The sequence below is a fragment of the Eumetopias jubatus genome, unplaced genomic scaffold (assembly GCF_037043125.1).
Source record: "Eumetopias jubatus isolate StellerSeaLion01/CBP00866 unplaced genomic scaffold, mEumJub1_p1.0 scaffold_5, whole genome shotgun sequence".
NCBI lineage: Eukaryota > Metazoa > Chordata > Mammalia > Carnivora > Otariidae > Eumetopias > Eumetopias jubatus.
The window spans coordinates 1,798,546-1,859,861 of NW_028274811.1; the positions used below are offsets into that span (position 1 = coordinate 1,798,546).

A 61,316-nucleotide genomic window follows, 5' to 3' on the forward strand; every position below is an offset into this window, starting at 1 on the left:
CTGCCTCAGTTTCCTTATCTGAAGATAAGGAACCCCCAGGGGTTCATCATGGTAGCTCCTAAGACTAAAGCAATGCCCACAGGAGCTCTGTGACAGTGGCCCATCACCTTTGTCCCTGGTTGCCATGCACAGCCCAATGGCTGCCCCCCCCGGGTGGTCCCTAGCCTCACTCAGCACCCCAGGGCCCACCTGCTACACTCCTGGGCCAGGCCTGGCCTTTTCTCTGCCCCACCCGCACAGCAGCTCACAGGCCTGTCTGGCCACAGGTTCTTCTTCCGCAGCGGGAACATTGAGCACCCAGAGGACAAGCTCTTCAACACGTCCGTGGAGGTGCTGCCCTTCGATGTGAGTGTGGTAGGGGGTGGATGTGCTTGAGGGCCCGCCCCTCCCACAGCCACTGGCTTCAGCCCCTTTATGTTGCCCCCAGAACCCCCAGTCGGACAAGGAGGCCTTGCAGGAGGGCCGCTCAGCCACCCTCCGGTACCCGCGGAGCCCTGACGGCTACCTCCAGATAGGTGAGTGGGGGGGCCAGCAGGTGGAGATGGGGGGGGAGCTGGGCTGGGCAGGGGTCTGGGGGCAATGGCTCAGCGCTGCCCTCCCTCAGGCTCCTTCTACAAGGGTGTGGCAGAGGGCGAGGTGGACCCTGCCTTTGGCCCCCTGGAAGCACTGCGCCTCTCCATCCAGACAGACTCCCCAGTGTGGGTCATTCTGAGCGAGGTAAGCGGGGCAGGTCCGCTCCACGGACCCGACCGGCGGAGCGCTGAGGCCCCCAGCTGACCCCGAGCCCGTCTCTTCTAGATCTTCCTGAAAAAGGCCGACTAAGCGGCGGGCTTCTGAGGGTGCACTTTGGCTGGCCCTGAAGCCACCTGGGAAACCTGGGATGTCATCGCTGCCGCCCCCGGAGGGCCTGGCGCCGCCGCCCCCAGCCTGAGGGGTTCTACCCGGCGCCCCGCTCCGCAGGCCTGGGATCGCCGCTGGCCCGGAGGCCCCAGGAGCTGGTGCTGCCCACAGCCCGCCCGGCCGCGGGAGGAGGCAGGCGGCCCCCACACTGTGCCTGAGGCCGGCCCGTGCATCCCCGGCCGGAACCGTTCGCATCCCCGGCCGGCTTGAGCCAGGCCGTTTTAGAAGAGCTTTTTCCTGGGCGCCCGCTGTCTCCGGCGCGAACACTGGAATGCATATACTACTTTATGTGCTGTGTTTTTTATTCTTGGATACATTTGATTTTTTCACGTAAGTCCACATATACTTCTATAAGAGCGTGACTTGTAATAAAGGGTTAATGAAGTGCGCGCCTCCAGTGTGAGTGAGTGTTCCGAGAAGTCCAGCCGGTGGCGGGAGGCCAGTGCCACCCGTGCCCGCTGCCACCTCGGCCCTCCGTGCAACGCCGCATGACCTCGGCCGCCGGGTGGGTGACTCGCGGGTGGAGGTGGCGCGGAATCGGGGCCCCGGCGCCCAAAGCCACCTCTGCTTCCCGACCACCATCCCCCCCCCCCCCGCGCGCCCCGTAGCTCCCATCATCCCGCCCCAACTGCCTGCTCCTTTCAAGCCCAAGGCATCCCGGATCTCCCACTTCGTGAGTCCCAGCCCTGCCCTCGTCCACGGTCCCCAAGGCCCCGCTCACCTTCCGCCACACCTCCCACCCCCCAGTCTCTGACATGTTTTAGGGTCTGCCGTCCACCTCGGAGGCCCGTGCACGCGCGGCTGCCCTGCCTGGAAAGCTCCTCTCCGCCGGCGTCTCGGCTAAAAATTCACCTCTTCAGGGACGCTCCGTCCGGCCAGCAGGCCCTGCCCAGGTCTGGTCCCCCAAGCACCAGGACGTTTCACCCCCCGAGAGCGCCTGTCACAGCTCCACTGCCCGCACTGGTCGTCGCCCCCACGGCTCCGCCGCGGGGTGCCCTGAACACCCACACCACGTCCTGCTGGACGCCGGGCACCGAGCGCTGACCGGAAAATGGCCCTGGTGTCAGCTGTGAAAGCCGGGGGACGAGGAAGAGGGCGGCTGGGGGACAGCGAAGAGGCGGCAGGCCTCAGAGGAGGGGACAGGCGAGGAGAGCGCTGAACGCAGGGAGGAAGCGCCGCGGGGTGAGCCCCCGCGAGAAGGGCGGCCCCGGAGAGGCCCCGGTCCTTCCGCAGCCCCATCCCCGGGAAGCCCACCCGACTGCCGCTGGGCTGCCCCCGGCTGGGCTCCACAGCGCGCGGTGCGCGAACCCCTCCGACCCAGAGAATGCGCTCGGGGTCCGGTCATCAGCACTTTAATTGGAGATTGGGATGGGGCGAGCACCCGTCCCGTCCTCCCGAAAGCTCCGGCTCTTCTCCGGTTCCACCGACCAGGCGTCCTCCACCTCAGGCGCTGGGCAGCATCTTCCCGAGCCGTCCGAGGAGCGCGGCGCGCAGCGCGCGGGGGAGAAAGTGGACGAGCAGGCCGAGCGCTGCCAGCGCCACGAGCAGCCAGAGCGCGCGCGCGCTCGCGTACAGCGGGGTCAACCTGCGGGCGGGGCTCAGCGGGGGGGGCGGGGCGACGGCGGCCCCCGCCCCACGCCCCGGGCCGTCAGGACCCCGCCCACAAGCCCCCACCCCCATCCCCTCCCCTTTCCCCCACCCTTCGTGACCTCCCCGGAGCCCCGCCCAGGTCCTCACCTTTGCTGCGCGGAGCGCGCGTAGCCCTGAAAGTAACGGAGGCGCGCGAACAGGTAGACCAGCCCGCACAGGGCCGCGGTACCTGGGAGAGGGGCGGGCGGGGCAGGCTGAGCCGGCTGGCGCGGGACCCCGGGGCGGCGGGGCGCGCGCGCCTGTCCCGAGCGCAGACCTTCGTGAAAGAAGATGCCGGCGACCCAGAGCGTGGCGAGGAACAGCGGGAAGTACTCGCTGCAGTTCACTCTGCGGTGGGGGCGGGCGGCATGAGGGCACCGGCGTGGGGTGGGGGGGCTCGGACCCTTGCCGCTGCCTGGGCTCGCTCCCTTCCTGCCCCGCGCCCTCCCGCCGGGTCTCACTGGGCTCGGTAGACGCGCTCGAACTCCGGCGGCCCGGTGGTGAGCGGCGGCGACACGCGGAAGGCTCTGCGCGCCGAGATCACCTGCAGGGAGAAATAAGCTGGGGGGCGACGACGGGCGGGAGTCAGGTCTGGCTGCCCCGAGGCCCGCACCCTCCGTCCCGTCCCCATCTTTTCTCCTTTCTCCATGCTGACTTGTCACGACTCCCCTTTAAAGCCCTCCTGGAAAATAAATAAAGTCTAGCCAAGGGGATCTCTCGCCCCCAACCCTTGTTTCTGGGCCTGCCCTGTATCCAAGCTGCTCAAGAGGGAGGGCAGGGTGCGGGCCTGGGATGCCAAGAGACCCTGTTCCCCCACTCCCACCCCACCTCCCCAGGTGCACCTGTACCCGGGAGGGACCTGCAAGCTCAGGACTTTGCTCCTGAATCCTTTGACTTGCAAAACACAGGCAAATGACCAGCTCCCACTCTTTAGGCATGGACCTAGACTTCGGGGTTCCCTGAACAGGGCATACCACCAAGGCTTGAGGGCAGAGGTGACTTCATCCTACCAGGTACCAGGGAGCACACACCCTGTGATTTATAGTTCCTGGTCCCCACCTACACGGCCCACTGGGCAGGGAGGATCTCTTGACCCTACGTCAGGCCAGGATCACTCAAGCCTGGGCCCTCTGCCTCCAAACTATGGTATGGACTCCCGCCTGAATTTCTTTTTTCTTTTCTTTTCTTTTTTTTTTTAAAGATTTTATTTATTTGACACAGAGAGACACAGGGAGAGCAGGAACACAAGCTCAGAGAGTGAGAGAGGGAGAAGCAGGCCTCCCGCCAAGCAGGGAGCCCCATATGGGGCCCGAACCCAGGACCCCGGGATCATGACCTGAGCCGAAGGCAGACGCTTAACGACTGAGCCACCCAGGCGCCCCTCCGCCTGAATTTCTCTGTTCAGGTGTTCGGACCCCGATCTAAATCTCACAGATATCCCCTCCCCTACCCCCAGGTGGTTGCTGCTGGGACTCTTCTAGTCCCACCCCGGGCCTCCCGGGGCTCTGTCTCCCTCCATTCCAGCATGGGTGGGTGTGGAGGGTAGGCTGGCCCCAGAGGATCTAAGTGCACAGGGGCCTTCTCTTGGCCTGAGGCCAGGTCCCCACCACACACACACAGCCCCAGTGCTGGTTGTCTCCAGCTGCCTTCCAGCAAGTCCTGTGGCCTGGTGCCCTTGGTGTCGTAGCCCTTCCAGGCGCCCTGTGAGTGCCAAGGACATGTGGACCATCAGTGTAGGACCTAGAGGGGGGCCTGTGGCTCCCTGAGTAGGGGCTACGAGCCAAGCTTGCTCGTGCAGCAGGAGATCAAGTCAGCCTGTTGCTCCGGCCCCCACAGGGCCCCTGCCCAGGCTGTGCTTTGTCCTAGCCCCTACAGCCTGGGGTAACGGTGGCCCAAGTGGCAAGATATCTAGCCTGGGAATGTGTCCTTTAGGGCCAGTCTAAAAGGCCACCACACAGGCCCCTTTGGGGGCTCAGAGAGCAGGTTCCAACCCTGTCCAGCTCCATGTGGATCCCAGTATAGAGAGGTTGCCTTTGAAGTCAGAGCTGGGCCCTGCTGGGACCATGGGAGAGGGCAGGATCAGCTGGAGTAGGGCTGCCCCAGGGCCACGGCTGCCCCTCTTCTGTACCCACCACACAGAAGAGGGCTTCTGGACCCACCGCCAGGACAGTGTAAGCTTCTCAGCCTTCAACTGGGGTGGGAAGAACAGGCACCCCAGGAGTTTGGGCTAGGGGACCTGCCTCTGCCCAACCCCCCTGCCCCGGGCAGAGGCCCTGCAGGGCAGAAGGCAGGCTGCAGGAGTCCAGGGCCCACCCCTCTCTCAAAACAGAAACCAGCTCACCTTGCAGCAGGACTCCCAGGAGGGTGACAGTGGCCAGAAGAGCCACATCGTCCTTCATGGTGCTGGCTGCTCGGCGGAGCCCCTCCCCCCGGAGCTGGTGTGTGAAGAGAGTCACTGGGGAGCTCTTAGCGGCTCAGAGGCTGGCCTGGAGGAAGACTGGCCCTTCTCCCCGCCCCTTCTCAGTGGAGGGGGCCTGAGGGAGGGGTGTGACCGGCCAGCGAAAGCGCAGAAGGCTGAGCAGGCAAGGCAGGCGGAAACTAGGGCCAGACAGAGCCCTGGCAAGGATGGAGCAGCGGGCTGCGCACAGCCCGGCCATTTCCTCCCAGGCATTCCTTTTTTTTTTTTTTTTTTTTTAAGATTTTATTTATTTATTTGAGAGAGGGAAAGCAGAAGGAGAGGGACAAGCAGACTCTGCACTGAGCACGGAGCCTGATGCAGGGCTTGATCCCACGACCCTGAGATCATGACCTGAGCCAAATCCAAGAGCCGGTCGCTTAACGGACTGAGCCTGAGCCCCCCCCCCCCACCCGGGCACCCCCTTCCCGGTCGTTCTTACCTCTTCTGTGCCTAGCGCTGTGCCGGCACAGCCCGTGCGTTCACCCAAGCATACTGCAGCCTTGTCGACCCCGCGTCCTCCAGGCCCTGCACCCTCAGCAGGTCCCAGTTGGCTCTCCGGACCTCCCCTTGTCCTGGGTCCGCTCTCAGGAAACCAGAGGCTCTGCCCTGAACCCTCCAGGCCCCCCGCTGCTACCACTTTCCACTGATCTTCAAGACCTGCTCATTCTCAAATCCACCCCCAGCGCCACCTTCCAAGCCCTGCCCTGTCCTGGTCATCTCTCCTCGGGGCACAGATCACGGGCTTCTCGAGGGTTCCCAGCCCCGACCTCACCCCCATCCTGTTTACCCGCGGCCCAACAAAGGCTGTTCTGGAACATGGAACCCTGATGCAGGGCGGTCCCCGCACCCAGACCACACTGGGCGCAGCCACGTCCCTGTTCCCCTGAGGACACCTGATGCCTGCCGGCCTCACAGCTGCCTGGGCTCCGTGCTGGCTGAGGCTAACTCAGGAGGGTGAGATGCAGTTCTGGAAACTTCCTTAGAACTTTGGGAAAGGGAACGCAGAGCAGGGAGGAAGATTTCTGAGGGCCCTTTACGGCCACTGGCCACCCTGAGGAGGAGAGAGCCATCACGAGGCCACACTTGGAGAAGACAGGTGGCTGATGTCCTGGAGAAGCTTACACTGCCTGGCACGGCCCTCTGGCCAGGCAGCCTTTCCGTTTTGTAAGACAGCCACTTCTCCTTTCGGCTCAGGCTGGTTAGAGGGGTTTGGTCAGCAGTGGCAGAGTCCAGACTGATACACACGCACTGGCAGGCCAGGCAGCAGGAGGCTCGGAGTGGCTGGGTCTTTGGGGTGACCGCCACTGCATTTAGTCTTGGGCCATTGTGATGCCCCGGCACCCTTTGCCTGGTCACTCTTGGGGAGTCTCCCCACATCAGCGTCCTGGGACCTCAGGAGCTCTGTCCTTGCCACCCAGGGTTGTGGCGCCCTGAGAAAAGGTTCTCAGTCAGCAATCTGAGCGGCCGTGCAGGGCTGCCTCTGCAAGGAAGAGTTTCAGCCGCCCCTGAATCCCGCACATAGCTTTTATTTTGTTTTTGTTTTTGTTTTTATCAGAAAAGCCAGGACAGATGCCTCCAAGCGTGGGAAAGGAGTACAAAGGGATGGCAAATATCTGGAAGCGGGCTTGCGTCCTCCCCTTGGCATAGGCACGCAGGGAGTCAGTCATGGGATAAGGGAGGAGCGGGACGTTCGCGCTAGCGATCGCCAGGTGCAGAAAGGGGGGACTGAGGTTACATTCCTTCCTGGCTCCTAACTCATGCCCTGCCCCCCGGGGATCGTGGGATCCTGCTCCCACCGGGCCACTGCGTTCAACAGCCCGAGAACAGGAACGCTGCCGAGGTCTCAGCTGCTCCCACACTCACCCCTTAGGGCTTACAATATTATTTTCTAAGAGTAACTCCACAGCCCAGCTGGCCTCCTTCCTGGCTGCCCCCCAAGCCTGGGTTCCAGCCTGAGAGCTTTGTAACCTGATGGGCTCCCCAAGAGCCCCTTTCCTCGCCCCTCTCCTGGCCTGGCCAGTGCCCAAGGAATGCCCTTTGCCATCAGGGCCCCCAGGGACCCAGCTGGTCCCCAGGGGGCGCTGTAGGCTCCGCGGCGGCAGGGGTGGGGCTCCGCGGCGGCGCCCGCCTTTCAGCGGCTCTGCGCGTTACCGCACCAGTGCTCCGTGTGGAGACGTGACCGGCAGAAGCTCGGAAACAGACCGGAGACGTGCCCTCCAGCTCGCTCGCTCGCTCGCTCTCTGCCGCCCAGCCCCCTTCGTCCCTGAAATTGGTCCTGACCACAGCCCCCTTGCTCTGGCCTCCTGTCCGGCCCCCGCTGGGCAGTCTGCGTGGACCACACGTGTCTGCGTGCCGTCGTGGCCTGTGTCTCTCAGGCCCCTGTGCTGGCCGCGTGTGGGAGCTCACATGTGTGTCTGTAGGTCTCCACACGTTTCAGGAGCTCCCCTCTGCCAAACCCTCATTTCCTCTGAGGCCTAGATAACCTCCCTTCCAGGCCGATCCCCCGGCAACAGGAAGCTGAGGTCTAGCACAAGCAGCTTCTGAGGAAGTTCTTGGGCAGATGTCCAGGCCGTAAGTGGGGTCTCCACCCCTGGAGCTCTCCCCAGACCTCTCCATCTGCACCTCCCTCCCTCTGCCCACGCCCAGCCTCTCAGGGCCCTGCCTGGGCTGGGCCTGCTCAGGCTGACCGAGGTTTCGACCGAGGCCCCTCTAGGCACGGCCCACCGAGCTGCCCTCCTGTGCAGCCCTGAGATGCTAATACCATGAAGGAAGCAGAAAAGCCCCTCCCTGAGCCCCTGCAGGATGCGCCTCTGTGACCCTGAACCATTTCCTCTGTGCTACAGGCCCTACAGCGCCCTGAGGAACATTCTGGAAGCTGAGCTCATCAAGGACCTCTGAGGAATGGAAGAGCTAGCAGAACTATTTTGTTGAGAAGAAACCACAACTTCAGAGCAACAGACCATGATAAACAGTACAGAACTCAGATGATAAGCTAAATTTAAAAAAAATAATAAGGGCGCCTGGGTGGCTCAGATGGTTAAGCGTCTGCCATCGGCTCAGGTCATGATCCCAGGGTCCTGGGATCGAGTCCCGCATCGGGCTCCCTGCTCCTTGGGAGCCTGCTTCTCCCTCTGCCTCTCTCTCTGTCTCTCTCTCTGTCTCTCATGAATAAATAAATAAAATCTTTAAAAATAAAAAATAAATAAAAAAATAATAAAAGGGGAGTGGTGGGGGGGTTGGGGGGGGGTGTACCTGGCTAACTCCGTTGGTTGGAGCTCATGACTCTAAATCTTGGGACCCACACTGGGTGTGGAGATTACTTAAATTAATAAACTTAAAAAAATGTTAAGGGGCGCCTGGTGGCTGAGTCGTTGGGTGTCTGCCTTCGGCTCAGGTCATGATCCCAGGGTCCTGGGATGGAGCCCCGCATCGGGCTCCCTGCTCAGCAGGAAGCCTGCTTCTCCCTCTCCCACTCCCCCTGCTTGTGTTCCCTCTCTCGCTGTGTCTCTCTCTGTCAAATAAATAAATAAAATCTTTAAAAAAAACAACAACAAATTATGGGGATGTTTGCACAACTCAGTACATTTACTAAAAGTCATTGAAAGGGACACTGAAAATGGGCAAATTTCGTGGTATGCAGATTGGTTGACACCTGAACGATGCACCAACAGTAAAAAAATCTGAGTATAATTCCCTCAAAACTTAACTTTAACAGCCTATTGTAGACCTCACCCAAAACGTAATCAATTAACACATATTTTGTATTTTATATGTCTTACATACTACAGCCTTACAATAAAGTAAGCTAGAGAAAATTATTAAGAAAATCATAAGGGGGCGCCTGGCTGTCTCAGTCGGTAGAGTGTGTGACTCTTGATCTCGGGGTTGTGAGTTCAAACCGTCTACACTGGGTGTAGAGATTGCTTAAAAATAAAATCTTAAAAAAAATCGTAAGGAAGAGAAAATACATTTACGGCCCTATCCTGTATTTATTGAAAAAATTCCGTGTATAAGTGGACCTGTGCAGTTGAAACCCATGTTTTTCAAGGGCCAACTGAATACCTCAATGAAGTTGTTTTTATGCATAGTACAAGAATGTTTGTATATGCTTGACCGAGCTTCCTCAAATGCTAGCATGTTATGTAACCATGGTATAATGATTATGACCAGGAGAGTAACATTGATCCGGGACTATTAATCTATAGACCTTATCCAGATTTCAATAGTTGTCCCATAATGTCCTTTTACTGGTCCAGGATCCAATGGAGGATCATGTGTCCTTAGCCTCCTCTGGTCTGGGACAACTGGACGGTCCCTCATCCTTTGTCTTTCATGATCTCGGCACTGTTGGGGACCACCAGTCCATTCTTCTGTAGAGTGGTTGGTTTGTCTGATATTGTCACGTGGTTAGACTGAGGTTAGACTCAGTTTTGACAAGAATGCCACAGAAGTGTCGTGTGCCCTTCACATCAGAAGGGACATGAATTCCACAGGTTACCACCATAGGCTTTGGATGGAAGGAAGGGAGGGAGGGAGGAGGAAGGGAGGGAGGGAGGGAGGGAGGAGGGAGGGAGGGAAGGAGGAAGGAAGGGAGGAAGGAAGGAAGGAAGGGAGGAAGGAAGGAAGGAAGGAGGAAGGGAGGGAAGACCTCTGATGCTGGCACATCTTGCTCCTGACTTTCAGCACAGCCCGCCCCCAGCCCACGTTCCACCAGCAGAGTCCCTCACTGATTCATGGCTCTGACGTTGGTCTTGCTCAGCCTAATGCCCTTCGGACACTGGGGCCCCTTAGGCACCCGCCAGGACTCAGGAGATCCTTCCATGACTGCCCTTGTCCCTCTCTGTTTTCCTTGGTGGGTTTTCTAGCTCCGCACCCTTCCAGGAGGGCCTACGAGGAGAAGCCTGTGTTCGGCGTGGAGTGGGTGCTCAAAGAACCAGACCCATGAAGGAGGAAACAAAGGGCAGCCCAGGTGGTCTGGCTGTCCTGCTCCCTCCCCCTGGAAACCACTGAGCTGGTAGTGAGCAGACAGTGACCTGAGTACACAGAACAGGTCCCTTCAGGGAGGGATGGGGCGGGTGGCCTGGCCTGGCCGTAGTGTCGCAAGGTTTTCACAAGGACCCCTGGCCTGCACTTCAGTCTGTGGGTTCTGGGTCTGAGCACTGATTTGGGTTTGGAAACGGGCAAGGGATCATGAGTTCCCACTGGGTCAGCTGACTTGGCTTTCGGCTTGTCTGTTCTTGATCTCCTTCGGTTATATCTGAGTGTATCCCCATCAGCTGCCTGTTTCTCTCGTCACTAGGTACCCCACTTTCTGAGAGCTATCGCTCTAGACACTGACACTTTTTTTTTAAAAGATTTTATTTATTTATTTGACGGGGGAGGTAGAGGCAGAGGGAGAGGGAGAAGCAGGCTTCCAGCAGAGCAGGGAGCCCGATGCGGGACTCAATCCCAGGACCCCGGGATCATGACCTGAGCCAAAGGCAGACGCCCAACCGACGGGGCCACCCCGGCGCCCTAGACACTGCATTCTGATGGCGCCAACCATCATGGTTGTCATTGACACCTGGCTTCTGACAGGTGCATGCTCTGCTTTATTATTTCTGCCTCTTACCGTCTCCATTGTTCCACAGGCACCCTGTTCTATCGTACATCCCTTACCACCCATCCCAGACCACAGCGGCCATGGGGAGTCAGGTAACAAACCCAATGTGTTCTGGGCCTCCCAGAAAGAGTCCTAGCCAAGTTCCACTTCACAGTGAATGAGCCGGGCTCAAGAGCCCTGGGTCACTTCCCTTGTTCCTAGATATATCCTTGGCCGGTCTCACTGGGCAGTTGGCATGGTGCAAAACAGAGTTTGCACAACGCGGCTGTCACTGCTGTCCTTGCAGGGTTGGCCCTTGGCTGGCATCCACTAACTTAGATTCCGGCTGGCTTCCCACCATTAACTGATAAGAATGACCCAACTGTGCTTAACGTGTTTGGGTTTATGGGGAGCATCTGCTCTCCTCTGGGGAGTCTGGGACTGCGGTTCATGCTAGACAGACAGTACCTACATGACCAGCCCCCCAGTAAAAACCCGGGGTGCTGAGTCTCTGATGAGCTTTCCCAGTTGGCCATGATTCACACGTGTCATCACATCTTATTGCTGGAGGAATGAAGCCTGTCCTGCGTGACTCCAGAAGCTTGTGTCTGCTTCCCTAGTCTTCACCCCATGTGCCTTCTCCCCTTTGCTGATTTTGCCCTGCACCCACCGGCCAGAATCCGGCATGGCCTTCTACTGAGTGTCGTACTATGAGCACCATCACTGCTGAGTCCTGGGGCTTCTCCCAGCACATCATGGGACCCGGGCTGGATTTGGGGACCCTCTGACACAGGCAGGTCCACACACTGGCTCCTTGACCTATAGAGCAGGAGGTATTGGAGGAGAAAAAGCCAAGTGGCATCTTGTAAAATGGTTACCCAGTCACCAAGACAGTACATTAAAGAATGAGATTGCCTGGGAGGAAGCTGCCACACAGAAGGCCTTCGCTGTTGGAGGGCGGTGGCGCTCGCCGCGTCCCCAGGTTATTCACCAGGCTGGCCCCTGCGGAGAGCCAAGGAGCCTGGCCTCCCAGCAGCGGCCGTACCAGACGTGAGGGTTACCAGAGCGCACTACCCGGCTCGAGTGACTGAGGCGCAGCCCTGGCTGCTTCATTTCCACTCCTGTGTGGAAAGAGGATCGGGAGCAGTTCGCACTCATGGTGGACGGACAGCATTACAAGTGTAGTCTCGCGCCAGGACTATTTGAATGGTCCACTCTCTCTGCCATAAACACAGTTCGGAGGGGCCCCGATGCTCTGGGCATTCCCCCCCAAACCACCTCGGTCCCGTATTGGGCCGACGTCGTGTAATTGATCAGAGAAGCAGGAAACGCCGACTACATCGGTGGCCTTGGTGAGACACGCACACTGGGGGGTGGGGGGTCGTCAGGGACTCGTCCCCTCAGCAACCTGTCCGACATCCCCTCGGAAGTCAGTACAGGTCATTGCACTTTGCACCTCCTACCATGAGAAAAGGAACTTGGTAGGTCTCCTTGGGTTTGGGATGCAGCATGTTCCACACTGGGGGACCCTACTGTGACACATTTATTGGATGACACAGAAGGCTGCTGGCTGTGCTCAGGGCCTAGGGCAAGGAAGAGGCTTTGCAGCAGGGACTGCGGAGCAAGCACACTCCTTCTTGGTCCACCAGGCGCAGCAGATCCCCGGGGGCTAGAAGTGTCTGTGATAAAGAGATGTCCTATATTTCTGGTGAGCCCCAGTAAGGGTCTAGCGCACAGCCCCAGGGCCCTGGAGTGAGGCTATACCTTCCCCCCCAGGAAATGTACATCATTCCGATTATGAAGCAAAACTGGACCATGGGGCCACGGGACACTGGGGCACCAAGTGAGTATGTGGCCAGAGCAGCCTGTCATCTCAGCTGGTTCTAAGGGACCCAACAAGTCACAACAGAGGACCATCACGCAAGGGAAGAGACGCTTGATATTGGCTGAGTGGGGTCCTGGGCACACAGAAGTGCCTGGGTCACCCACCACTGCAGCCCAGCACCTCGGATGCTTAACAGGGTGAGCCACCCTGGGGCCCCTATTGTCTGTTTTTTTTTTTAATTGAAATATAATAGGGGCGCCTGGGTGGCTCAGTTGGTTCAGCGTCTGCCTTTGGCTCAGGTCATGACCTCAGGGTCCTGGGATTGAGCCCTGCATCAGGCTCCCTGCTCAGCAGGGGGAGTCTGCTTCTCCCTCTCCTTTCCCTGCCACTCCCCCTGCTTGTGCTCTCTCTCTCTCTCTCTCTCTCAAATAAATAAACAGAATCTTTAAAAAATAAAATAAAAATTAAAAAGACAGTAGCATTATCGAATCAACAGACTTTCACGAGATATTGCCTGTCCTTATGGCAAAAGAAACTCCAGGATTCGGTGCTGTGTTGCACTGTCAAGGGCATTTAGTCTCCTTTAGTCTGGAAGACTTCATCGGTTCACAGATCTTTGTCTTGCGTGAGCACAGGCCAGTTATTTTGCAGAAATCCACTGTTTTGGGTTTATCTGAGGTTTCCGCTGATGACAATCGATCATGCGCTCTGAGCAGGAGAGTCAGGGGAGAGGTGCTGTGTTCCTCTTGAGGAACTGTCAGGAAGATATGTGATGGCAGTGTGTCCTGTTCCTGAAGATAGGTGTGGTGTTTTCTTTTTTTTTCCCCCAGAAGACTTTAAGTAATCTCTACACCCCGGAGATCAAGAGTCGCATGCTCTACCAAGTGAGCCTTGTTCCTGGAAATGTTTCAATTGTGCTGTTAACATGGGGTCTGCTGGTTTCTCTACTGTAAAGTGAGATCTGCAAGCACTCTCTGCACCCCGACTCTGTCAAAACCCCTTGCACGGGGCGCCTGGGTGGCTCAGTTGGTTTAAGCGACTGCCTTCGGCTAGGGTCATGATCCTGGAGTCCCGGGATCGAGTCCCGGGATCGAGTCCCGCGTCGGGCTCCCTGCTCAGCGGGGAGTCTGCTTCTCCCTCTGACCCTTTTCCCTCTCGTGCTCTCTATCTCTCATTCTCTCTCAAATAAATAAATAAAATCTTTAAAAAAAAGAGAGAGAGAGAGAGCACGAGAGGGAAGGGGGTCAGAGGGAGAAGCAGACTCCCCGCTGAGCAGGGAGCCCGATGCGGGACTTGATCCCCGAACTCCAGGATCATGACCAGAGCCGAAGGCAGTCACTTAACCAACTGAGCCACCCAGGCGCCCAATAAATAAAATCTTAAAAAAAAAAACACAAAAACCTTGCACGAAGGGACTGTGCCCAAATTCTGCCATGGCTTCTGGCAGCCTAAGCCTAAGGCCACTGGGATGACCCAGCCCCTTTGAGTGCCAGTCTGGAAAAGCTAAAGGCTGATGAAAGAATTTACTCTTTGTTCCAGCCAACTCCAGAAGATCAGCTCCTGACCTCCCGTTCTTAGAGCCTTTATATAAAAACCTTACACCTGTTTAAGTCCCTTCCCTGAAATGTCCCTTTGAAATGTCATCCTCAGGAAGGCTGGGGGGCCTCTGTCTCCCCGTCTCTGAGGGAGGGAGAAGCCTGGTTCACGAAGCGCCTCATCGCTTTGACAATGACAATGACAATGACCAACTCTCTTAGCTGCTTGTGATTTTTCAAGAAATCTGCTGGAGTCCCCAATCCGTTTTTACCTCCCGCACCTCAAGCCTGGCTTTGTTGATCTTTGACAAAAAATAACTCTCTGTCCCATTGAAACTTCTCTTTGTCGGGTCCTTTCTTTCACCAAGTCCTGTAAGGCAGGACTTACAACTAACTAACCTACGACTAACCTCCTGAGCACCTGCTTCTCCAGCGCAGTGTGTGGGGGGGGATCCCCCACCTGCTTCTCCTGCGCAGGCCCCCCATCCCCCACCTGCTTCTCCTGTGCACACCTCCCCCCTCCGCTTCTCCTGTGCAGCCCCCCCAACCCCTTTTCCCGTGCTTTCCCCTTTAAAACCCTCCGGCTTCCCTTGGGCGGAAAAATCGTCTTTAAGACATTAGTCCATCGGCTTCCCAGGCTGCCGGCTTCCTGAATAAAGCCTTTCCTTTCCCACCATCATTTGTCTCTGGGATACTGATTTTCCAGCAGCGAGCAGCGGAACCTGAGTTCCCACCCGGTTCTCTGCCCCGTAATAATATTATATAGATATTGATAAATATCATGGCCAATGAGACTTTTTGGTGACATTCCCTGAAATTCTCTACCTGTGTATTTACTTATTTTTTTAAAAGATTTTATTTATTTATTTGACAGAGAGAAACACAGTGAGAGAGGGAACACAAGCAGGCTCCCCGCTGAGCAGGGAGCCCGATGCGGGGGCTCCATCCCAGGACGCTGGGATCATGACCTGAGCCGAAGGCAGACCCTTAACGACTGAGCCACCCAGGTGCCCCTTTACTTATTTTTTAAGTACCGTCTACACCCAAAGTGGGAAAAGATCGAGAGTTGCATGCTCTGCCCACGGAGCCGGCCAGGAGCCCCCTCTACCTGACAAATTTAGAGGAGCTTAAAATCAGTTAGAAAGACCCCCCCACCCCCCCGCCCAACCCCCGCCGCAACGCAGAAATTGCTAATTTTCCAGAAGCCCCATGCAGTGTGATAGGCCACGGGGTGGGGTAGGTGGTGGGTGGGGAAGGACCCCTTTTCATTACCGCAGGCTCTTCTAAAAGACTGAAAGAGGGCGGGACCCCCAGTTTGGGGCCAGGAAAAAAAAAGCCTTTGAAATGCTGATGAACTTAACACTTAAACGCAAAACCTCTGGTTGGCAGTGAGCGAGCTGCTCAGAAACAGAGGATGTGGGGATTGCGTCCCGGAACGTGCGAGCTTGTAGGAGAGGTGAGGGAGGCGAGCAGGGCAGGGGGCCCGCTGAGCTGGGACGTGGCGCAGCCGAGCCCCAGCCCGCCGCCCCGCAGAGGGGGCCCGCCCGCAGCTGGGCCGGCCCTCGGGGTGGTCCCCGAACCGGGGTGGCAGGTCGGGCCTCGGCACCCCCACAGCGACCAGGCATTGAACGCGGGCGGTGCTGCGTACGGGACTCAGGAGCCGCGCAGCCCCCGGGGCCCAGCCGATTCCCTGGGAGGATCCCTCGGCCCCCAGCCGGCCGCACGGGGGCGGGGGGGGGGGGGTGCCACAGCGCCGCCTAGAGTCCGCACCTTGCACCACTCGGGTCCTCTTTGTACAGCAAGTGTAAGTCCGATTGCCCTTACCGTCCGCTAGCACGTCAGCTTACCTGGAGGGGCCACTCAGACCCATTTCCCGAGAGGCGGACAAGCCCCTGGTCACCCAGCACTAGCAAAGCATGGTGGCCGCCCCCGTCCCCTCGCCACCAAAACTGTACCAAGAGGCTCACCAAGGGGTCAGCGGGGTGGCATGCATTCTCTCTCTTCAACGTGGAACCTCCCCCTCCTCCCTTGATGGTCAGGTCAGGGTCAACCCCTCCTGCCAGGTCTCTGGACCCAAGGAGCTCCAAGGCCCAGGAGGCAGCTGTAGCTTCAAGCCTAAGAGGACTCCTGCTGTGTCTTCTGGTGGATATGTTGTCCCTTCGGGTGCCAGGGTCCGTGGACGCACACAGCCTGACGTTGCGGGACGGAAAGCACAAGCTTTCCCCGGGGGGGGGGTCTCGGGAGTGACTGCATGCAAGGTCACTTTGCCTCCGCTCCCGGTTCCCCCTCCATGACTCCTACCTATTGGAGCCCCATGTCCCTGGTCACTGATCCGGGGGGGGGTGCATGCCCCTTCCTAGAGGATGGCACCCTCTCCTTGCAAGGTCTTATCACTGAGCTGGCCCCTGACCTGTCTTGGTCTCCTGCTCAACAGCCCCTGGGTGTCCGGAGGGGACGGCACATTGGATCCTGTGCCATGCTCCCCAAGGTGGCACTGCTGTGCAGAGACACTCCGGCCAAGGGGACGTAGGACAGACTCTGTAGTGGCAGGTCAAACACTCCGGACCCTCACCGGCAGGACACCCAGAGCCACACCTGGACTCTGCATCCATTCCAGGGCATGTGGATGGCTGCTGCCAAGCACCCCAAAGACAAAGACTGAGGAACCGGCATGGGTCAGGGCAGACGAAGGAAGCTGGACAGTTCAAATGCAGGGTGATCCTGGATGGGCTCCCAGACCAGAAAAAGGGGCATTACAGGACAACTCTGGACGTCTCAATAAGTGACAGTCTTTGGTTCAATGTTAAGTTCCTATTTTTAATTTAATATTTTTTAGGTAGGCTCCACACCCAGCATGGAGCCCAATGTGGGGCTTGAACTCATGTCCCTGAGATCAAGACCTGAGCTGAGATCGGGAGTCGGATGCTTAGCCGACTGAGCCAGCCAGGCGCCCCTAATTTCCTGTTTTTTTTTCAAAGATTTTACTCATTTACCCGAGAGAGAGAGAGAGCATGAGCAGGGGGAGGAACAGAGGCAGAAGGAGAAGGAGACCCCTCCACCGAGCAAGGGAGCCCGACGCAGGGCTGGATCCCAGGATCCCGGGACCTAATTTCCTATTTTTAGTAATTATACTGTTAGGGCGCCTGCATGGCTCAGTCAGTTAAGCGTCTGCCTTCAGCTCAGGTCATGATCCCAAGCTCCTGGGATCGAGTCCCGCATCGGGCTCACTGCTCGGTGGAGAGCCTGCTTCTCCCTCTCCCTCTGCCTATGTGCTCTCTCTCTCTCTTTCAAATAATAAATAAAATCTTTCAAAAAATAATTATATTGTTGCTATAAAGGATGGGGAAGCTGGGGGAACCATATCTAAATATTGTGCACAGACAACTTTGCTGAGGTATAAATTTACATACCATAAAATTCACCCATCTTAAATGTCCAATTCAACGGCTTTTAGTAAATTTGCCCAGCCGTGCGAAGCATCCACATGATCTGGTGTTAGAGCAATGTGGCTGTGGTTTTGGACTTGGTTGAATTTCCAACTGCCAGGGGTGATCTGCCTTTTGTGAAGACCAGACTAGTGGATTAAGTCGGCATATGTGAGGGAGACGGCCCCCCACCCCCACCCCACCCCCACCCCACCCCACCCAGCATCCTATAAGGCTTTTAAGGTAGCGCCGATCTCCGCCTTTCCCTCTGGAATGTAGCATTGCTTTTCTTTTTCCTTTTTTTCTTATTTGTCAGAGAGAGAGAGAGAGCACAAGCAGGGAGAATGGCAGGCAGAGGGAGAGGGAGAAGCAGACTCCCCGCTGAGCAGGGAGCCCGATGTGGGACTCTATCCCAGGACCCTGAGATCATGACCTGAGCCGAAGGCAGACGCTTCACCGACTGAGCCTCCCAGGTGCTCCGCAACATCGCTTTTCATGGACTCTCCCAGTCTCGGAGGCTTCCACTTGGCCAATGGGAGGTTTCGACCATAAGCAAGGGTGTCCACTCTGATTAAAGATCAGGGCCAGGGAAATGACTGCGCCAGGCTGTGGACCCAGCCGTCCCACTGTGAGCTGGGCCCGGGTGGGACTCCCTTTGCTGTGTATCCACTGTTGCTCCCCTGACCTGAGTCAGGAGGACACTTGACATCCTCAGGGTCAAGGTCAGCTCGGACCGTGTGTCCAAGTGCAGTCCTAAAGCAATTAGGTATTCTTCTTCCCTGGGTTATGTACGGTGGGCTCTGAGTAAATGGTGGTAGGCCCCTTTGGGGAGGCCCCTCTGGGAAGGACGCAGCGATGGGGGAGAGGCCTCCCTCATGGGGTCCCCTGTCTCCTTTGCTCAAGGGGCTCTGAGTCTGAGAACCACCTCCTGCCCGGAAACTGGGTAATGTTTCGTGGCTTTGTCTTGGGGCAGCTTGGGGCAGCCATCCAACCAACGATCCACTGTTGAGTCCTCCTGCTTCTAGAAAGGAAGCCAACCCCCTGTCAGATGCCCGGCTATTTGCCCCCCGGCCACACTGTGGCCCACTAACGGCTCGCTTAGCTCTCTGTGGGCCTGGTCCTTCCACTTGGCCTCTGAAAGGCCCACCCTCCCACCTGGCCCATGGCTATCGGGGAGCCCGGTTCTGTCACGCCTTCTACTGTCAGCATGGGCCTCTGAGGAATGGCCACCCAGCTTCTCAATGATGTGGTTTCCCTCAGGGTGCCCTCTTTCTGGTAAATGGATGCCCTCGGGGTCCTTTTGTGGGACATATTTGGCTGGTGGGCCTATTTGGCCACCACAGATATAGAGGTATGTGCACTCTAGTGTGCAGAATTTAAGCAAAGTCTCTTTTACTGCACAAATATAAAAAAGAAATGGCGTGGGGTTGGTAGATATAACTAATAGATGGGATTTTGGTTTCTTTAAAATTTTTTTTACTACTCAGGGTCTAGGCCCCCCTTGATTCCATCATCGAGAGTACCATGACACAGTGATGGGATATCTGAGGCTCTTGACCTTGAAGACGACAGAATGTGGTTGGGCTCTGCCCCCCACAGTGAGGAGAAGCAGCTGGGAACTTAAGAAAATACGGAACCCATCTGAAACCTTGGCATTCAAGACGAGAGACAGTGATGATGTGTCAGGAGGGAGAAAGCCGAAGGTAGTTCAGCAAGCTCTCACCTTAGGACTGAGTCCAATGGAGCGCCATCCTCCATGACTTGTGTATAGAATTCCAGCTTTTCCTTCCACAGTCCTGAAAAGTTCTGCTTTCCAGGGACAGGGACAAATGGAGGCTTCTGCACAGGCCGCGTGTGACAAGCTACTGTGGCTTCTGCTCCCTCCTGCCTACCGCCGGCCGGGCCCTGTGGCCTGGAGCGGAGAACACACTGGCCCGCCCTCTCCCAGCCCCCCGGGGCCTCCAGCTCTGTTTGTTGTCCTTAGTTTCTGCAGCAGACAGCGCGTCCTTCCCCTGGCGCAGGCCACCCCCCCTCAGAGACTGCATTCCAGGACACATAGGAAGGCGGAGGAGTGAGTTCTGTCCTCGCCCTGCTGGTTTCTGCTGTGGGAAACAGAGGCAGAAGAAAAATTATTAAATTTCCGTACTACCTAGAGCCCACTGACAAGTCCTTGAAACGGGCAGAGTGACATTCCTCTAGGGACTCGACTGCCTCGATGTTAATTCTTTGCTAAGGGCAAAAGGCAACCTTAGCCTGAGCCGCACCAGGATACTCTAAGTCTACTTTAACATGTAAAAATCCCTTTGGAGGGGCGCCTGGGGGGCTCAGTTGTTAAGCGTCTGCCTTCGGCTCAGGTCATGATCCCAGGGTCCTGGGATCGAGCCCCGCATCGGGCTCTCTGCTCCGTGGGAAGCCTGCTTCTCCCTCTCCCGCTGCCCCTGCTTGTGCTCGCTCTCTCCCTCTCTCTCTCATATAAATAAATAAAATCTTTTAAGAAAAAAATTCCTTTGGAAACTTCCTTTATCCCTAAACCCCCCAAGATACGTGTTGGTAATCATCTCCCAAGCATACGGCCCACCGATATACATCCAAAGGGTCTCATGACTAAGGTTTTATTAGACGGTAATAAATGTTTTCCCAACAATAGCTAACCCCCTCAGGGTCCTGGAAACCTTGCTTCCAAAATTCCTTAGAGACTTTCGCTCTCCCTAACTCCGTCCCAACTTGAAAGTATTTAACGGGCTGCCCCTCATGACCCCAGTGCAGCTCTTTTTCTGCCCACGGGTCCGTCCCCGTGCTTTAATAAAAGTCACCTTTGTGCACCAAAGACGTCTCAGGAATACTTTCTTGGCCGTCGGCCTTGAACCCTAACGTCTTTCCCACATCAGTTTCCACTTTGGGTGAGGGTCCAAAGATGATCTTTCCCACCTTCACGAAAAGGTCTGTAGGCCCGGGCTAACAGCTGCCACCCAGCTTAAAGCAGCCATTCCGCCGGCCGGCACAGCCAAGAGGGAAGAGGGGCAGGTGCATTTGCCAGTGTGAAGACAAGGAAGGGTGGGTGTGCCGGAGCGTATGTTCTTACCAAAAAAAGGGGGGGGACACTAAGTAGGCCCTGGGGGTGCTGGTCGGAGGGTAAGCCTCAGGGCTTCGAGTAAAACGTCTCAACTGCTAAGGACCTAAAGTATCCCTGAGTTACCTCCCGTTAGACACAGGATGGAGCGGGCCCCAGAAAGGGGAGAGGGTGGTGGCCCGGAGTCCCACCCTCCTACCCCTCATCGTCATAGGGCAATAGATTGTCCCCTGAGGAAACCAGACCAAACGTCCCCCCTCCCTCCACCGTGCAGAGCGCAAGCCACTGCATCACGCATGGGCACCAACCCCCCCCAGGAGTCCCGCGCCGGTCCCCTGTCCTCCCTGCAGGCGCAGCCGCGTGAGCTCCAACACACAGGCGGTTTCCATACTAGCAAAATACTTTTATTATTTTATAATGATAAAAGGAGAGTAAAGATTTCTTTTTGGTGTATACCAGAGTTAAGGGCGGTAGAAGAATAAGGGGATTAATGGGATTTTTATGCACTTTGATGACAATAAAAAGTTAACAATACCAACCGTTTGCCATAAAACTTATCATAGCTCCCCCAAAACACATATATAAAGGATCATAGTTTTAAAATCTATAAAAGTAAAAAATATACAGTCAGAAACTCTAACGCTTATTTCCTCTTTAATATAAAATTGTAAACATTTATTTACACAAAGCAAATGTGTATAACAAAGTCCGAGCACCCTTCTTTTGAGTCATGGCTCCTGGAAGAGGGGATTTGCACTGAAGCGGAGGCATCTCCTCCCCTGACTCCCCAAAAACCAGATTCATAAATAAAGCCACGGGCAGCTCCCTGGGGGGAACCCCGAGCATCACATTTTATTGCTCCAACACTGCAGCGAAGAAGCCTTCTGTCTGTCCGGTGGCCCAAGGACTAAGGCAGGGGCGGCCCTCCCCAGGAGGGGACAGAGGTGAGCAGCCAGAGGGAGACCGGGAGAGGAACAGGACCCATCACCAGCCTTCAGCCTGCTATTTTTGGTAGACAACCCGCTGAAGTCACCCTCTTCCCCTTCAGATTGGGGAACTCAGCACAGAGGGTGGAGTCTTCACTGGCTTTATGATTCATTCCCTTCTTTGAAAGCTAAATTCAGCATCTGGGGAGGGCAGGGAGGGCAGGGAGGGCATTTAAAGGGGAAATGGCCCAGACACCACCCAAGGTGGCAAATGGCTATTAGAGAAGAGGATCTGAGGGTCCAAGTACCCCCATGAAAGGCACTGCTGGTGCAGAATAATTACTCCTGTGTGCACAACCCTTGTCCCCTCAAAAGCCACTCAGGCTGCCCATGTGGGTATCTTCCCTGGCTCAATTCTTTACACAGGACACTCCTTGAACCAGCCACTTTGAGACTCCAGGGAAATAAAAATGGGGTTTCGGTTTCTTCCGAGACCACTCTGCACGGAAGCCGCTCTTCTCGGTGTCCTTATCTGCTCTCTGACACTGTTTAAAAGGGTCTCAACCCTGCACTTACCATTTTGCTTTCATTCTAACCCAAGTGCTCTCTCCATCTGTGTGGTCCAGAAACAGCCCACAGGTAACCCTCTGTTTTGTGGACTCTTAGCTTAGTCAAGTCCATAGACCTTCAGAGAGAAATCCACTCAAATCTCGAGAAGGATGTATTAGTGTTATAAAGCCATTCTCTTTAAAAAGTGCAAGTCATCCGACATGGGAGAGTGGCGGAAGTGGTAAAACCAAGTGGGATTCTCTCCTTCGCGGGGCCCGCGGGGGGGCCCCCCCCAGCGCTTCCCGCTTTCCCTCCTTCCCCCACACCTCTGCTTTCTGGGGAGAAGACGCCTTCCCGCCTACAACGCTGGGACTCCCTAGGGCATTCTAGTGACTCTTTCCCCACCAGTCTAGTACACGGTTGCCTTCAAGAAGTCTTCCATCTGGCCCGGAGAGACAAAGAAGGGGAGGCAGGAAGGTCACAGAAACTGGAGATGGGGTGAAGACCTCTGTGCACAGCTCAGCTAGGATCACCTTCCTGACACATTAAATCCGCTTTCAGAGAAACAGCAGAAGGTGGGGAGTGACGACGAGAAAGGGGACACAGGCACCCCGAGCATTCCATTTCAGCATTCCATTTCAGCCCGTAGCCCGGGGGCTGCCTGGGGGCTGGCCATCGTAAGTGCGGGGGGGGGGGGCGGGGGGGCCGCATCTGTGTCCCCAGCTCTGCTACCTCACGCATCCTGTTCCTTTTTGGCACACACGGTCTCAGGCTGCGCTGCCGGAAACAAGTTCCCAGGGACCCTCCCTTTCCCCTAAAGCGGACAAAGAGCAGGAATAAGAAAGGCTCTGGACCACAAGGAAACCCTCAGTTCCCAAAGCCACCCAATCGGTTTAAACCACCACCTATCCTAAGCAGTCTTCAAATCTTTAAAAAAAAATTTTAATCGTTTCTATGCTACAAATTGTAAAGAGTTCTGCTATATGAAATTGCAACGAAACCTGTCCCCAGCATGGGGGCAAGTGGAGAAATCTTGGATTAAGTCAACACGACGGCACAGATTTTTGTAAGCCTGACATCGTGGGGTTTCACTGTTCTTACTGTTGGGCTTTTTGGTCATTTGGCTTGAAAACCACCCGTAGAACCGCGTCCCGCTGTCCCGACACCAGGCAACGGATACCAGCGGAGGGGCTGGGGCCAGCCCGACCGACCGCAACTGCTGGCTGGAGCCGGGGGGCCCCCGCAGACCCTGGCCGGGGCCCGCCTCAGCCCTGCAGCTCTAGCCCCCCCGCCCCCTGCCCGGTTCCCCGGGCCACGGGCTTTTGGTCCCAAGTAGTTGCTCTTTCTTGAATCTGAGAACAAAAATACAGGCTGTATGAACACTGAGAACACTGCAAACCCTCCAGTTACTGAGGCCCTAAAAGGTCGTCCAAATCATTCATCCACTCTTCTGAAGTCCTGTTCTTCAGCAGGGAGTCGATCAGGTCGGCATCTCCGGCCATGCTGGCCAGCCCGCTGCCACCCGGCTGCCCGCTGTAGGTGAAGGGCAGCTCCTGGCCCGCTGTCCGCACGGGGTAGGCCTGAGCGCAGTGCAGTCCCGCCCGGCCTGCCATCGGTGGCGCCGGGCTCTGGCTGAAGGCCCCCAGCTCAGGCCCGCCGGGGCTCAGGCCCGGCAAGCCTGGCTGTGGGGCTCCCTGTGGAGGTGCTGGGGCGGGGGCACTGGTCCTCTGCTGCGCGCTCACCGGGGGCAGCATGGACCCCGCCGCAGCTGCCGAGCTCATGGGGGCCATGGGCCTGCTGGGCATCGCCTGGGAGAACTGGGGGCTGGACATTTTCAGGTGGGCCTGCTGCATGTGGAAACTGGAGGCTGCCGTGAAGGGGCTCACGGTGCTGCTCCCTGGGGTCTGGCCGCTCAAGTTCGGCAGGCCCTGATGTGGCCACGAGGGGTTCTGGCCTCCCATAGTGGCTGACACCCTCGGGACTTGTGGCTTGGTTAAGCCAGAGTTCAGGGTCCCCTTATTGTGCTGCTGGGAGAGGCCAGAGCTCCCCAGAGAGTTCTGCCCATAGGCCGCAGAGACCGTGGTGTTCTGGCCTACGCCGGTCTGCCGTGCGATGTGGGTGTGTCCGTTGGTGGCCTGTGGCGGGGGCTGGGCGACGATCTGGGTGATGCTGGAGGCCATGCCGTAGAGACCGCCCTGTGGCAGGCTTTGGGAACCAGTGAACTGGGCCACACCCCGGTCCTGCTGGCCTGAGTTTGAGGGGAGCGAGGAAACCGAAGTGTGCCCGGGGCCCATCGGCATCAGACTCCCGGCCTGCGGGAACCCTCGAGGACAGCTGGAGTTAGATGGCCCCAAGTTGTTCATGCCAGGCACAGCAGTGGAGGACCCTGGAAGACAGAGAGGAGCCGGGCAATCAAGCTGGCATTTCTTGGCCCACCGCCGCGGAGAGGCTCCACAACCCCAGCTGCAGGAGCTATGCCCTGGCGTGAAAGGCCGAACCAGAACACCGGGTATTCTGAGGTTGGTGGAGCCTCAAAAGAGACAGCCCTGGGGGCCGAAGGGGAGCAGGTTTCCCACAGGGTGGAACGGAGGCCAGCCTGGAGCAGCGAGAAAATTTAAGACCGGCTCAGAGGAAGGGGCCAACCCCAGGGTGGGGGAAGCCAGGAGACTCAATGATTCCCCCGTCAAAGGCCCACCCCGTTTCTGCTCTGTGGGAGCCCCCTGCCGGCACAGGCGGGGGGGGGGGGCACGGGGGGACGGATCCAGCCCAGGGTCTGCCTCAGGGAGGCAAGGGCTCCATGTGGTGTGACCGGGTGATGACGACACGTGGCAGGGCAGGGGACCAGAGGCTCAGTGCCTGGGAAGATCTGTGGAGGGCTTCAGAGAAATGGTGACAAAGACACTGGGTTTTAAAAGGATCAAATTTCAGTGATTTAACAGTTTGGAGAAACGGAGTATTCTAGATGGAGAAGAAAGCATGGAAGGGCACGGAGTTACGAGAGGCTGGCTGTGTGGGGAGCTCCGTGGCTGGGGTACGGGGAGGGTGTCCCCATCGGCTGGAGCTGCAACTGGACAGACAGTTGTGGCCAGACTCAGGGGAGCTGGGGCTGCCACGTCAAGGGCAGGGTAGCAGAGTCACAGGGCGAGGGGATTGCAACAGTGGTTCTGGGGCTGGGCGGGGGGCTGCTCAAATCACTCAGCGGAGGGGTGCACAAGCTGTTGGCACCGTGGGGGTGAAAGAGGAAGGGTGTGAGGTCCTGTTTATTTCTGTAGGGATGGCCCGAGCCAGGGCTGCGAGGTTCCCGTGCACATCTGAGACCTCAGAGTGCTTCCCACCCGTGACACCAAAGTGAGCCAAAAGGAAGAAAGAGAAGCAAAAGGCCACATAAACTACCCCAAGTCACTCCTTAACTGGAAAATAAGGGTCACTTTTTGAAGGCACGAAATGGCAGAAACAAAGAACTCTCTTATGAATTACAGAAGACATTTCCTGTTGATAAGCTATCCTCCAGCCAGAAAGGATTTTGCTTCAAAAGATGGCGCCGCCCGAGTACTCGCCAAAGTGGCCTGCCCCCACGACCCTGTCCCCCCGGCCTGCAGGGGACCTAGAAAGCCGCACTCCGCGGGCAACTGGACTTTCACTTTCCTGCTAGTCAGCCCCTAGCAGGAAGCCAGGCTGACAGCAAGAGCCACCCGCTCTGCCCTGTGCCCACCTCCCCGGGCCCTCACCTGCGAACTGCCCGACCTGCTGGGGGAAGGTGCTCTGGGCTGGGTCTTGGTACTGGGGAGGTGGGCGCGTCAGGTGGCGTTGGAACTGCTGCTTTTCCTAGAAAATACCAAGAAGGAAAGACCAAAACAACAAGACCCACACAAAACAAAAACAACAGAGTTAGAGCAGAAAGAAGCACACCCTACGTCTGTTACTCACGGATGCGTTCCCGTGGACATAATGCTCGTGGTTCCATTTGGGGGATTTTTAATAAACTGTGTGAAACAGAAGGATGGGGCAGATCTAAGGAGCAATGATTAAAAAAAAAACACAAAAAACGGTGGTGTACTGGTTTAAAAAAACGATGAGGGGGACATCTGGGGGGCGCAGTGGGTTGAGCGTCCCACCCTTGGTTTTGGCTCAGGTCCTGGTCTCAAGACCATGAGATGGAGCCCCGCACTGGGCTCCGAGCTGGGCGTGGAGCCTGCTTACAATTCTCTCTCCCCCAGTGCCCCTCGCCCAACGTTGGGAGGGCAGATCAGGGAAATGCGCATCAAAGCCACAATGACATCTCCTTCACACCCAGTAGGATGGCTGGAGCCAACAAGCCAAGGATGGGCAGGCTGTGGAGAGCCTGGCACCCTCACACTGCGGTGGGAAAGTAAAATGGTGCAGCTGCTTGGGAGCCGAGTCTGGCAGCTCCTCCCAAGGCCCCACGTAAGAGCTACCGTGACCCAGTGATTCCGCCCCTGGGTATGCACTCAACAGGGCCGAAAACCTCCAACCGTAGCAAGAAGGGGGGACAACCCAAATGTCATCAACCGGTGAATGGATAAATCAAACGGAGCTTATCCACACACGAGAGTACTGCTCGGCCACCGGAAGGAGGGAAGCATGCGCTACAACATGGGCGGTAACTTTTAATGGGCATATGGTTTCTTTTTAGGGCTGAAAACGGATGAAATTGACTGTGGTGACTGTGGTGATGGCTGCACTACTGTGTGGATATAGTAAAAACCACTGAATTGTACACTGCAAATGGGTGGGCTGGAGGTCACAGGATTCGAGTCCCAATAAAGCTGTTATTTTTTAAAATGGCAGAACTGGGGCAGGGATGTCGGCTTTCAAGTCCGCCTCGATCACCTTCGTCTTCTGGGTGGCTGGTTCTTCTCTTACAACTTTTAAAGATGGAATCTGAAATCCTGAGCACTGTTGTTACCTTGATGCCCCCGCACCACACTCGGGGACCAAGCAGGTAAACTGCAGGATGTGGAGGGGGCTTGGCGGGGCCTGATTCTAGAACTCCAGGGCCTCGGCAACATTGCCATTTCCCTGTGTCATATTCTGGCTTATCACAAACTACACTTACAACAAAGCTGGATCCCACAGTGAACCAGCAGACCAGGGAGCTCGGAGCTCTGGTAGTTGTGGACACGGGGCATGGAAAAACGCCCCTAACAAATAGTTTTAGCCACAGATTTGCCTTCATGAATCCCCACCAAGTGACATGAAAGCTGCTTCTGCCACGAGCCACCGCTGTCTGAGAAATGCCACACTCCTGGGAAGGCGTTTAAAAGGGCAAAGAAGGGGCGCCTGGGTGGCTCGGTCCATTGAGGGGAGTCTGCTTTAGATTCTCTCCCTCTGCCCCTCCAGCTTGTGCTCTCTCTCTAAAATAAATAAATCTTTTAAAAAAATTAAAAATGAAAGAGCAAAGGACACGGAAAGGCAGGCCCACAGGTGTGCGCACGCGCAGTGGGGCTGACAGCCAGGCAGTGCCATGCGAGGCCGGAGGACGTGGGGGCGGTGGGGGCGGTGGGGCGGCGCGGGCGGCTTCCCCTCTCGTCTACCTGTTCTGCCAGAAGGTGCTGCTGCCTCTGTAAGAACTGCTGCTGCTGCAGATGCTTCTGCTGCTGCTCCCGCTGTTTCTGTTGGTCCAAAAGCAAGTGGTGCTGCTTCATGACGGCCGCCTGCTGCGGGCTGCTGAGATAGGGGGCGCTGCCGCGCGTGCTGGCCGCTGAGGCGGCGGGCGGCTGGCTCCCCGCCGTGGCCACAGGGGCGCTGGGCGGGGCCTGCTCCTGGGCGCACAGAGGAGGGGGTCTCGGGTCAGGAGGAACACAGTGAAGTCTACCAGGCCGGGTCGGCGCAGATTCTCCCCTGAAGCCTCTGCACCGCACCCCACCCCCCCCAACCCCCGCCCAAGGCTGACCCCGGGACACTGACCCCAGGACACCCCAGGCCGGGCCAGACACCCGAGTACCCAGGCACAGCAAGGGGCAGCGTCACCAGCTGCACGCGATCCCTGCTGCGTACGGTTCGCCAGCTTCGCCAGTGGCAGAGGCAAGACTTCCCATTGAAGCCCGAAGCCCGCACATTCGCATGCCTGACATCCAGGCTCTTTACTCTCTGGAATGCGTGAATGCAGATGGGCCCCTAGAGGAGGAACACCCTGAGGGGCTCTGACGGATGGAGACACGAAGTTCCTAGAAGTGAAGAAGTTCCAAGCGTGCCAACCTCGGGTCCCCAGGCGTGGGACTATCCCTTAACTGCCTGAAACCATACCACGTGTCCATCTGTGTAGGGCATTTTCCTGGAACCAGACTGCTGGGCTTTCGTCAGCTACTCACGCTCACAAAATACTGAGCATCGATGAAGACTTAAATAAATATTCTCGGGCGCCTGGGTGGCTCAGTTGGTTGAGCGACTGCCTTCGGCTCAGGTCATGATCCTGGAGTCCCTGGATCGAGTCCCGCATTGGGTTCCCTGCTCGATGGGGAGTCTGCTTCTTCCTCTGACCCCACCCCCTCTCATGTGCTCTCTCTCTCTCATTCTCGCTCTCTCAAATAAACAAAATATTAAAAAAAAAGTTTAAACGTGGGCTAAAAATTGAGAGTCAGTCAGGCTCCACAGTATTATCCCCTTGTGACTTACACTTTAAAAGGGGGAAAATTTAACTCGAAACAGGGATAAAGGTAAAAAGCAATGATCATTTAAACAAGCTTGACTTTTTGAGCTCCTTTCCAGTCTTTTAAGGTCTGTATATTTCATCCTTATAAGAAAGAGTCTAACCTTTGAGCAGACAGATCCTGGGTAATCCCCCCCCCCCCCCCCCGGGGCCAGCCTGTGGGCTCCAAGTGCTTTGTGAGGCGCTCTCAGGGACACGCCCAGTGGCTGTGGAGTTTCCTGGCTGGTACCAGTGGCGGCATCAACATTTCCACGTGTGCTCTCCTGCTGAGAGATGCTGACCTGGTTCAGGGCTATTAGAAATAACGATGCAATGAATATCCCGTATATTACTTTCCTGTTTTTTTAGGGATTATTTCTTGCAGGGGTATAATGTGTCGATGCTTATGAACATTTTTATGGCTTAAGAAGAATATCTAACGCCAAATTAATTCCCACCAGCACCATGCCCATGTACACACCCTCAGCAGCAGAGGGGCACTGATTTCCCAATTATTATTATTACCAACACCAGGTTTTTAATTTTTAAAATTTTGCAAACACACAATGGTACCTGCAAAGGTACTGGCCACAGGCTTATAGTCATGAAGACCATGAGATGACGGGGTACACCAACACGAGGGCACGCCCCACGTTCCACAACTGCTGCCACAAAACTGTTAACAAGGATCAAGGGATCTATGCGTGCGGACATGGGGGACAGTCCAGGACACACTGTGGAGGGAGAAAAGCAAGTGGGCTCCCCTCTGTCTTGGAGGAAGCTAGGGGAACAAGCCCTTGCCATGAGAAGGTTGCTAGGGAAAAGACATCTTAGAACACATCTACACATGAGCAGAAACGCCAACAGTGATGGTGATAAAACCGGCCCTTGACCATTCTCCATGACTCTGCCAGGCTGGAGCGTCATGCCTAATTAACCACGGAGTTTACAGGTGTCGGGGATCAGCTCTCCCCTTACTAAATCTTAAGGTATTTTGCACACAGAGATCTGAAAGGTGTTTTTTTTTTTTTTTTTTTAAGGGCAGGGCCTCTAAGAAGCACATTAAACGTGACCTTTACCTGCAAAATAAAGCCACCTGTGACTTACTTTATGCTGTATGGCAGGCAGGAGACACTCGACGCCTCCACCTAGGTGCCCGGTGATGCCTCAAACGTATGGATACTTTAAACCAAGTTATACCAGGGAATTTTACCCTATTTCTGTTTATTCAGAATCGACCCCGGTTTGCTTGACCGATTTTCTCTCTCCAGAGACTCAAAGGACGCCGGTAGCTGCTCCCTCCCACCCTCCCTCCAACCACAGGGATACACAGTGACAGAGAGGGAAGCCGGGAGCTCACCTGGCTGGGTGGAACCAGTGATCGGAAGGGCATGTTCCCTGGCTTTGGTTTCATCATAAACAAGGAGTTCTGCTCATTGCTCAGATGAGGCAGCTGCTGGGGAAGGTAAGCCATGAGGGTGGTCTTGCTCTGGCCGGACGCGGGGCCGCCTTGCCCGCAGTCGGCTTTGTAATGAGACAGGGGTTTGGTGTTGCCGTAGTCCAGCACCGAGCCCTGGTTAGGCACGGCGCTCTGATTCAAGTTACTTGGTGGTGGGTGACTCAGCAGGTTCACGTGGCCAGCCTGGAGGTAGGGGCCTCCGGGCCGCGGGGAGCTCTTGTTTACTCCGGGCATCATGAGCAGTTTGGAATTGGTGAAGTCTTGCTTGTAGCCGGGAGGGCTGGCAGGCTTCTCCAGGGGATAAGGGACGTTTAAGGGGCTGTGGGAGGGGCCCGTCTGCTGCCACGTGGACATCTGGCCTGGGGCTGGCGCCTGGGCGGCCTGCTGCGGGTTCTGGAGCATCTGCTCACGCTTCTGCTTGGCGGCAATCTGCTGCAGCTGGTGGGCAGAGGACAGCTCCGAGGCCCCTCCTGGGCCCTGGCTGGGCAACACTACGCTGGAGAGGGCTCTTGGTGCATTCTGGGCCTGGGCTGATGCCGGCATCAGGTTGGGACTGGGATTGTCGGCCCCGGGCTGACCAGAGGCGTGGAACAGAGGCTGAGCGCCCCCCAGGCTGGGCGAATCTGTGCTCACGGGGCCAGCTGAAGGCCCCATAAAGGTCTGTCCTGCAGACCCAGCCCTCACTTGTGGAGAGCCTAACTGTTCTTGTTCAAAGGCTGCTGGAGAGAATTCTGTCTTAATATTAATATCCTGTGCCAAGGGGGTCTGTGTGGCCGACCCAGAAGACTCTGGGTCCTTCTTTTCTTCAAAGTCCTCGTTAAACAGATCCTTCATGTCTTCATCGGGCACTGACCTGTTCAGCTCCTCAATGAGCTCCTTCCACTCCTGCTCGTTAAGGTTGAGGTCAGGCATGAGGTTGCTCTGAGATATGGAGCCCCCGGCCCCTGTGATCATGCATGGCAGGTCATCGACGGGCTCCTGCTTCAGCTCTTTGTTCAGACTCAGAGGAAAGGGCTCACCGGGATTGCTTCCCCCGTTCAAGTGGAGGCTCGAGTCTGCCAGACATTTCTTACTGATGGAGTCCAACCCCAGGGAGTGCTTCCCGCCGGCCTGCAGTGCCTCGGCGCCCGGCTTGTCAGGCTGCCCCAGGGGGGAGGCCGGGGGCAGGCCGTTGGAAGCGACGGCTACGCCAAGAGGGGCCTCACGCCGGGTCTTCTTGTGCCCAGGGAAGAGGTCCCCATAGCCGTTCTGCTGCTCACCGTCCTGCGGGGGAGGGGCGCTCTCGAGGCCCCTCTTCACTGTATCGTGGAGATGCTGCAAAACACGGACAAGAGGGACTTCAGACGCAACGCCACGCAGGAGGCCCCTCCTAACGGTGAGGTCAGTCAGGACCCCGATCCCCACAGCGCTCTCGTGCTGATTGTGCCCGTCCAGCTTACACCCCCACCCCCACTTCCCCTCTCCCAGGTCCTCCGGCGCTGCAGGGAAGCGAGCCCACGTCCATTTGTGCCTGGGCCCCTGACTTCTGCGGCCCTCTCTTCCTGTAGGACGCAAGCCCGATGCTGCCCACAGTCGTCTAGTCGTAGAGTGTGCCCAGGAATGGAACCAATGAGAAAGGACCAGAAGATACATACACGTTCTCGAGGGTGCCACCTAAGACCTGGTTGTACAGGAGACCAGGGCCCCGGGACTTTTCACTTGGGGGAACCAAAAAATTCCTCCTTGTATTTAAGCCGATTTAACTCAGATTCCTTCCACTTTCCACGGAAGGAGCCCTGGCTGCTAGGGGCTCCTTCTCAGGCCTCGGTGGGGGCGACTCACGAGCACCAGGCTGCGCCGCCGTTGTGTGGCTCAGGCCAGTTTTCCTGCCCTGTGCCCGGCCCCACCCCTTCTCTCTAGGCAGGGCTGCTCCCATACGAGCCCACCCTCCTCCTTGCTGGCCCAAAGCAGCTTCCAGTCCCCTCCGCCCAGTCACCAGCCCCCACAAACCCCACCACTTCTTATGGAGAGAGAGCATTCCTCTGAACACAGCCAGTCTGTCTTGCACTGTTGTCCTTGCTTCCCCTGTGAGATCTCCCCAGTGAGATCTGTTCAGCTAGCCTTCCTAACAGTCCACCGTGGGCCGGGGACAAGTGCTGTGTGCACACTGTGGCATTCATGGGCCACGGGACACACACACACACACACACACACACACACACACACACACGGCTACAGAAGATGACAAATGCCCTCCACAAGCAGCAGAGCAACAGTGCCCTGAGCCGGAAGTCCCGGCGCAGGAGTTTCGTGAAGAGAACATGACAACAGGAGTGGGGAGGAGAGAAGGTGGCATCCTTCCACTCTTTCCCCAGCCTCATTTTCAACCACCGGGATGTGACTCCTCCATCAGCGGAGATGCCTACACTTAGTTCTAAACATGGTGCTGCTCCTTTACAGTTTTAATTTTGTTACATTTTTGTCCTTCACCCTCCCTCCCACTGACCCTAAGCATCTACACTGTGCTATTTACAAAGTTCCAAATAGGAGCTTTCATTATTATCCTTAAATAGCCATCAGAGGAGTCCGTAGCATCCAGAACTCCATACTGCTGTCCTCTGGCTACAGTGAAGGGCTACACGGACCCACCACAGCGGCCCAAGGAGCCTGCGTGCACGAGCGCTCTGACCTGGGGTCCTGCCCAAGGTGACTCCTTGGGCACCAGCTCTCAGCAGCAAACCACCTCCTAGATACAAATGTGCAACGAGCAAGGAAACAAGGAGGGCAATTTTCTCAATGTGGAGTCCCAATTCCAATGCTCCCATTCCTTTTTTTAGCCCTACTTCAAGATGTTCTGATTTCTTTACTGTTAAAGCCGGCTGTACAGGGCTCTATAAATCCTGGCTGAGTCCGTATTTCTCTAAATCCATATCTGGGTACCTAAGTTAGCTCAGAAAAACTTGGGGATACTCAACAGATGGAACAGTAGGGCAGAGGTGTAAGCTGAACAGGATCCTAGGATCCTACAAGACAGCTGCCTTACTTTCATGTGGGTTCTTCTGCTTCCTGCTGCCACCTAGAGGCGGGAGGGGGGAAGGGACCCATGCTCTTAAAATGGACCTTTACAAGATCTAGGGCCAGAAAGTTTCCTTTGGGGAAGGGCAATTCATAGCCATTTAATCCGTCACAAGGAAATCAAAACGTGCTGCTGATTTTTCTTGGATTTTTATTCTTTCTATTACTTTCTTTTTGGAAAATCATTTGTTCCTCAGTGTCAGCTCTGGGCTGTCTGTAAACCTGGGAGCTCAGTTTTCCATTCTCCTAAGGGGTAAGATGGAAATCTAGGAGGTCAGGGCACTTGATGAGTCAGCTGGTTGTCCCAGATTAGAAAGAGAACGCTTCTTTGCCCTAACAATTATAAAAGCTACCACTCCCTCTTTCAATATCCGCATGCAAACAGCTGCAGACAAGTTCCAAAGTAACAACTCAATTTTGCAATCCAATTACTTTTGGCCAAAGGAAACACTGGGCCATTTTCTCAACTGCTCACAAAATGTAACTGGAATGATGTAGGCGGGGATGCGGAGTGCAGAATGTGGTGGCCCTGGCCGATTTTTAAGTCTGCAGCATTTGCAGGAGTGCCTGATATGTGCAGGGCACTGGAGAGGAAGATGAAGATGGGTAAACCACAGAGACTCATCTCTCAGAATTTACAACACAGATGGGCAGGCAGCCTGAACGGATTATAAATTATATAAGAACAAACAGTAAGAGAAAGCATACAAAACCAGCTGCCATCGATAAACACACGGGCTTGCTCTCAGTCTATCTGGTACTTCTGCGTGCTCAGCTCAGAGGCTCCTGTCCTAACTATGGAATGGTCTTGTGGTACACAGGGTTCCAGGAGGATCCGGTCCGGGGATAACGTGATCTGGTGTTCGTTTCCCTCTCAAGGGGGTTTTGTTAAAGGGTACCACATGCCTGATGGTAAGCTGAAGGCCCTGCATGCTCACCCAGTCTTCCACCAAAGCACCTGCAGGCCGGACTCTCACCCCAGCCTTTGCCACCCACCACTGAAGTTCCAGTGTGCTTTCTGGTCAGACTAACCACAGGGTAACACCTATACTCTTCCACTGAGCTAACACACACACACAATGTGGCTGCTTAAAACAGGTGTGGCTCTCTCCTCCATACTTCTTATGTGTGGGCAGTCACCTGGGGCAGCCACCAGTGCTTTCTGCCCCTTCTCAGGGTCATCTCTCTCCTCGGTCATCCTCCTATCAGCCAAATACAAGCCCTCCCCGCCAACCCTGGCCGGAGAGTTAGCACCTTGACCCACTGCAATATGGCTTCCATCCTCTGGGGAGCTGACGCAATGCTGAATTGGGCGGGGAGGAGTGGCAGAAGAGAGACTTCAGGGCTGCCTTCCCTGAGGCCGGCAATGACCTTGATGCTGTTAAACACATTCACATTTTCAGTCTTTCCCTCCAACATCTGCTTCTTAATAATTTCCTGCATCTTTAAAGTTCTCTGTCCTCATATTTCTTTACCAGAGAATCTTGCTTTCTCTTCTACTTTTCTGGTTGTTCCTTCTACTCTCCTTTGAGGCTTTGAGGTAGGTCCAAATAAGTATGGGAGTCCTCTTTTTTTTTTTTAATTTTTAAAAAAGATTTATATATTCATTTGGGAGAGAGAGCATGCATGCAAGTGCACAAGCAGGGGGGAGGGGCAGAGGGAGAGGGGGAGAGAGAATCCCCAAGCAGACTCCTCTCTCAGTGCAGAGACCAACGCAGGGTTCAATCCCACGACTCATGAGATCATGACCTGAGACGAAACCAAGAGTCGGACACCCAAGTGAGCCAACCCAGTGACCCTCTCCTCTTTTTATTCTATACATACTCTGAGTGATCTTATCCACTCCCAAGGCTCCAAATTCCTATGACTGAGCATTACACTCAGAATAAACCCAACTGCCAGGGATCAAGTGCTGATCTATCAGCCCTTGCCCTCCATCCAACCTCCTTTTCCATGCTCCCCCATGTACAGCACACTGAGTCACACCAGCCTTCTTAGAGTTCCTCAAACATGCCCCCTCATTCCTGCCTCAGGGCCTTTGGACTTGTTCTTCTCTTTGCCCAAAACACTTCTTCCCCATCTCCCTAGGGGTGGCTTAGCACATAATTTGGGTCCCTTATCTCCTAAAAGTCATAGAACAACTATTCTCCATCTCCCCAGCCTATCTCCTTGTTAATTCCCCCAGAGGCACTCAGGTGAATAAGCCTAGCTTCCCCCCATTAGAAGGAAAAGCAGAGACCCAGTACCTAGAACAGGGCCTGGCATTCAGTAAGTATTTGTGAATGAATACGCTCTCTTACCCCGACGCCGACAGAGCCCCAGACTCGTGTTTGTCCAACCACCTACCTGGTGTGTGGGGTGTACCACAGATAATTCAGACTTAATCTGTCCGAACCTGAAGCAGCTTCTCCCCACTCCCGTTTTCCCTTCTCTGTTCCTGTCCCAGACCATGTCACTACCATCCACCTAGTCACATAAGCCAGAACCAGAGAGCCACTCTAGCCCCTCCTTCTCTGCTACTCCTCACATCCAATCAGCACCCTAGTCCGGCTGAGCCCACCTCCTCAGCATTCTTGGATCTCCACGGTTCTCTCCGTCCACTAACTTCTCTTGCTTGACTCATTCCAACCACGTCTACAGCTAGTCTCGTTAACAATCTCTGCCCTCATCTACATTCCGTACTGTGGTCAGAGTGACTGCACCGAAGGGAAAACCTGATCCCGTCACTCTCCTCCTGAAAGCTCTTCAATGGCACCTCGTTGCCCTCAGGTCTTCATAACCCTGAGCTGGGCTCCGCCGTCCTCCCGGCTCTGGTACTAGTTTAACTCCCCACCAGCTTTCCAACCACACCCATGCTGTAGGCCAGTGGTACAGCTTGCGGGAACGCCGCAGAAGTGTAGGTTCAAACATATAATAAGACCTTAACTTTTTAAGGCAGCAATTCAACCTAATACCATGCTCACGTTTCCTTTTCCCCTATGTTCCTGCTGCATCCTGTACGGCCACTCAGGAACCCTGACTGTTGGTGGAAAGGACCATCTCCAGGTAAAGCCAATCTACTTTCAGGCAACATCCAAGATTCCAATGATTTGAGGGAAAATGTGGGAAATCTGTGTCGAGTAGCAACCGTGGGAGGGCACGAATCTGAGCCAAATGCCACAGGGACAAGTCATTACTTCCTCAGTGGCCTTGCTGACCGCCCAGCACCTGCACTTGACTACTCCTCACGGTGTCAGAATCTCATGTGCCCTTCAAAGCAGATGAAAGTCCAATTACATGAGGCTTCCCAAGGTGTGAGCATTTGGGGCTCGCAGGAAGGATCTGCTGCCGATCCTCTATCCTCAAGGCCCTGTCTCCCTGCTCGTCAGACTGGGAAGGGCCCACGTCCACTCTGCTTCCACCTGTGAGGCTGGCTGAGCCAGGCGGTGTCTCGGTATGAAACACAAGCCGCGGGGAGTGAGTCAGAGCTTCAAGCCCTGAGACGAGCACCTCCCCTCTGCCAAGCACAAAGAATCCCACCCATCAAGGTGCTGTGACCAGAAAAACGGGCTGTGCCATGAGGAAATCACACACACATACTAAAGAAAAAGAAAAATATCACAGAACCAAATATAACCTGCTACTAAAGATTCCCACTTTTTTAAAGATATTATTTGTCTCAACAGTTTGGAATCCTCAGTGATTTAGAAGTACGGTATATATTAAAGGGATCTGTAAACACTACTCTTTGCCACTGAATCCACCTATAAGGACAAACTGAAAATGCAAGTTCCAAGAAATGCATTTTCCAGAAAACTTTATACTTTGGGGTCCAGACATTTTTTAAATGTTTTATTTTTAACGAATTATAGGTTCCTGTGTCAACTCTACTCAAATTAAAAAAACTTAAAAAAGAAAAAAGAACTTGAGGTTCACAGGAAATTGGAAAGAGAGTGCAGAGGTCCTGTGTATCCTTCCCCCCGTTTGCCCCAACGGTGTTCCCATGCACTGCTAATTCCCAAGATCCTACTAGCTGCCAGACACTGCCCTATGCAAGCTGAGCACAAAATAGTCACAAACTCAGATATGCCCTAGGTTTTTACTATACTCTAGGCAGGGCACTGGGATAAAAAGACAAGACATAGCTCCTGCTCCGACCGGCTGGGATGAGATGGTGAAGCTATGGAGGCAGAACAGAGTATTATGGGAGGAAGGAGAAGGGGGCACCCAAATTAGGCATTAAAAGAACAAAGAAGTCATCCAGAAGCAAAGGGCAGGCATTCCAGGCTGAGAGGCAAAAGCAAGGAGACACAAATGAGCACTGAGTGGGAGTGGATAGAAGGAGGCAAGCAGAAAAAATTAGAAGTTTCATGTTGCTCAAGTGTAAATGGCACAACAAGAAGTGCTGAAAGTCAGGCTGGGAATGGACGGTGATGGCCCCGAAATTGTATTTAATAATGTGAAATTTCCAAAAATATACAAAACTAGAACGAACAGTACACTGAACCCTCGTGTGCCCCTCACCCAACTTAAACAACTCTTAGTATTTGGCCATTTTGTTGCATTTCTACCTCCCTATTCCCCAACCCCCAAACTGGATTTTTTAAGAAACAAATCCTAGGCATAATACCATTCAATCCACAAATACTTCAGTACATATCTCCAAAAAGTAAAAACTCTTAAAAATATACAGGTGTGTATAATATTGTAATACCATTATCACGCCTAAAACATTAATAATTATCACCACCTCAAACACATTAGAATGGTTACTATCCAAAACAAACAAAAAAACCAAAATAACAGGTGTTGGCAAGGACATTTGTGCACTGTTGGTGGGAATGAAAATGGTGCATCTGCTATGGAAAAGTTTGGTGGTTCCTCAAAAAATAAAAACCTAGATTTACCATGTTAGTCAGCAATACCATTTCTAAAAGAATTCCATTTCCAAAAGCACTGAAAGCAAGGACTTGAACAGATATTTGTAGACCATGTTCATAGCTGCGTATTCACTGTAGCCAAAAGGCAGAAGCAACCCAAGAGTTCATCAATGGATGAATGAATAAACTCCATACAATGGAATATTATTCAGCCTTAAAAAGCAAAGACATTCTGACACGTGCTGTTACAATATGGAGGAACCTTGAGGCCATTATGTCAGGTGAAATAAACCCATCACAAAAGGATAAATACTGTATAATTCCACTTACATACAGTACCTAGAGTCATCGAATTCAGAGACAGAAAGGACAAGGGTGGTTTCCGGGGGCTGCAGGGAGAGGGAAGTAGGGAGCTAGTGTTTCCGTTCTGCAAGAAAGGAGCCATGGAGATGGATGGTGGTGGTGGTTGCACAAATAATGTGAAAATACTTAATACTAGAGTGTACACTTAAAAATGGTTAAGCTGGTAAATTTATACACACACATACGTGTATTTTTTTTTTTTTAAGAGGGAGAGGAAAAGAAAGAATCCCACGTAGGCTCCACGCTTAGCATGGAGCTCAACACAGGGCTTGATCCTACAACCCTCTGAGATCATGACCTGAGCTGAAACCAAGTTGGATACTTAAATCAACTGTGCCATCCAGGCACCCCTTGTTTTATTACACTTAAAAAAATTCTTTATTATCGTCCTGTAGGCCAGCAGTGTTCAAGTTTCCCTGTCTCAAGATCTTTTGCAAACAAACAAAATAACCCCTTTATCATGGAAAATTTCAAACATACACTAAAGTAGAGAGAAAGTAGAATGACCCTCCATGCACTCACTGTCCAAGTGACACTACGTCTGGCCCATTTTGTCTCCTTCATACCCCACCCCTGGACTAACCTAGCAATCACATCATTTCCCCTTAAATAGTTCAGCATGCATCACTAAAATATGAAAGCTCTTTGAAAAATAACCGTAACACCATTACTGAATGTCAAAAATAAAAAAAAATCAAATTGTTGCTACAGTTGGTTTATTCAAGTCAGGATCCAATACACTGCATCTGGTTGACATGCTCTTAGGATTCTGAGTATATAACAGTTCTCTCTCCCTTTCTTAACTTTGCCATTTATTTGTCCAAGACACTTGTCACTTGTCCTGTAGAATTTTCCATTTCCAGAGCTGGCTGATTGTATGCCCCCCAAGGTGTCGTCTACAAGTTCTTCTATCCTCTGTATTTCCAGTAAGCTGACAAAAGCTTGATCAGATTCAGATTTTTTTTTTTACATAAATACTGATAGGTGATGTTGTGCTGCATGCCATTTTAATAGGAACTTATCAGATGAGGTCAGACTTGCATTTTTTTTTTTGGATTTGCATTTTTATAAGCTATCTCTAATGCCTCTGTGGCGGATACATTTCAAGGAGGGAAGCCACAGCCAGAGTGATCACCAAGGAAGAGACTGCACCAGACAGTGGGTATGAGGAAGAAGAGAGGATTTCAGAGTTGGTGGGGGGAGGGATTCAGCAGGTCCTGAAGACTGATTTTATAGTGGGGGTGAGGGAGAAAGGAGTTTTGCTCTAGTTTGGGCACATGGGTAAGACAGAGAACAAATGAAAAGCAGGGTTTCAGTGGGGGAAGGGGTTAGTTTAGTTTTAGCCATGAAGAGATGACTAGACCATTCAGGTCACGTCCAAGAGGCAGTGAATAACACTGATGATGAGCCCAGGGGAAAGACTATCACCAGCAACGCATGCAGCTGAAACCACAAGCAGGTCTGATCACTCAGGAAGAGTGACAAGCCAGCCAAGGGGCAGATGAAGCACCCATAATGAAGATGGAGCACAAGGGAGAGTGATGGGTTAAATGCACCCGAAAGGTCCAGAAAGATAAAGGCTGAACATGTCCACTGGGTCTGGTAACTGGGTCTGAACATGTCCAAAGGGTCACTCACTGATGTCATTGCCCAAAGCAGTTCCAGAAGGCTGACTGGAGTAAAAACCCTTAACTTGAGGGGCGTGTGGGTAGCTCACTTGTTAAGCGTCTGCCTTCGGCTCAGGTCATGATCCCAGGGTTCTGGGACTGAGCTCCGTATCGGGCTCCCTGCCCTGTGGGAAGCCTGCTTCTTCCTCTCCCACCCCCCTGCTTGTGTTCCCTCTCCTGCTGTCTCTCTCTCTGTCAAATAAATAAATAAAATCCTAAAACAAAAACAAAAACAAAACCCTAACTTGAGAAGTAACTGGGAAGCAAGTAAATAGAGTATGAATTGTTCTTTCCCAAGTTTAATTGTAAAAGGGAGATAGACAAAGTAGAGTAAGTGATTGTCTATGCCTGGGAAGTGGGGGGTGGGGGCATTAATGTGTGACAGCTAGGGTTGTGGGCTTCTTTCTGGAGTGAGGAAACGTTCTAAAATCCGACTGTGCCGATGGTCAGAAAATTCTGTGGATAAACTTGAAACCACTGAAATGTATGGGGGAACTGAATTTAAATGGGTGCATTGTATGGTATGGAAATTGTATCTTAATAAAGCTCAAAAAAAGTGAGGGAAGGGCACCTGGGTGCCTCAGTCGGTTAAGTGTCCAACTCTTGCTTTCAGCTCAGGTCAGATCTCAGGGTCATGAGCGAGAGCCCTACATCAGGCGCCACACTCAGCAGGGAGTCTGCTTGAGATTCTCTCTCCCTCTCCTTCTGCCCCTCCCCTGGCTCACATGCCCTAAATAAATAGATAAATTACATATGTATTTTTTCAGTGAGGGAGAGAGACTGGTAGCCAGAGAGGGTCAAAGGAAGGTAATTTTGGAATAATACTTGAGTTCACTTAAAGAACAGCAAGTAATTATTAGACCAGATCTCTCTAAAATCCTCTGGAGCTCTGTGATTCTGTGCAATCAGGCATTCATAGATAAATATGAAAAACATGCACCATAAACTACTGAAAGCATAAACACCATGATCTTCTCCTGTACGAGGAAATCCTGACTTAATTGAGAGACTGCAGCGCATGTAACTGCGCATGTAAGAGTGATACCCTTCCCTTCCAAAGCCACACCCTCCACCCGGGGTCTCTATCCCATTCCCATGTGGCCTCTCTTCCATCCATCTCCCTGTTTACCCCTAAGCATTTGCAATGCTCAGTAACCCCATCTTTTAGCCCCCATCTACTCTGCATTTAGCTCAGTGTTAAGGGCATAGCTAGACTGGGTTCAAATCCTGCTGTGGTTGCTAAACAGCTGTGTGCTCACAGGCAAACTACTAAGCTCTGGTTCCTCATCTAAAGAGGGGCTGGGCATGGTGGTGGTGTTGGGAGAACAGCTACTTCCTGGGGGAGCTGCAAGGCACACCTGGCAGCTGATAACATTCTCACCCTTCAGCCAATCCCCTTCCTTCACTTTGGAGCTTCCTCAAAGATGGGGTCTCTACTTTGCCATATGCGCCAAGGTCACCTCCTAGTTCTTAAATCCAAGGGACACTTTTAAACCGTATCTACTTGACCTTCCTGAGGCACTTGAACTCTGATGAACTCTCCTCCCTTCTCTAAACATGTTCCTCCCTTAAGGCCCAAGAGACGGCTCTCTGGACCTGCCTCCACGGCACTCTCTACAGGCTGAGGCTTCCCATGCTGCTCCTTCCTCCCTTTCCATTGCTGTCCTCTCCCAGGTTCCCCACCCACACTCAGGGCCTTGGCCACAGCCTGACAACCTGGCACAGAGTGGCCACTCAAATATTTACTGATCTTCATATTTCCTGGATCTCCATCTTTTTTTTTTTTTAAACATTTTATTTATTTAATTTGAGAAGGAGAAGGCACAAGAGCAGGGGGCGGGGAGCAGAGGGAGAGAGACAAGCAACAAGCAGACTCCCCGCTGAGCATGGAGCCCAACAAGACCCCAGGACCCGAGCTGAAGTCAGATGCTTAACCAACTGAGCCATCCAGGTGCTCCTGGGATCTTCATCTTTGTGCCCAGCTCTCTCTCCTGTGCTCTAGACTCACATATTCGACTGTAACCAGGAATCTCCACATGGATATCCTCCAAACCTGGCTCTTCCTCTCACGCTCCTTCCCTCAGTGCATGGCTCAATCCTTGTCCTCTGCTGACTCTACCTCCTAAATCAATCTCCAGTGAGATCCCTCTACACCACCACTACACCTCCCTCTTAGACGAATGCCTTATTTTATTAAAATAGATTACTAAAATAACTTCATGCTGATCTACTTCTATTCTCTGTTCTAACCCACCCTTTACGATGTTATCAAGTGATCTCTATAAAACACTTATCTGAACCACTTGAAATGCCTTATTCCCCCCCTTACTTACGGATGAAGTTCAAATTCCTTATTCTGGCACTAAGAGCCTGTTTGATCTGATCCCACTGAGCCTTTCCGCTTAATCCCCTGCCATTCCCGTGGGGCCCCAACTTACGGTGAACTTTCAGGACTGAGAATATACCTCTGGCCTGGTGATCTCCTACTAAGCTTTTAAGATGTAGCGCAAACTTCAACTCCTCTGTAGTATTTTTTCCCTGACCACTTACCCCACACCTAATCAAGTTCCTTATTCCATCCCTAGGGCTCTAACAAAGCGTTTTGTGTATTACTTACATTCCACGTTCAAGGTAAAGCATGGAGCCATACCATAAACACGCATCTCATGTTTCTCTGCATCTTGCCCCATCTGTGGAGGACAACAGCCTTGCCCTCTTCATCCTCAGCGCCAGCAACCTGTAGGTGCCCAATGACTGTTTCCAGATTAAGCCTCCCTCCTGCCCCATCACTCCCCTTCACGGTCACTCTACTGTTCTCTGGCCTCCTGCACATCCATCTTTCAGTTTCACGGGCTTTTCTGTGTCCAATAATGGATGCAGTACTAGTTCATGTAACCTTCACGACAGCCTGTGGGGTCCGTGCTGTACTATTACCCCAATTTCAAGATCAAGGCACTAAGGCTTAAAGCAATCAAAGCATTTGCAAAGTGAGCATGAAACCAGGATTTGAACACAGATTTATTTGATTCAAAGTCATTTCCCAAAGTCCAACTTATGCGACTCCATCAAATGTGCCTCTTTTTCATCTCAAAACTTCTTAGAGTCTTTATTTCTCTCTTCTCTGAGAGGAAAACATCTCTCCTTGCAAATGTTAACGGCTTTCAGCTGCACCTTCTTACTCCTTCTGGACCTGCCTCATCTGAGACTTTCCCCTTCAAATTATCCCCCTCCAGGGCACCTGGTTGGCTGAGTCAGTGCAACATGCCACTCTTGATCTTGAGGTCATGAGTTCAAGCCCCACACTGGGCATAGGGCTTACTTAAAAAGAAGAAAAAAATTCCCCTCTTCAGCTCAAAAATAACTTCAACATTGAGGTACTTGGGTGGCTCAATCAGTTAAGCTTCCGACTCTTGGTTTTGGCTCAGGTCATGATCTCAGGGTCATGGGATTGAGCCCCATGTCAGGCTTGGCGCTCAGCACAGTCGGCTTCCGATTCTCTCTCCTTCCCCCTTTGCCCCCGCCCCCCGCCAATTCTCACACACACTCTCTCAAATAAATAAAATCTTTTAAAATTTTTCATTTATAAACAAAATAACTTCAATGTTTTGTTCTAGAGCAGTGGTTTTCAATGAGAAGTTTTCCAGATCCAATTTTTGGCACAACACAATTTGGACTAGGCACACTTCAAGTGCTTAACAGCCCTCCATGGCTGGTGACTACTGTACTGGATGACACAGCTCTAGAAACGGGCCTTGAGTAAGTTCTCAGGACAGTACTAACACAAAAGGAAGCGCCCCTGAACCTGCTGGGCTTAGGCAACAGGCGCCTCTCTGCACACACGGCTCCTCACTCCTCCTCGCAGCCTGCCCTCCTGTGTCAGGAAAGCTGAACTTCAGCACGCCAGGCCCCCTGCGTCTCTGCACAGGTGGCTTCCTCACTGGAGGTACTCAACCTTGCCCCTCCTTTCTGTTTCTCCCAAACTCCTTCTCATGATCTTAATCCTTTTTTTTTTTTTCAAAGATTTTATTTATCTATTTGAGAGACAGCGAGAGTGAGAGGGCACACACAAGCAGGGGGAGCAGCAGGCAGAGGGAGAAGCAGAATCCTCGCCGAGCAGGGAGCCCGAGGCGGGACTCGATTCCAGGACCCCAAGATCACGACCTGAGCTGAAGGCAGACGCCTAACCAACTGAACCACCCAGGCACCCCTCATGATCTTATTCAATGTATTCTATAAAAAGTTACTGAGAGCTCAGTCAGCCACGGTCTGGGCCCTGGAATACAGCAAGGAACACAACAGACAACCCCCTTGCTCTCCTGGAACCTACACTCTAGTTGGCTTGTACTCCCAAGTAAATAAAGCATGGAAAGGGAGTTTGTGGGGCTTACCATTTAAAAAAGATATTCAGGAAAGGCCTTACACAGCATGGGAGGTTTGAGCCAAAGTTGGCAGGAGATGAGAGAGTGAGGCATAGCAACATCTCCAGAAGAGGGTCCAGGCTGAGGGGAGAGGGGCACAGAGGCCAAATGGAAGCGTGCCTGGGGGGATGGGGGAGCATGAAGAGATGGTGGGAGAGGGGACCTGGTGGAGGGAAGAGGGTGAAAGCAAGACAGGGCATGAGGGACGGGGGTGCCAGACTGCACAGGGTGTGCAGCCCTGGCTAAGGGTGGGCTTTTCCCTCGGGTGAGACGGAAAACTGAGCCAGGGAACAACTTCATCCCGACTGTGCACCGAGAGCAGACTGTAGGAGGGCTCGGGCAGACAGGGAAACCGATTAGGAGGCAATATTCTAGGTAAGAAAACCAACGGCTCAGACCCAGGTGGGAGCGGCAGAGGTGGTGAGAAGTGGCCAGTTCTGGGTGTGCAGGGAAGGCAGAGCTGGTGAAGTTAGCTGACAGAGCTTGGCCCAAGGGTCTCTTGGAGAAAAGTGTCCCTGGCAGGCGCCCTGGCTAGAGTGCAGTGAGTGAGGGCAGGTGGCAGCAGATGGGTCAGGCTCCTTGGCACAGTCCCGATGGGCTCTCAGGCTGGTGACAGGGAGAGGCCACAGGTCTATGGGGTTAAGGATGGAGGGAGGTGAAGTGGCTTTGCCAGGAGCACACGGAGCCTGTGGGCATTCCCCCTGCACTTAATAGCAGACAGCACATAGTACCCACATCTTGAAGTCTTCCCCAACTCCCAAAGGTGACTGAAGGGTCTGCCATTAGCTTTTTGTACCATCCTCGGGGTGGCACATAGGACACAGCACAGTGATGACTGGCCTCTTCATCAGTCTCTGTCAGCAACTAGGGCACAGCCACTCCCTCATTCACCTGTCTCTGCAGCACCAGATGGCACCTGACTCATCACCACCAGTGTTCAGTAAGCAGCTCTCCTGAATTCTGCCCGTTGGTTGTGACTGACTAGACTGCCAACCAAAAGAACAGTCGTGGTTGGCTAGGTCTTCTGGCAAAGGCTCATACCTGATTAAGAGAGGTAATCAGGAGCTCAAAAACAACAACACATAAACAAACATTTAAAAAGAAATCTCCTGGGGGCATCTGGCTGACTCAGTCAGAAGTCTTGATCTCAGGGTCGTGAGTTCGAGTTAGGTATATTACTTAAAAGAGTAAATATTAGGGGTGCCCGGGGTGGCTCAGTCAGTTAAGCATCCGACTCTTGATCAAGCTCAGGTCTTGATCTCAGAGTCATGAGTTGAAGCACCAGGTTTTACTTAAAAAATAATAATAATAATATTAATAAATTAATAAAGAAAAAGAAATCTCCTAAGCTAGCAAGAGCAACCATTTATTTTTTTTTTAAAGATTTTATTTATTCATTTGACAGAGAGCACGCAAGCAGGGGGAGCACCAGAGGGAGAAGCAGACTCCCCGCTGAGCAGGAGCCCGACGTGGGACTTGATCCCAGGACCCTGGGATCATGACCTGAGCCAAAGGCAGATGCTTAACCAGGCACCCCAAAAGCAACCATTTATGAAGCACCTATTCTGCGTCAGGCAGAGCAACTCTGCAAAGCAGATAGTGTTGTCACTGTTTCCCAGGGAAGGGAACCAAGGCTTGGAGATGGTGAGCAGAGCAAAGAGGAGGAGGATCAGTGGTAACTATAGCTCAGAAGCAATGCAGGGGTGTGTGTGTGCATGCGTGCGTGCGTGTGTGGACTCAAGTTGGGAGTGACAGCTGTTCACATCCTAACAACCCCTGAAGGCATAGTGGAGAACATCACGGGGTATGAGCTCCGAACATCCCCCGGACAATTCACAGCTCCCGGGGATGGCTGGCAGCCTGCCACACGAAAGGCTGGCATAGTACCCAGAACACATGTAAATTCTTAACTCTCTACATAACAACTTAGGCTGCACGCATGTAATCAATCCAACTTACAACACAGATTCTCAACTTTCTCGAATAAAAACTTGGAGGTGAAACAGACAACCTGAGGCAAGCTGAGGTGTAAACTATAAATGGATTGGTGCAACATTAACAGCGCACCTTAGGCAAAGCTCCAAAGGGGCTACAGCTCCAGACCTCTGCATATTTGGAGCTGGGGACTAGCTCCACATCTGATGCCCCCCCCCAACACCTCTGCAGCTGCCCTGGCAAGGTCACTAATGAGGCCCACGTGGCTAAATGCAACTTCCCAGCAGTTCCCGGCCTGGCAGGGGCTCTGTTCATCCGGGATCAGAAAATGGAATCTCAGAAATCAGAAACTCTTGATTCATCCCCCAATCGTCCAATTCCTCCATCAACCAATCACCCTATCCTGTTCGTTTTACCCTCTCCTTGGCCTTCTCTGTTCCCATGCCGTCACTTTCTAGCTCCTCCTAATCGTGTCTTGCCTAAACCGATAAAATAGCCCTTCTTTACTACCTACGCTCACCCCCACTCCATCCTCCACACCACTGCAAAGATTATCTGAGGCACAAATTTACTCAATGGTCCACTGTTATTTAAATCCTTTAACCGGCTCTCCACAGTACACAGAAAAGAATCAAGTGCAAGCTCCTTGCCATGGGATGTGCAATGGTTGATTCTGTGCATCAACATGACTGGACCACCGCGTGTCCAAATGTTTATTTGGCCAAACATTATTCTGGGTGTGTCTGTGTGGGTGCTTCTGGATGAAATTAACCTTTGAGTCAGTAGCTTGAGTAAAGCAGACTGCCCTGCCTGATTTGGGTGGGCCTCATTCAGTTAGTTGGGGCCTATGAGTACAACAAGATGAGTTAAGAGGGAACTCTTCCTGTCTGCTTGCCTTGAGCTGAGACATGAGGATTTTCCTGCCTCTGGACTAAACGGGAACCACTGGTTCTTTGTGGGGTCTCAAGCCTGCCAACATTTGGACTGGAACAATACCACTGGCTCTCTTGGGTCTCCAGCTTGCCAACTGCAGATCTTAGCACTTGCTAGCCTCCGTAACTGCACGAGCCAATTTATTATAATCAACCAACCAATCAATATCACACACACACACACACACACACACACACACACACACACACACACAGACAGACACAAGGGTTCTGTGTCTGTATGTAAGGCTTTTATGATTTGACATGCTTATTATGTCTCCAGGCTTATTACTCAACACATTCTTCTCCTATTTTTCTTTAGCAATGAACATTTTTGTTGTTGTGAAAGGTATCACACATATATGCGTACATTACGGTGCAAAGAACAGTAATAAAACAAACACCGTTTTCCAAGTGTTCAAGTTAAGAAACACTTTAGGCCTTGGCACTCAACGTGTGGTCCCAGGACCAATAGAACTGGCATCACCTGAAAGGTTAAAAATGGTGAATCTCGGTCACTGCCACCTCTGTCTTAGAAATCTGCATTTTAAAAGGATCTCCAAGTGATTCATATACACATTAAGCCACAGGAGCTCTCCTTATAAATCCCTGCACCCTCCCTCTTCACCCCACAAGAGAGAACAAATATCCTGATTTTGTGTTACTTGATTCTGTTGATAGTACCACCCTCACATAATCTATCCCCAAACAATATGCTGCCCTAGTCTCAAAAAACAAACAAACAAACAACAACAACAAAAGGGCAAGCACACACCAGCTGTGCAAGGAGAGGGCAGCACTGTCCCCGCTGGACAAAGGGTCCAGGAGGAGGTGAGGAGAACAGTCTCTGGGTCGTGGTCTGACTTCTCCTTTTGACAAGGCCCCTTCTGGGGAAGTTGCAAGCAAGGTCACGAGTGAGTCTTGGGAAACACGGGACTCTTTACACTTGGGCGCTTAGCAAGACTGAGGTGTGGACCAGGCATCGGACATGTGGCAGAAGTACGGCCAGAGGGAAGGGGCTGCCTCCCGTTCTCAGGGAAATGCTGAGAACTTCTATGGGGGATATGCGTGCCCTCAGCAGAGCATCAGGGGAGAGACCCTCGGGGGCACATGGTCAAGACAAGCCAAGTCCTGATGAGAATCTGGGCCAAGCCGTCCTGGGTGTTCTGTCCTTGGTTTAAGAGGAAGGCCCGATGCAAGTGTGGGGTCTTCGTGATGCCCGGCTGTCTCTGGGGTCACACTGCTGCAGGATGGCTCAGCTCCCTCCACATCTGCTGCAGAGCTGCCGTCCTGGGAGCGCTCCATCATCCTCCAAAGGAGTCCCTCCTCACTTTCTTCCATGTTGAGTCTTGTCTTTTCTGTACCTCATGTCTTACTCTTTCTTGACTTATCCGTTCAATTTGGTGGAGTACATCTCGCAGTAGCTCGAGAAAGGGTGTGTGGCAGTTAAATTTTTAAAAATGTTTATCTTTGAAAATGACTATCCTATACTCATTCTTGTATATTTTGACTAGGTCTAGAATTCTAGGTTGGTAACCATTTGCCTCCAGAATTCTGAAGGCACTGTACTAATGTCTTTTTGCTTCATATGTTGCTGCCATGAAGTCCAAAGCAATTCTGATTCTTGATATGTGACCTAGTACCCTACCTTGGAAACCTGTAGAATCTTTTCTTTAAACCTGATGTTCAGAAATTTTATGACTGGTATGGGTCTATTTTCTTCCCCAGTGCTGAGCATACAGCGTGCCCTTTGAATTTGGCAACTCATGTTCTTCAGATCTCAAGTTATTTTATTAATCACTTCCTACCTTGTTTTCTCTCTTCCTGTTATTTCTATTATTCAAATGTTGGACCTCCTACACTGCTTCTCTAATTTTATTTTCGATTTTCCATCTGTTTTGTCTTTTTTTCTTTACTTTTTGGGATAATTACTCCTATTTCATATGTATAGTTCACACAGATTCTTTTTTTTTTTTAAAGATTTATTTATTTATTTGAGAGAGCAAGAATGAGAGAGTACATGAGAGGGGGGAGGGTCAGAGGGAGAAGCAGGCTTTCCGCTGAGCAGGGAGCCCAATGTGGGACTCGATCCTGGGACTCCAGGATCATGACCTGAGCCAAAGGCAGTCCCCTAACCAATTGAGCCACCCAGGCGCCCCAAGTTCACATATTCTTAATATTTTAAAAATATTTCCAAGATTTTGCTTTCTGCATTTTTAAAAATTCTTGTTCCATAAATATAATACATCCTCTTAATCTTGCTCAATAGTATCTCATTGGCCAAAATAAGTCATATGTCCAAGCCCCAAATCAAAGGATGAAGAAGCATACTCTGTCTGCTATAAAGCTATGCCAAAGGTGTGGGTTTATAATATGACCTAAAGAGTGAAGAAAGGCCAAACATTTAACTGACCCCCCCACAACTAAGGGATATTACAGACTCCCATCAAGAATAGCAACTCATTTTAAAGATTATTTGGGAGAAAGAGAGAGTGCACACGAAAGGGGGAGAGAGAATCTCAAGCAGACTCCCTGCTGAGCATGGAGCCCCACTCCTGGGGCCGAAAGGAGTCCTGGAGAAGATGATATATGAGCAGAATTCTCAATGAGGAGGAGCTGCAGATGTTGAAAGATCCATGTGATGACACCAAGAGAATTTAGGCCATTTTCAAAGAACTGCATTCAAAGTATCTGGAGGACCTTGAGAGGGTGGCACACGGGCTTCATTCCCATGGCACCAGATGCCTTGCCAATGCCAAGTTGCTCCACTAGACCTGGTAACCCCGATGCTGCTCCAAATGTTTACCATGTGCCAAGTCTCTCCTGCTGCTCTGCTCTGCTCTGCCAGACACAACGGCTCTCCACTGACCTTAGGGCCTTGAGCACTTGAATGGCCGACATCTGGTCTGTGAGTTAGGATGCTTCAAATTCAGATACACCATAGAGTGGGTAGCTGGAGTTGTGGTATTTTCCATTTAAAGACATCAGTCTTCCATCCTCAAGTAATCAAACCAGCTCTTTAAAGGAATGATCCCCGAGAAAGCAGAGACTGGAGTAAGAAATATGAAGGTAATGCATGGTATTTGATGCAGGTAACAAAACTCACAACAAGGCTCCATGCTCTTTAACTCTCCCCCTTAGAATTCAGAAGTGAGGGGCACCTGGGTGGCTCAGTCGTTAAGCGTCTGCCTTCCGCTCAGGTCATGATCCCAGGGTCCTGGGTTCAAGCCCCGCATCGGGCTCCCTGCTCCGCGTGGAGCCTGCTTCTCCCTCTCCCACTCCCCCTGCTTGTGTTCCCTGTCTCACTGTGTCTCTATCAAATAAATAAATAAAATCTTTAAAAAAAAAAAAAGAATTCAGAAGTGAGATGGTAGTCATAGGGACGTATATCTGAAAAATAAAGCCAAACTTTTTCTGATAGAAAGCTGAGTCTGATGTGGCTGGTTAATTTGACAATAAAGATAGAATTTTGCCAGTTAGGGTGCATGGTGGACACTTTCCACACTTTTCAGATATTAAACAAGCTACAGTCACAGTTCGAAGGTTTTGATGAAAATATATTTAAAGCCAACAGAAGTATTTTATCAAAAACACTGTACTGACAAAACTGTATTGAAATGAACAGTATTTTGATTTGCCCAACCAATTTTGAGAATATTAGGTTAAACAAGGTTACCTCTAAGAAAAGAGAAACACGTGGGCGCCTGGGTGGCTCAGTTGGTTAAGCGACTGCCTTCGGCTCAGGTCATGATCCTGGAGTCCTTGGATCGAGTCCCGCATCGGGCTCCCTGCTCGGCGGGGAGCCTGCTTCTCCCTCTGACCCTCCCCCCATCTCATGTGCTTTCTCTCTCATTCTCTCCGTCTCTCAAATAAATAAATTAAAAAAAAAATCTTAAAAAAAAAAAAGAAAAGAGAAACACGTATAATCAATAATCAATTGATAAGATTTGATAAAGCCTTTTGTATATTACTCAGTAAACGAGTAAGTGAATGACTAGTGAGACGAATCCTTTCATAATCAGATGGTTTCTAATTTTTTTAAGTTTCAGTTAATTAACATACAGTGTAATAATAGTTTCATGTGCACAATGTAGTGATTCAACACTTCCGTACATCACCCAGCGCTCATCACAAGTGCTCTCTCCTTAATCCCGGATACCTAATTCACCCATCCTCCCACTCTCCCCCAACACCTTTCTCCCCCCCTCCACCCCGCCCTCTCGTAATCATCAGTTTGTTCTTTTTTCAAAGGTTTTTTTTTGTTTGTTTGTTTTTGTTTTTTATTCGACAGAGACAGACACTGCGAGAGAGGGAATACAAGCAGGGGGAGTAGGAGAGGGAGAAGCAGGCTTCAGGGAGCCCGATGCGGGGCTCGATCTCAGGACCCCGGGATCATCATGACCTGAGCCAAAGGCAGACGCTTAACGACTGAGCCCCCCAGGCGCCCCCAGTTTGTTCTTTAGAGTTAAGAGTCTGTTTCTTGATTTGTCCTTTTTCTCCTTTGCTTGTTTTGTTTCTTAAATTCCACATATGAGGGGCCTGGGTGGCTCAGTCATTAAGTGTCTGTCTTCGGCTCAGGTGATGATCCCAGGGTCCTGGGATCAAGTCCCGCATCGGGCTCCCTGCTTGGCAGGGAATCTGCTTCTCCTTCTCCCTCTGCCCCTTCCCCCACTCGTGCTCTCTCTCAAATAAATAAAGAAAATCTTTAAAAAACAAATTCTACATGAGTGAAATCATATGGTATTTGTCTTTCTCTGACTTATTTCACTTAGCATTATACTCTCTAGATCCAAGATAGCTTTCTAATTCATTGTTTTCAATAAAATTGAAAGAGTACCTAACCAATTCATGAGGTTAATTAGTAAATTAATTTTCGATGATAGATCACCATATGATTTTTGGCATACAGCTCAGGTTTCAAAACAAAAAGTAACAACGCTAGAACTAAATTTCTTCCTTTCTTTTGCATTAATGTGAATAAGAATTATTGGGGCTTACATTTATAAAAACAAAAAAACAGGAACAGAATTCAGAACTCTCATTTTATCAACAATATTCACCCATGGTTCCATGAACAAACTGAGGAGGGCAAAAGACTCATCCGTCTCACTAAGGGAGGCATTTCTTTTTTTTTTTAACATTTTATTTATTTATTTGAAAAAGAGAGAGAGACTTTGTGCAAGAGCAGGGGAGAGGGGCAGGAAGAGGGAAAGAATCCCAAATGGACTCAGCACTGAGTGCTTGGGGATCAATCTGAGATTATGACCTGAGCCGAAACCAGGAGTAGGACCCTCAACCGACTGAGCCACCCAGGCGCCCCTAAGAGAGACATTATTTCTTATAAACTTATGCTCTTTTTGCTTAATAATTTATAATGTATTTGTTGTTTCTTGTATACTAAATTACTATAACTCAACTTACTGAAATAAGAAATATGTAACACACAGAATCTTGTAAGTGCTACATATATTTTTCCTTTGTATAAATCAACCTTTCTTAAAAAAAGCAAAAATATCCATAGAGCTTTATGGTCAAAGTAAACTGAAAAGTTTTTAGTTTCAATTTTTATACCTTTTTTTGTCGCTGAAAAATTTGCTAGAATGATAAAGACTTTTAAAAAAAGCATACATTATGTTAGAATACAACTATGTGGGGCAAGTGTTAAAGAAATGCAAGTTGCAGGACGAAAAGGAAGGTCTTAAAATTTCTATGAAAGAAAAGCTTCTTTAAACGGCTGATGAATAAATAGCTGATGAAAGTGTATTACTAAGGTATTCAGATTCCACAAGCTACATTTTAAAAAGTGATGTAACCATCTTTATTTTTAAATGTTAATATTTATAATTCTCTGAAAGCTACATCCCCTGAAACTATAAATAGCATTTTCTGTCTTTTCTCTTAAAATAGCTGATTCATACTGAATATACGTAGCACTTGTAAGACTGTGTTACATACTTATTTCATATATTTCACTTAATAAATCAAGTTATGGTAAGTATACAGTTGATCAACACAACGAATGCATTATGATTTCTTTTTTTTAAATGTTTTATTTATTTATTCATGAGAGTCAGAGAGAGAGATAGAGAGAGAGGCATAGGCAGAGGGAGAAGCAGGCTCCCCACCTAGCAGGGAGCCCGATGCGGGACTCGATCCCAGGACCTTGGGATCATGACCTGAGCCGAAGGCAGACGCTTAACCATCTGAGCCACCCAGGCGCCCCTGCATTATGATTTCTAATTAGGTTAAAGATTTGGGCTGAAGTTTTATTTTTATTTATTTATTTATTTTTAAAGATTTTATTCATTCATTTGACAGAGAGAGAGGGAACACAAGCAGGGGGAGTGGGAGAGGGAGAAGCAGGCTTCCCGTGGAGCAGGGAGCCCGATGCAGGGCTCAATCCCAGGACCTCGGGATCATGACCTGAGCCTAAGGCAGACGCTTAACGACTGAGCCACCCAGGCGCCCCTGGGCTGAAGTTTTAGATGTCAACATAAAAATGTGTTGAGGGGGTTCACAGTGTTGCAAAATTACTTAGTCTAAACACCCAGTATCAAATATATGGCTTTTTAGGATATGACTCCTACCTTTCTAGCTTCTGGCACTTGAAACCCCAAATTCAAAGAACTAACTGTCATAATTTTGTGCTTTTGCTTAGTTTCCCAAAGGGATCAAAATCCTATTAGGTGTCCTCTCCCCATGCATATTAGTTGTATTTAAAGGTCTGGAAAACTCCTAATAAAGGAAACTGTTTAAATTTGTTTTTCCAACTCTACAACTCTTTTAATATTCTGTGAAGTTAACGTTCCATGGAACACCTTTTAGGCAAAGCATCTGGCAAAATCTTAAGACCTCGTTTAAAAGTCTTTAAAGCCTTCCAAACTTCACCTAAGAGGCATCCATTCTTTCCCCAGTATTTCCACAGGCTTTGTAGCCCTCAACACAGCTGTGCAATAACTAGCTTACCACCTATTCCCACTGAGGCTGCACGACATAGGTCCAATACCACCATGATTCCCGGCTCCTAGCAGGAGCTCAAATGGTTGAACAGACCAATGGAAAGCTGGAAGTGCAGGAAAGTAGTGAGCAATTCACAGGTTTCTACTTCGGACGACTGGACTAGGGAAAATACTTAGAAGGAATATAAGATTGGCAGGAAAAAGGGAGAGTCCATTTTGGATATGTGGTATATAAAAGTGGCAATGTCCAGTAGACAGCTGGAAATATGGATCTGAAACTTGGAAAAAGATCTGGATAATCTTATTATTACAGATAGTAGATGAAGCCATGAAACAGTAACATGACCCAGGAAAACATGACTGAGTGGAAAGAGTAGAGGACAGAGTAACCTGTGTAATACTAATATCTAAAAGGCACGCAAAGAAAGCCTCTCAAGCCAAAAAACTCGGAATTCCCCTCGATTCCCCCTCTCTCCTGCCCCTCCCCCGCATGTACTCCATCTGGCCCATCGCCAAGCCCTGTCACCTCTGCCTTGGGGAGCTATACAAAAGCCATCTCTTCCTCTCCGTCGCCACGGCTACCTCCAGCCCCAGTCTAGACCACCCCAAAAGCCTTAACTGAATCCACTCTGTGCACACCAACCCCAAGCATTCTCCACCTAGCACCAGAATGGCCTTTAAAACACAAGACATGCTGGGCGCCTGGGTGGCTCAGATGGTTGGGCGTCTGCCTTCAGCTCAGGTCATGATCCCAGGGTCCTGGGATCGAGTCCCGCATCAGGCTCCCTGCTCCTTGGGAGCCTGCTTCTCCCTCTGCTTCTCTCTCTATCTCTCTCTCTGTCTCTCATGAATAAATAAATAAAATCTTTAAAAAAAAATAAATAAAACATAAGACATGCTTCTGCTTAAAACCCTGCTAACTGTTTCCCAGGGCACTTGATCTGATCCTTCTTACCTACCTCTCCTACTAGCTGCTTACCTGCCATGCGGCTCCAGCCACACAGACCTCCTTTCTGTTCTGCAGGCAAGCTCAGAAGACTTTGTGCTGGTGGTTTTCTGTAACTGGAATGTTCTTTTCTGAGACTTTTAGCTGACTGATGACCTCCTGTCAATCAGGCCCAAAGAGCATCTTATCTAAAGCTACTACTGTGAGTCACCCAGTATCACATTACTCTTTTCATTTTTTCTTAGCATTATATTATAAAAATTAATTTTTAAAATTATCAATCTCTTTCTCCATGAAGGCAGAGTTTTAATTTGTCTTGTTCACTGCTGTATTCCTAGTGCCTAAAACTCCCTCTGGCCTACAGTAGGCACTCAAGTACTCATTGCATGAATTAGTAAGGAAAGCAGGAGACTGAGGAAAAAAAAACAGAAAGCTGGAAAGAGAATCAGAAGAGAGTAGAAGCTAAGAGAAGAGCCTTGAGAAGGAGGAAGTCAGAAAGAATGATGACTAAGAAGCCACTGAATTTGGCAATTCCATCTTTGGTGCCCTTTAAACGGGCAACTTCGGAAGAGTAGAAGAGGGAAAAGGCAGATTACAATGGGCTCATGAGTAAATGGGAAGTTCAAGGGGAAAGGGCAAAGGGAAGGAAAAAGATGGAATACTATTTTGAGGGTGAGAAAAGACAAAAGAAAGGAGAATAACTGCCTATGTTTTCAAGCTGAAGGGAAGGGCCCGGTGGGAAAGGGGATACTAAAGAAAAAAAAAGGAAAGAGTGCCAGGACAAGGTCCCGGATGTCACAGGAAGAAATGGGATCCTAAAGCCACATTAGTCATCTTTTCTCTAAAACTAACCCACATGATTACAGCACAATATCTGTTTTACGTTCAGAAATATCTACTCCCTGGAAGTAATTTGTTATCTGCATAATTCTAACACTGTTTGGTCCACAAAATCATTATTAAAATGCTGTACAAGTTTCTTAACTCTTAGAAGGCACACACTGGGGTGTCTGCAAGTAGAGAGCTGCGAGGTTTGCAAGTAGTGCTCTCATGTAGTTCAGAGGACAAAGGTTTTATGAGAGAGAGAGATGGCTGGCTGGATGTGGACAGGAGAGAAAGAGCGTGTGGACAAATGATAAAGCAAATGGGACACAATGGTGATATGGGCAGAACCTAAGTGAAGGATGTACAGATGTTCTTTGTACTATTTGTGTAGCTTTTCTCTAAGTTTTAAATTATGTACAAATAAAAAATTAAAAAGAGAGAGAGAGAAAGGGAAAGTTTTCACACTTAAACTAAGCAGGGAATGCAACTTCCACGAATGGTTGGCAGGCAACTGTCATATTTCTCCATAGGCTTTCACAGCTACTAAAGGAATAAGGAGCAAAAGCATAACAATGGTGGATAAAGGGATGAGGCATAAACCTTTATGGCATTTTACTAAAAGAAAAGGCTCAAGCTATTGCATAAGACTATTTTCATTACAGAATGAATGCTTGTATAAAGTGGTTGGGTAATTCTCTATAATCTTGCATTCCTAACAAAAAGTCAATCTTTTTTTTTTTTAAGATTTTATTTATTTATTTATCAGAGAAAGAGAGCACAAGCAGGGGGAGCGGCAGGCAGAGGGAGAAAATGGATCCCCGCTGAGCAGGAAGCCCGATGCGGCAGTCGATCCCAGGACCCGGGGATCATGACCTGAGCGAAAGGCAGGTGCTTAACCGACTGAGCCACCCAGGCATCCCAAAAGAAGTCAATCTTAACTGTCATTAGAAAACAATCCTGGGGGCACCTGGGTGGTTCATTCAGTCAGTTGAGCGTCTGACTCGATTTCAGCTCAGGTCATGATCTCAGGGTCCTGGTATCAGACCCTGCCCTGGGCTCTGCAGCTGGCAGAGTCTGCTTGGGAATTCTCTCTCTCTCTCTTCCTCTGTCCTTCCCCCTGCTTGCTTTCTCTCTCTCAAATAAATAAATCTTAAAAAAAAAACAACAACAACAAACAATCTGGTTTTTAATACACATACAGTATTAAAAAAACCCAATAAGGTCATTCCTTGACAATTAGAATAGAAAAAAGTCTGAGGCACTGTTTCTTACCCATCTTCAACAGAATAAGCAGATAGAGGTTAAAACTGCTGGTGGTGGGACATCCCGAGAAAGGAAAAAACCTGAAGGTGAACTCTATTGTAAATCTGATCCCTTTTCAGTTTTACAAATGGTTTGCTGATGAAACAGCAAATTTGGGGGGAAAAAAGTACTAATAATATTCCCTATGTAAGGGATATTAATTAGATCAAGTACATATATAGAACTGTCCAAAATAACAGTGACTAAGAGGCACCTTCTCTCCATTTCTCTGTGCAAAGCTGTGCTCCCTCTCCAAGTCAAAGTCCTATCCAGGCAAGGACGCTCTCCTCTCTGAACTAAATAAGCCATTAAAATGGAAAACACCACTGTTTTCTTAGTTAACACTGATCTGTTACTACGACCCCATTCCAAGGCCAAAGAGCTCAGCCAGAATCAGTTGTAGACTGAAGTGAAAAGGGTCCCCCTTCCTAGGAGGGAGGCGGAAGAGCACTTCCACTCTGAAGTTTAAACTCATGAAATCCATGGGTCAAAGTTTAATGTGATAAGACATCAACATAACATGGCTCATCTGATCAGGCTCTAACACCCAAAGGAATGACAGATAAGCCAGATTCAAGTTCTTTTTTTTTTTTTTTTAAAGATTTTATTTATTTATTTGAGAAAGAGAGAGAATGAGAGAAAGCATGAGAGGGAAGAGGGTCAGAGGGAGAAGCAGACTCCCTGCTGAGCAGGAAGCCCGATGCGGGACTCGATCCCGGGACTCCAGGATCATGACCTGAGCCGAAGGCAGTCGCTCAACCAACTGAGCCACCCAGGCACCCCAGATTCAAGTTCTAACACACTCAGAATTAATTTCTCTTCAAACAGCGTGCCTCATTTCTTTCCAGTAAATCAGGACTAAAAATAACATAGAGGGTCTAAGCTCTTACTCTCTTTAAACAAACTGAATCACTACTCATAATACCTTCTACAGGGTATTCAAGGCAACTATTTGAGTATAAAACTAGGATTTATGAGCTTTCATTGTTTACTTAAATTGGCATGACCACCCACTACTCTTAAAGGCTTTCCTTAAAACAAGAGTTGTAAGTAAAGGTGGCTCATGAAATTAAGCCATTTTACTTTCGAGGTTAGTGTGGAAGAGGATAGATGACTGAGTAAAGTACTACAGAGTTTAATATCAATCACTCAACAAACATGTGCTGAGGGCCTACGATGTACACAGGACTGAGCCAAACTCCTCCTTGCCTCCCAGGGCTTACAGTCTAGTTGGCAAGCCATGACTTAAAGCAGTACCACTATGTGCTAAAAATAAACAGCACAGACCATACCTTTTCTAAACGTTTTCACAAAGAAGACTCTGATTGTGGGCTAGGGTGGTCAGAAACCAGCTTTAAAGAAGAGGAAGACAAGCTGAAGGATGATGGCAGGATTCTGAAAGGGGAGAAGGGTCCTTATGAAATATTTTCACACCCGCACTCATTGGAGTCTTATAAGAACCTTGGAGGATAAGCAGCTAAACGACCTTCACAGTTCACGGATGGAAAAAGTGAGGTTCAGAAGGCTGGACTAGCCCATACGATTAGTAATGAAATGTCCAGCAGCCCAGTGTAGGAGAGAATGAGGAAAAGAATTCAACCAGAGCACAGGACCTGTGGGGGCAGAGCATTTGAGACCAAGAAAGACTGAAGACTAGTTAGGGAAGCGTACAGCAATAGCCTAGGTGAGAGGTAATAAAGGCACAAATTTAAAAAAACACACAGAACAAACTAGACTGGTAACACTTGTTTTAAACCTTAAATCACCATGAAAACAACAACAACAAAAATCTTATTATCTTCCTTCTATAAATCAGTTCCAGGGAAGTAAACCGCTAACCGACAAATTCTCTAACATCATCACAGATTTCAAAGAGGCTTAAAAATTTAAAACGGGAATCGTCAACAATATTGCTGGAATCACAAGTTCACACATTTCTGGGCTGCCTAAACAAGCAACACTTTCTCTGCAACTCAATGAGCAGTATTATGCCTTTTACTACGATTTCTCAAGATCTTTGGATTTTTCCGTTCAGAACAGTTTTGCGGATCGACTTATTTCCATATGTAAGCCCGGACTCTTCAAAGAGCAAGGACCTTATAAATATTCGCAGAACAAATGAGGCCACTATCAGAGGTAACTCTATGCCAGTCTGTTCCCCAAAAAAGTTATGAAAAACCTGGAATCGAACCTGGAAGAACTACCTTTCAGCCACCGTTCCCCAGCCTCCCCAGCCTCCCCAGCCGGGGCCTTAACGTAAGTAAGGTCCTCACAGTCATGTTCTCCCAAAGTAAATGCCACAGTGCCATTTCCCGCAGATGACAACCGCTCAGTCCCTGCCATGTCAGCCTCCCCCCCCCCCGCCCCCGCCCCGAGCCAGACCCGAGGAGTTGCGGGCACCGGGGAAGCCTCAAGGCGGCCGGGCGGCGTCAGGAGCAGCGTCTCGCGGACAGGGGGCTGCTCCCCACGCCCTACTCACCGCGACGGGGCGGCCGTGCTCGGGGCCGTCGGCGGCGTCCAGGCGCGGGGCCGAGGCCGGCGCTGCGGACGCCGGGGCGGCGGCGGGCGCCGGGGCCGGGGCCGGGGCGGCGGCCGGGGCCGGGGCGGGCGGCTGCCGGTGCTTGCCGGCGCGCTTGGCTTTGGCCTGGATGCAGCGCTGGTGCAGGGCGAAGGTGTGCTGGCGCTCGAGCTCCAGGCGCTCAGGCGACACGGCCTCGTAGCGGGCCTCGCAGGTGCTGTGGTGGCGCCGGCACAGCTCGATGCGCCGGCGGAGGCGCTCCATGACCGCGCTGTGCCGCGGCAGCGCGAACTCCGCCATGGGGCAGGTGGGCAGCACCATGGGCCGCGGGCTGCACGGGCCGGGCCCGGGGCGGGCCTCTCGGGGCCGACTGGCACTGCGGGCTCCGCTCCCCGCCGGCGGCCCGGCCGCCTTACGGCCGCGCCATGGCCCCGCGGGCTGCGGAGCGGGCTCGCGCGCAGCGGCGGCTCTTCCTCGGGCCCCGCTCGGCCCGACTCGGGCCGGCGCTCGCTGCCCACCTCAGGCCTCGGCCTGTCCCCGCCGCCCCGGCCCCATTGTTTTCCGCGCCGCCGCCGCCGCCATCTTAAAATTGTTTTCAGGGCTCTCGGAAGAGGGCGGGGCCCCGGCGGGCGACCCCGGCGTCACGGATGATGAGCAGGCACTGCGGCCAATCAGAGCAGGAAGAGCGGGCCGCCCGAGGGGCGGGGGCGAGCACGCAGGAGGCGCGCGGGGGCTCCCAAGCGGAGTTTAAAAGGAACTCTCAAGTAAGGGGCGGAGGGAAGTCCCTGGGCGGGCCTCAGTGCAGGGCACTGGGCCAAGTATGACCGACAGGAGCCGGTCCCAAAGGCCACCCCTCGCCGGTAGGCCCTTCCGCGCCCGCGGAGGGAAGGGGCAGTCCGCGCCGCGGAGCGTTTAACTGCCCGACCCAGACGGCCGCCTGGCACTACGGCGCTTCACCGTTTTCTCCCCCTGCAGCCTTTTTGAGTTGTTTTCATAAACTCCAAAGTAGTCACGCTTTTTCAGTGTCAGCTGTTTTTCGACCGCATTCCTTACATCCGGCCTCCTAATTGGTCGGAATTGTCCACGAGTGAGCTGGAAGACTGGAAGAGGCTTCCTCTTGCACCATTCTGAATCACTGGGCTCAGTTTCCACTTAATGTAAAAGTTTCAACAAGTTTCATAAGTACTTAAAAACAAAGCCCCAGCAGATGTGAAGAGGGTGTGAAGAAGAGTCTAGTTCCGTTAGTGGGGACCAGAACTATAAAGGATGAGGTTTTAGCCAAAAAAACAGGGAGCCTGGCCTGCCATTTAAGGATGGTGGCTTAGGTTAAACTGAGTCACACAACAAAACCCAACCAGAGACAATTACGTTTAGTATTACAACCGGTAGGCATAGGGGGTGGGAGACTGGGGGAAAAACAGGAGCAGTGACTCAGTGCTGAAACTAGGTAACCTAAGCTTACTTTGGCCCAAGAGATACGAGAAACAGTCATGGGCACCCTAATTGCTAAAAAGTTAAACAGGAGGTGCCAG

General features: G+C 51.8%; 3 protein-coding genes across 6 annotated transcripts in view; 1 reads left to right on the forward strand and 2 right to left on the reverse strand.

Moving 5' to 3' along the window:
• The window catches only part of MGAT4B (alpha-1,3-mannosyl-glycoprotein 4-beta-N-acetylglucosaminyltransferase B), a 9,834-nt gene extending 8,549 nt beyond the window's left edge, over window positions 1-1,285 (forward strand). For 2 of the 3 annotated variants that reach the window (XM_028093743.2, XM_088023204.1), the window contains 4 exons: window positions 267-345; window positions 428-515; window positions 605-717; window positions 799-1,285. In XM_028093743.2, the coding sequence (XP_027949544.1) occupies window positions 267-345; window positions 428-515; window positions 605-717; window positions 799-822 (304 nt within the window). In that variant the 3' untranslated portion in view covers window positions 823-1,285. The remainder of the gene's footprint in view (window positions 1-266; window positions 346-427; window positions 516-604; window positions 718-798) is intronic. The other variant, XM_088023203.1, reaches the window with a different exon arrangement.
• Window positions 1,286-2,294: 1,009 nt separating this feature from the next.
• Window positions 2,295-4,994, reverse strand: LTC4S (leukotriene C4 synthase). 2 transcript variants are annotated; one of them, XM_028093736.2, is made up of 5 exons: window positions 4,871-4,994; window positions 2,991-3,090; window positions 2,807-2,877; window positions 2,638-2,719; window positions 2,295-2,485 (listed from the first exon to the last, which is right to left on the reverse strand). In XM_028093736.2, the coding sequence occupies exons 1-5, from the start codon at window positions 4,926-4,928 to the stop codon at window positions 2,344-2,346; spliced, it is 453 nt and encodes a 150-aa protein (XP_027949537.1). In that variant the 5' UTR covers window positions 4,929-4,994; the 3' UTR covers window positions 2,295-2,343. The 2 variants fall into 2 exon arrangements, with proteins under 2 accessions (XP_027949537.1, XP_087879331.1); XM_088023205.1 differs by having other exon boundaries at window positions 2,638-2,877.
• Window positions 4,995-20,805: 15,811 nt separating this feature from the next.
• Window positions 20,806-60,376, reverse strand: MAML1 (mastermind like transcriptional coactivator 1). The gene is made up of 5 exons (XM_028096469.2): window positions 59,746-60,376; window positions 29,908-31,320; window positions 27,454-27,681; window positions 25,627-25,723; window positions 20,806-24,284 (listed from the first exon to the last, which is right to left on the reverse strand). The coding sequence occupies exons 1-5, from the start codon at window positions 60,103-60,105 to the stop codon at window positions 23,305-23,307; spliced, it is 3,078 nt and encodes a 1,025-aa protein (XP_027952270.1). The 5' UTR covers window positions 60,106-60,376; the 3' UTR covers window positions 20,806-23,304.
• Window positions 60,377-61,316: the final 940 nt, after the last annotated feature.

Excerpts from the sequence above, each read along its gene's own strand:
- LTC4S (XM_088023205.1), bottom strand. The coding sequence starts at position 4,928 with ATGAAGGACGATGTGGCTCTTCTGGCCACTGTCACCCTCCTGGGAGTC. Across the intron at positions 3,091-4,870 it reads CCTGGGAGTCCTGCTGCAAG|CTTATTTCTCCCTGCAGGTG; the intron begins GTGAGCTGGTTT and ends GTCGCCCCCCAG. Across the intron at positions 2,878-2,990 it reads GAGCGCGTCTACCGAGCCCA|AGTGAACTGCAGCGAGTACT; the intron begins GTGAGACCCGGC and ends CCCCCACCGCAG.
- MAML1 (XM_028096469.2), bottom strand. The coding sequence starts at position 60,105 with ATGGTGCTGCCCACCTGCCCCATGGCGGAGTTCGCGCTGCCGCGGCAC. Across the intron at positions 27,682-29,907 it reads CACTGGTTCCACCCAGCCAG|GAGCAGGCCCCGCCCAGCGC; the intron begins GTGAGCTCCCGG and ends CTGTGCGCCCAG. Across the intron at positions 25,724-27,453 it reads AGCACCTTCTGGCAGAACAG|GAAAAGCAGCAGTTCCAACG; the intron begins GTAGACGAGAGG and ends GGTATTTTCTAG.